Source organism: Nicotiana sylvestris, chromosome 3, assembly GCF_000393655.2.
Source record: "Nicotiana sylvestris chromosome 3, ASM39365v2, whole genome shotgun sequence".
In the NCBI taxonomy this organism is placed as follows: domain Eukaryota; kingdom Viridiplantae; phylum Streptophyta; class Magnoliopsida; order Solanales; family Solanaceae; genus Nicotiana; species Nicotiana sylvestris.
The window spans coordinates 202418383-202490471 of record NC_091059.1 but is presented as its reverse complement, the minus strand read 5'-3'; the positions used below and the strand labels follow the sequence as shown (position 1 = coordinate 202490471).

At 40.1% G+C, this 72089-nt stretch overlaps 4 protein-coding genes across 9 annotated transcripts; 2 read left to right on the top strand and 2 right to left on the bottom strand.

Annotated features, from left to right (window-relative positions):
• Nucleotides 1–44086: 44086 nt before the first annotated feature.
• Nucleotides 44087–44806, bottom strand: LOC104218426 (oleosin G). Its single transcript, XM_009768916.2, has one exon. It carries the CDS (start codon nucleotides 44744–44746, stop codon nucleotides 44249–44251), a length of 498 nt encoding a protein of 165 aa, XP_009767218.1. The 5' UTR covers nucleotides 44747–44806; the 3' UTR covers nucleotides 44087–44248.
• Nucleotides 44807–46291: 1485 nt separating this feature from the next.
• LOC104218425 (putative AC transposase) lies at nucleotides 46292–50845 on the bottom strand. 6 transcript variants are annotated; one of them, XM_009768910.2, is made up of 6 exons: nucleotides 50541–50845; nucleotides 50409–50465; nucleotides 50254–50332; nucleotides 49760–49993; nucleotides 48433–49307; nucleotides 46292–47422 (listed from the first exon to the last, which is right to left on the bottom strand). In XM_009768910.2, exons 2-6 carry the CDS (start codon nucleotides 50418–50420, stop codon nucleotides 46511–46513), a joined length of 2112 nt encoding a protein of 703 aa, XP_009767212.1. In that variant the 5' UTR covers nucleotides 50421–50465; nucleotides 50541–50845; the 3' UTR covers nucleotides 46292–46510. The 6 variants fall into 6 exon arrangements, with proteins under 6 accessions (XP_009767212.1, XP_070027480.1, XP_009767217.1 ...); XM_070171379.1 differs by having other exon boundaries at nucleotides 50254–50328; XM_009768915.2 differs by having other exon boundaries at nucleotides 50254–50322.
• Nucleotides 50846–59784: 8939 nt separating this feature from the next.
• On the top strand, nucleotides 59785–60927 carry LOC138888583 (uncharacterized). The gene has a single exon (XM_070170471.1). The coding sequence runs from the start codon at nucleotides 59785–59787 to the stop codon at nucleotides 60925–60927; it is 1143 nt and encodes a 380-aa protein (XP_070026572.1).
• A 9253-nt stretch (nucleotides 60928–70180) lies between these two features.
• Nucleotides 70181–70612, top strand: LOC138888582 (uncharacterized mitochondrial protein AtMg00240-like). Its single transcript, XM_070170470.1, has one exon. The coding sequence runs from the start codon at nucleotides 70181–70183 to the stop codon at nucleotides 70610–70612; it is 432 nt and encodes a 143-aa protein (XP_070026571.1).
• Nucleotides 70613–72089: the final 1477 nt, after the last annotated feature.

Below are 72089 nucleotides of genomic sequence, written 5' to 3'. Positions count from 1 at the left end.
CCGTGAAATTTTGCTAAACGGTCCATCCCGAAGTCTAAGCAATTTTAAAGCAAATATTTACCGAGGGCCCCACAATTTTGTATTTTTATTCGGTGAGGCTCATCTCATTCTTATTTAAAGGAATTTGCAACGTCATGGATATGCATCTCGGATCACGTCACAATCAATGTACCCGTGATCAGAGACACATTTCGACTCCGTCGAGATTTGGATTTGGGTCACATAAATGTGCACCCGAGTTTAAGAAAGTAATTTAATTAAATCGCGTCTAAAGAGTCTAACGCGTTATTATCTTTGGGGAAGGCAGTGAAATTCACTAAACAGTCCATCCCGAATTCTAAGTATTTATTATGACCAATTATTGAGGGCCCCGCAATTTGCATTTTTATTTGGTGAGGCTCGTCTCATTATTTATTTATTTTTAAAAAAATAATCTTAGAATTACTACATTTTTTATTTTTCGTTTTTCTCTAAAATAAATGAAGAAAAATGTCCTACTTTATTTACATACTTTCGAGTTATTATAGTTAAGTTTCGAAAGTGAGTCGTTTAAAGAGTTTACATGGGCAGCGCATAGAATGTTCTACATACATACAATAAAAGAAAGAAAAGACTACATTAAACTACAACTTCAAATCTTTCTCATTTTTTGCATTCATGTTTCGAGTAGCTTACAAGATGAACCAGTGTATTGTTTGTGTACCTGGTATTGTCAATACAAGAAGAAGAAGGTCAGCAAAGTAGTATGTAACACAGCAACATACAGCAGCATAAAGCCCAACACAGTAGCTTCAACACCTCAATCCAGAAATCCCAGCAACACGGAGAAAACTAGTAAAAATGGAGAAGAAAAATAGTGCGGAAATCTCTCTTTGTTTTTCTTTCTAGATTTGAACTCTCTATGGTGTTCTTCCGCTCTCAATATTTCAGAAAATTTGGTTATATCTTTTTTACTATCTCCAAAATGAATTCTGTCCCTGTATATTCTGTGTATCCAGAGTGTATATCGAGTGTATACTGCTCTCTTCCGCCCCCTCTTTTCTTCTTCTCTCTATCTAGTTTTTCCTCTTTTTTCCACCCCCTTCTTACTAAATTTTCTCTTCTATTTATAGCAAAATTTTCGAAATTTTCAGATTTGTTTTTTATTATTTTATTATTTTTTTAATTAAAAGAAATCCCACTTACAAATTGCTTTTATTTTTTTAGAAAAAGAAATCCCACCTTTATTTACTTTTATTTTTAAAATTCCAACTTTAATTACTTTATCTTATTTAAAATACCACTTTTTATTTTTTTAAAAGAGAATCTCACTTTATTTAACTTTTCTTTAAAAAACAAACCACTATCTTTTCTTTTTCTTTCAAAAATGCTACTTTCAATTACTTTAAATTTTTTAAATTTTCAGATACCTTTATATTTATTTTTTAATTCCAATCTTCTTTTACTTTTAAATTTTTTAAAAATTTCCACAAAACTTTTTATTTTTTTAAATTTTCTACATTCTTTTACTTTTTTTTTTTAAAAAAGAGAGAATTTCACTACTTTTATATTTTTTTTATTCAATACTTCCCTTTTTCTTATTTATTATTATTTTTTTAAATCATTCCCGAAATTATTATATTTTTTTTAAAAAATAAAAAATAAAAAAAATAAAAAAAATATTTTCGGATTTTTTATATATAAAAAAAACAAAAAATAAAACTATTAATAGTGATAATTCACCTTTTATTTTTTATTTTTTGGTTTTGTTTTGTGTTGGATAAAAATGAAGAAGGGGTGTTGGGTTAATGGAGCGGACCGGGTCGACCCAGTTTGAAGTGGACCGGGTCATGGGGAAAGTTGGGCAATTATTTGGGCCTGTAGCTTGAATTTTGAAGAAGAGGCCCAATTCCGACTTTCTTTATTTTTTGCTCTCTTTTCTTCTTTTATTTTTCTAAAACTAAATTATAAAAATACTTAAACTATTATTAAGAACTAAATTAAGTTATAAAAGCGCAAATTAACTCCCAATAACAATTAACGCACAATTAAGTAATAATTAAGCATAAAATTGTATATTCGGACATTAAATGCTAAAAATGCAAACGATACCTATTTTTGTAATTTTTATTTTTTTGTAAAACAAACTTAATTACTAACAATTGTAGAATTAAATCCTACATGCAAAATGCGACATATTTTTTTATTTTTATTAATTTAACAAATAAACATGCACAGACAAACATACAAATAATTACACAAAAATACCACAAAATATCACAAAAATTGCACACCAAGAAAAATTATTTTATTTTTGAATTTTTTTGGGAGTAATTCTCATATAGGGCAAAAATCACGTGCTTACAGCTGCCCCTCTTTGCCCGAAGACACGAAGGGTTTTCGTGCAAAGATAAAGCGAGCGATTTTTGCCCATCCGAGTACTCCGTGTGAAGCATTTTTTTGAAAAAGATTTGACCGAACCTTTGCTTCAAAGGTTTCCTACATATCCTAGGCTAAACAGGAATCAGGTCAATGTAGTTCGGGAAGTTTTGGTAGCTGGGACTACCGTGGGACTGCAATGTTACTGTTGTTGCATGCTATTACTACTGCTTACCGATCTCCTTGTTACACCGTGCTTAAAAGAAAACAAGAAGCTAGGCTAGACTGCAATTTGTTTTTGTTGCCTTGCTTTCTTGTCTGCTTGCATTTTTTTTCCGGTGCTTTTCTTCCGATGCTTTTCTTCCTTTAGACACATGCATTTGAGTTTTTGCTGGGACCTCTTATTGCAACCTTCTGCTTCCCAGTGTCGGGGAATTTTATTGTTTCCTGCTGGGGATTTCTATTGTAACCCTCTGTTTTATTGTCCTCTGACTTTATCCTGAAATGTATGCCTCTGTTGTATGGGCGGGCTCCCAACTTTAATACTTGAAAATTAATGTTGAATGTGTTCCTCTGTTATATGGGCGGGCTCCCAACTTCAACACTTGAAATGAAAAGACTGAAATGTATGCCTCTGTTATCTGGGCGGGCTCCCAACTTCAACGCTTGAAATATAAAGACTGAAATGTATTCCTCTGGTCTATGGGTGGGCTCCCAACTTCAACGCTTGAAATATAAAGACTGAAATGTATTCCTCTGTTCTATGGGCGGGCTCCCAACTTCAACACTTGAAATAAAAAGACTGAATGTATGCCTCTGCTATCTGGGCGGGCTCCCAACTTCAACGCTTGGAATGTAAAGACTGAAATATATGCCTCTGTTATCTGGGCGGGCTCCCAACTTCAATGCTTGAAATGAAAAGACTGAAATGTATGCCTCTGTTCTATGGGCGGGCTCCCAACTTCAACTCCTGAAATGTAATATCTCTATTCTCCAGGCAGACTTCTGACTTTTAAAATTTAAACTATGTGTCTCTGTTCTTCAGGCGGACTCCTTACACCAAACTTGAAAAGTATGTCTCTGTTCTCCAGGCGGACTCCTGACTTTTAAAATTTAAGCTGTATGTCTCCGTTCTTCAGGCGGACTCCTGACGTCAAACTTGAAAAGTACGTCTCTGTTCTCCAGGCGGACTCCTGATTGCTAAATTTGAAATGAATGTCTCTATTCTCCAGGCGGACTCCTGACTTTTAAAATTTAAACTGTATGTCTCCGTTCTTCAGGCGGACTCCTGACTTTTAAAATTTAAACTGTATGTCTCCGTTCTTCAGGCGGACTCCTGACGTCAAACTTGAAAAATACGTCTCTGTTCTCCAGGCGGACTCCTGATTGCTAAATTTGAAATGAATGTCTCTATTCTCCAGGCGGACTCCTGACTTTTAAAATTTAAACTGTATGTCTCCGTTCTTCAGGCGGACTCCTGACTTTTAAAATTTAAACTGTATGTCTCCGTTCTTCAGGCGGACTCCTGACGTCAAACTTGAAAAATACGTCTCTGTTCTCCAGGCGGACTCCTGACAACTTGCATTTATCCTAATTAGTGCTTGTTTTTCCCTCCTGGAGAATTCCTCTTCAACAACTAATTTTTCTCCCCCTGCTTAATCAAAGAAAATTTCGTCAGTTTAAAACAGTGGTTAGTTGATGGCATTCTTGCTGAAAAATCCTTCCACTGCCTTGCTTTGTGTTGACTAATTTCCACACACTGACCCTGAACTGCTTGACTTTCTGACCAACTTTTAAATTTCCCAACCTCTGGCGACCTAAATGCTTTACACCCCTGCTGTTATTTCACTTTTCTGACCTTTTATTTGAGCTTTAGCCTTTCCCACGACATTTCCCAATCATTTCACCGATGAAACTTCCGTTAATTCCCTGTATTCCACTTGACATTAAGTTGTTTTTGACATGCTCTGACCACGTTGTGCTTTACAATTCTAGAAGCTGGTAGTGAACTTTGAAGTCCTTTCTGCTTGCATCGAACAAAACTGGCACTGAAACATCTCAGCTAGATAAAAACCCTCAAAAGAAAAATGAAATGATTTTTGAGTTAAGGATAAGAAGAATCCAAAACCAGATGACTGTTTGAAAAGAGAAAGAAAAGAAACTTATCTGAACGAGACAACTAGTACCAATGGTCAAGACATGCATTTTGGATTAATCAGCCCAATCTGTCCAAACAAACAACTCTCAATTGCCGTACCTCATTGCCCAGAAACTTCCATCACTTGTTTGATTTATCTAGACCTTAATCTTGTTTCCCTGCGGTACCGCGAAACGGTTTCTATCAACATACCTTTCTCAGTTTTCCATTTCTTATCTCACCTTCGCCTTGAGGTGCCCGTAAAGGTTTTCACCAACAAGACTCTCTCATTTATTTTTCTCTCAGCTCCCGTCGCCTTACGGTGCCCGTGAGGGTTTTCACCCATAAGACTCTCTCATTTATTTTTGTTCTTCTTGCTCGAACCAGAGTGTTGCCCCTATCGTGGGTTATTCCTACCTGTTCATCTTGGCATTTCTCAAAACTGATCATAAGGTCTTTCTTCGGTCCGTAATGTAGGCTTTTGGATTGATTTAGAAAGAAAGGTATAAAAGGCTCAAAACAATTCCAATGGGTTCAAATTACAACTTTCGGAATCCAACTTTCATAACAATCACCACTTCTGCCCCAGTTTCTTGCTTGGGGATTTTTGGATTTCTATTTGGTATGACTGAACCTTGGAGTAAGGCTGCCTACGTACCCTTTCGGGATCAAGTCAAACGTAGTTCACTTCATAGAGACTACGTTGTTATGTTTTCTCTTCTTTCCCTTTTTTTTCATTTTTCCTTCTTTTCTTTTCTTCTTTTCTTTTTTTTTCTTTTCTCTTTTTTTTCTTTTCTTTCCTTTTTTTTCCTTTATGTTCGACACTTGTGTTCTCTGATAATGCCGATGATTCCGAAAGAGGTGCATGAAAAATAAGTAAGGCTCGAAGGGGATAACAAGGGATATGAGTGTTTGGATAGCAGAACAAAATGCCTTCATCATTTCAATCTTTAAGATATGCCAAATACGAACAGATACATTTAGAAAAATAAAGAAATCATACATAATATCTCTTGACCGCATCGGAATTGATGGTCATTTCTACACATTTTCCTTCCGCATCTGTCAAATACAATGCTCCATTAGACAACACTCTGGTTACTACAAATGGTCCTTGCCAGTTTGGGGCAAATTTTCCTTTTGCCTCAGACCAATGAGGCAAGATCCGCCTCAGTACTAATTGCCCTACTTCAAATTTCCTTGGACGTACTTTTTTGTTGTATGCTCTTGCCATTCTTCGTTGGTACAGTTGGCCATGACACACTGATGCCAATCTTTTCTCATCGATCAAACTCAACTGCTCAAGACGGCTTTTCACCCATTCATCATCATTGATTTCAGCCTCTGCAATGATTCGCAGAGATGGGATTTCCACTTCTGCGGGTATTACCGCCTCGGTACCATATACCAATGAGTAAGGAGTCGCCCCTACCGAGGTACGCATGGTGGTGCGATATCCTAACAATGCAAAAGGCAATTTCTCGTGCCATTGTCTAGATCCTTCAACCATCTTCCGGAGTATTTTCTTTATGTTCTTATTGGCCGCTTCAACCGCACCATTTGCCTTGGGACGGTACGGAGTAGAGTGCCTGTGAGCAATCTTAAACTGCTCACATGTCTCCTTCATCAAATGACTATTAAGATTAGCCCCATTATCTGTGATGATTACCTTTGGGATCCCAAACCGACATATGATATTTGCATGCACGAAGTCAACTACAGCCTTCTTGGTCACAGACTTGAATGTCTTCGCTTCCACCCATTTGGTAAAATAATCTATAGCTACCAAGATAAATCTGTGCCCATTTGATGCTGCTGGATCAATTGGCCCAATAACATCCATGCCCCATGCAACAAAAGGCCATGGCGCGGACATCGTATGTAATTCTGATGGTGGAGCATGAATCAAATCTCCATGTATTTGGCATTGATGACACTTACGCACAAAACTTATACAATCTCGCTCCATCGTGAGCCAATAATAACCTGCTCGAAGAATTTTCTTTGCTAGAACATACCCACTCATATGCGGTCCGCAAACTCCGGAATGCACCTCAGTCATGATAGTTGTGGCCTGCCGTGCATCTATACATCTCAACAAACCGAGCTCTGGCGTTCTTTTGTACAGTACTCCTCCACTAAGGAAAAACCCACTTGCCAACCGTCGAATTGTTCTTTTCTGATCACCGGTGGCCTGCGTTGGATACACTCCCGCTTTGATGTACTCTTTGATATCATGGAACCATGGCTCTCCATCGATTTCCTCTTCTATCATATTGCAGTAAGCATGTTGATCACGGACTTGAATCTGCAATGGATCAACATAGGCCTTATCTGGATGGTGCAACATTGATGCCAAAGTAGCCAAAGCGTCAGCAACCTCATTATGAATCCTTGGAATGTGTCTGAATTCTATGGCCTGAAAACGCTGGCAAAGCTCATGCAGACATTGTCGATACGGTATAAGCTTCAAGTCCCGTGTTTCCCATTCCCCTTGAATCTGGTGTACCAGTAAGTCCGAGTCACCCATGACCAAGACTTCCTGTACACCCATATCCACAGCTAATCTCAATCCCAATATACACGCCTCATATTCTGCCATGTTGTTTGTACAGTAGAAACGAAGCCGAGCTGTAACAGGGTAATGCTGACCTGTTTCCGAAATAAGTACTGCTCCTATTCCCACACCCTTCATATTTGCAGCCCCATCAAAGAAAAGTTTCCATCCCGACTTCTCAGCTTGTTCTAATTCTTCAATGTGCATTATCTCTTCATCAGGGAAATAAGTTTTCAAAGGCTCATAATCTTCATCAACGGGGTTCTCAGCCAAGTGATCGGCTAATGCCTGTGCTTTCATGGCAGTCCGTGTCACATAGACAATGTCGAACTCTGTAAGTAAGATCTGCCACTTTGCAAGCCTTCCTGTGGGCATGGGTTTCTGGAAAATATACTTCAACGGGTCCAAGCGAGATATAAGGTAAGTGGTGTAAGATGACAAGTAATGTTTCAATTTCTGTGCCACCCAAGTTAGGGCACAACATGTCCTTTCCAGATGAGTATACTTGACCTCGTAAGATGTGAACTTCTTACTGAGATAGTAGATAGCCTGCTCCTTTCTGCCCGTAACATCATGCTGCCCCAGTACACAGCCGAATGAACTGTCCACAACTGTCAGATATAGAATCAAAGGTCTCCCTGGTTCTGGTGGGACCAGCACGGGTGGGTTTGACAAATACCTCTTTATCTTATCAAAAGCCTCCTGGCATTCATCAGTCCATTTGACCGCGGCATCTTTCTTTAACAATTTGAAAATTGGTTCACACGTTGCCGTGAGCTGAGCAATGAACCTGCTGATATAGTTCAGTCTTCCCAACAAACTCATCACCTCGGTTTTGTTTCTTGGAGGTGTCAACTCCTGAATAGCTTTGATCTTTGACGGGTCTAATTCAATACCCCTCCGGCTAACTATAAATCCCAACAACTTCCCAGATGGCACCCCGAAAGCACATTTCGCAGGATTGAGCTTAAGATTGTATCTGCGAAGCCTTTGAAAGAATTTTCTCAAATCTCTGGCATGGTCAGATTGCTGTCTAGACTTAACGATCACATCATCCACGTATACCTCAATTTCTTTATGTATCATATCATGGAAGATAGTTGTCATGGCCCTCATATAAGTTGCCCCAGCATTTTTCAAACCAAACGGCATGACCCGATAACAATACGTTCCCCACGGCGTGATGAATGCCGTCTTTTCTGCATCTTCCTTATCCATTAGAATCTGATGATAACCCGCATAACAATCCACAAAAGAGCCAATATCATGTTTGGCACAATTGTCGATCAGTATATGGATGTTGGGCAGTGGGAAATTATCTTTTGGGCTTGCTTTGTTAAGGTCTCGATAATCGACGCACACCCTGGTCTTGCCATCTTTCTTTGGCACAGGCACGACATTGGCTAACCAAGTGGGGTACCGTGTAACCTGAATGACCCTTGCCTCAAACTGCTTGGAGATCTCTTCTTTGATCTTCACACTTATGTCTGTTTTGAACTTTCTCAACTTCTGCTTGACAGGGAGGAGTGCTGGATCAGTGGGCAATTTATGAACCACCAAATCGGTGCTTAGACCCGGCATATCATCATATGACCATGCAAAAACGTCTTTGTACTCATGCAATACTTTAATTATCTCCTCCTTGAGTTGTGGATCCAAATGAATACTTATTTTAGTTTCCCGTACGTTATCTTGGTCCCCTAGATTAACTGCTTCTGTGTCATTTAGGTTAGGTTTGGGTTTTTCTTCAAAGTGGCTTAATTCTTTACTAATTTCCTCATAAGCTTCATCATTATTACAATCCATCCCATCATCACACTCGGCCTCTTGTATTATTACTTCTGAATTAGATTGGCTTTTAAAGCTGGGCCGAAGATTCCTCATGCATGTCATGTCATTGATATCAGCATAAAGAGAACTGTACAAAGAAAAGAAACGAAAATGGAAAGAGAATTAGGGACGAAGAAAATTGCATTTCATTAAACGTAAAGACAACAAGGTTTTAACTCATCCAAACGGACGGAACATAACAACTGGATTACAAACCCTGGAATAATCCAGGTGACAAAAAGGAAAACAAAACCCACTACCACGACTCCCTCCGAACTGGAAGAGGAGTAGCTTCCCAATTGCTGATGTTAGCACGTGGTCCGATGTACTGTATGTCTGCTCTGCTTGACCCTTCCCCGGCCTCAACCATGTTTACTTCAACAAATACTTTCTCAAACACCTTATCCAAATTCCCATCCGCCTCAACTAACGAACCCGATATCTTTGCCAATGACTGTTTCTTGATATTCGGCCTGACGAAGGACCTGGACAATCGAGGAATTGGTTTAGGGAGCACCCAAGCTTTCTTCTTCAATTTACGGGCCTTTCTGATATCTGCCGCTGTTGGTTTGAACCCTAACCCGAAGGTGTCCAAATTTTTGGGCAAAGACACAGGTTGAGTAATGCCCTGCAGTTCAACCCCCAAACCCTTCCCGGGCACGAACCCGTTATTCAACATTTCTGACACTACCATGACGGTCGTAGCTGACACCCTAGGACATGGCATGCTTTTACCCTCAAGCAACCTGCTCACCGGAACCGTGTCGAGGATCTGATACACCCATGGCCCCTTATCATCTTCGGTCTCTATAAAGGGTACAATGGCATCATTCACGGCGCATGTGTGATCTTCCCCATGTAACACAATTTCTTGTCTGTCCCACTCGAATTTGATCATTTGGTGCAGTGTGGAGGGCACGGCTTTTGCCGCATGAATCCACGGTCGACCCAACAAAAGATTATAGGATACTGCAGCATCCAACACCTGAAATTCCATCGTGAACTCGACTGGGCCAATAGTCAATTCGAGTACAATATCCCCTACTGTGTTTGTTCCCCCTCCATCGAACCCTCGAACACAAATGCTATTTTTGCGGATTCTATCCTCATCAATCTTTAACTTGTTCAATGTGGATAACGTGCAAATATTAGCGCTCGACCCGTTATCGATTAGTGCCCGAGTAACCATTGAACCTTCACATTTGACCGTCAAATAGAGAGCCTTGTTGTGTTCTGTGCCTTCCATAGGCAATTCATCATCAGAAAATGCTATCCTGTTCACTTCAAAGATCTTGTTGGCAATTGTCTCTAAATGGTTTACTGAGATTTTGTCAGGCACATGAGCCTCATTCAATATCTTCATTAAAGCTCGGCAATGCTCATCAGAGTGAATTAATAATGACAACAACGAGATTTGGGCCGGTGTTTTTCTCAGTTGATCAACAATGGAATAATCTTGTCCTTTCATCTTTTTCAGAAACTCTTCTGCTTCCTCTTCCGTTACAGCTTTTTTAACTGGCACTGGATTGTCTTTTGCGCCCTTAGCTTTTCTCAACTCTTCAGGGGCGAAACAACGTCCTGACCGGGTCAGTCCCTGTGCTTCACAACTTTCTTCCTCAATTTCCTTTCCTTTGTATGTCACCACTACTTTGTCATATTTCCAGGGTACGGCTTTGCTATCAACCATGGGTAACTGGACTACCGGTTTTATGACAACCGGCTCTATATAGACTCCCTTCACGACCACCACGGGCATGGATACTGACCTTGGTACCACTATCTTGACTGGCTCCTGCTTTTTCTCGGCCACAAACGATCCCTTTCCCATTACTAGCACTGGCTTGTCTTCTACTGCTTTTAACTGAACCACTGGCCTTGCACTCACTGTCTTTTCTTTGGTTTCCGTAGAACGAATCACCATAACCACCTGCGAAGGTTTCTTAGGCTCTTCCCCCTTATGTATCAGTTCGATCATGTTGGCCTCATAATGCGCTGGTAACGGATTTTGATTGATGTTCGGGGCCTCTGGAGCCTGTACCTCAATACGACGATTATCAATGAGCTCTTGGATTGCGTTTTTCAACTTCCAACATTTTTCAGTATCGTGCCCCGGCATCCCTGAGCAATACTCGCAGCTAACAGAGTGGTCCAGGTTTCTGGGAAGAGGATTTGGTGCTTTGGATTCAACTGGGGTCAACATCCCCAACTGTTTCAATCTGTGGAAAAGAGAAGTGTAAGATTCTCCCAGCGGGGTAAATGTTTTTTTGTTTGGGGCCTTCTCATTTCTAAAAGCTTGGTTTGGGCGGAAGCTGGTTCCTGGTCTGTTAGCCCTGGGAGGTGGATAGGTGTTTTGTGGGTGTGGCTGTGTATTTTGGGGACTTGGTGTACGCCATTGCGAGTGCACTGGGGGTTGAGTGTAGGTCTGGGCATGGTGAATAGAAAATTGTGGTTCTGGTGGTGGATAATAGTGTTGCGGTGGACCATATGAGGTATATTGATAGTTTGGGTGATGGGGTCTGGGTTGGTTGTAGTAGAGTGGACGGTTATTGTGCCTGGACCAAACATTAGCTTCAACTGCAGCAACTTCTTCTTTCTTCTTCTTTCCCAGCACACCACCAGTACCGCTTTGGATGGCCCGCGGGGGCGCAAAGGAGTTTTTCCAATTAAAGGACAATCGAAACGGGATGAGTTTATTTATTTCAGAGTCGCCACTTGGGAGGTTAGGGTGTCCCAAGTCACCAATTTTAATCCCGAATCGAGGAAAATAATGACTCTATATTACAGTCTGCGTACCAGAAATCCGGATAAGGAATTCTGTTAACCCGGGAGAAGGTGTTAGGCATTCCCGAGTTCCGTGGTTCTAGCACGGTCGCTCAACTGTTATATTCGGCTTATTTACCTGATTTTATACAAGTGTGAACCTATGTGCAAAATTTAACTTTTAACCGCTTTTATCATTTACTGTTTTTATCAAGAATTGCAACGTTGTGAAAATGTATCTCGAACCGCGTCACAATCAATGTACCCGTGGTCGTCGACACACTTTGACTCCGTTGAGATTTGGATTTGGGTCACATCAATGTGCACCCGAGTTTAAGGAAATTAAATTATTAAAGGCGCGCCTAAAGCGACTAGCGTATTTATTTTGGGTAGGACCGTGGAATTTTACTAAACGGTCCATCCCGAAGTCTAAACAATTTTTAAAGCAAATATTTACTGAGGGCCCCGCAATTTGTATTTTATTTGGCGAGGCTCATCTCATTCCTTTTTTTTTTTTTTGAAATGAATTTGCAACGTCATGGACACGCACCTCGAACCACGTCACAATCAATGTACCCGTGATTAGAGACACATTTCGAATCCGTCGAGATTTGGATTTGGGTCACATAAATGTGCACCCAAGTTTAGGAAGGTAAGGTTTATTAAAGCGTGTCCTAAAGAGACTAACGTGTTGTTATTTTAGGAGGGTTGTGAGATTTGCTAAACAACCCGTCCGGGAAACTAAATGCTTCAATGATTTACATTTAACAAGGGCCCCGCATCTGCGTGTTTTGTTTATTTTCATCGAGGCTCATCTCGTTCTTATTTTAAAAGGATATCCTATAGCAACTACGTTTCTTGTCGTGTTCGCCTCTATCAATTGAAAACGGTAGACAGTCCTAATTAATTACATGATTGCGAGTTTATCTATAACAGAATTCCGAGTGCTTGCGCAAAATCAGAAGCGCGGCCACGTACACAGTTAGCCGAGCAAATATTAAGGGCCCAAACCCAACCCACGCAGTAGCGGTTGGGCCTGGGCCACTGTTTTTCGATGAGAGCCTGCTTGGCTCGCTCGACTTGGGCTCAACCTTCATGAGGTTGAGATTGTAAGCTCTATGTTTTTTTTTTTTTGTCTTAAAGCATGGTTTACCAGTTATATGAGGCAATTTATCAGAAGGTAAAGAACTTAACTAGTAGTGTACAGTTTTCATGCTTGGCATACATTAAAGAATTATACCACACCATTAAACTAAATCTAAGATACAACCTACTGCATTGGGTATACTTTTATCTACCAGCCTGCATATACAATTGGATGTCAAATTACCCTACATTTACAGTTGCTATGTGTTAAAGCTACCCAGTATCCGAACAAAATACAAGCTATCATACATCCCGGATCATTCAGTGTACAGACTATACATAAAATAAATGATCTCCAACTCTTCTCTTTGTATTCATACTCAACTTCAGATTACATTGACAGTATTAGTTGTGTACCTGGTATAGAGGAACAAAAGAGGAAGGAAAATGTTCAGCTGAGTAGTACACAGCAAGCACAGCAGCAGCAGATAATACAGCACAACACAGCAACAACCAAATAGCCACAAAGATGAAATTCACACGTTGGTCGAGCAACAGACAAATAATCCCAGGAGAACAGAGTAGGAACCAACAGAGACAGCAGAGTATTCAATGTAAACACCCCAGCAATTCAATAACTACAAGTGGCTCAAACAGGCAAACAACAGTAATTGGCCAAGACCAGCTAAACCAACATAAACTCTTATGTAATTTTCAGACAGTGTTTGGTTACAATATTCCAAGACTTTATGTTTCTTTCTTTCTCTCAAGACTGAAAAATGTCCAGCCCCTTTTAAGTTCTCAAATGGCCTATTTATAAGCCAACAATCCAGTGCAGTCAAGCTGCCTGGATCCTGCCAGTTGCAATCTGCCCATACCCCTTAACTCCCCATGCCTAAAGGCATCTTTCTTGGTAAACTTAATCAGCCCCCCATGCTTTGTCCTATTCCTCTAATCAAGGATTATGGGTGCATTTAAAGTATTCATTTTGAACCCATGCCCTCATGTTTTGTTCCCCATTGTCACTAGGTTAATCATATTTTAATTACCACTTGACATATTCTGAAATTATCCCCTAATCAGACCCTGTCTTATGCCAAGATTACCCTTACACCTTGCATATTACTGTATTACCCTAACTCTTAATAGTTAGTATATAAACCTCTCTGATTTCAACCAATACCTGACTACTAGCTAATTAAACTCAATACTGCTTTCAGGCTGATTTGTTAGATTGCTAAAGCTAATTGCCAATTCTCTGCCTACGTTTAGGCAATGATTCAAACTTTAAGCAAACAGGGGTGCCAATCAAATGGTATGAGCTGGCCACATTGGGAGCCAAATCTGACTAACTCACCACCAATTGATCCAATATGCAGTCAAGGGTGCAAACTATAATCGACGTGCTACTATATCAGGCTTACAAACAACATCATAAAATAAAAGAGACAGGCACAGTAATCGTACTGAAATGTAGGCTCCTGATTTTTCAATCTTTCAAGTGAATTCAGTTGACGACGCTTATTTAGATGACTACACAAACTATAATATACAACAAACAATCAATAAAACCAACAAAAAAAAAACTCATCATTAACTCAAAACGTACACACATGGACAGACGAGTCACAAAACAAAACAAACCAGAACATGAACGACAGATAGAATTTAGGAGGACAAAAGAAAAAGGAAAAATACCTCAGGGAAATGAAACTAAGACTGACTCAAGTTCGAACTCGGACCAGGTTATTTGGGGTCTAATGGAATTTAACCGAAGTGTTCTCAACTGAGAACACTTTGGTAAAAGTCTACTAGACCCTGATCCTGCTACTGATTCGGACAGACCTCCATAACTCTAAGGTCTAGGGTTTCTGGTGGTCTGATTTGGGATCTGCTCAGTTCCGGTCAGATTCGAACAGAACCAAAGTTATTCGGGGGGTGAGGGAGGTCAAGAGACGCTGTGGTGTGAGTTTGGGGTCAATCGGTGTAGATCTGGTTTTTGCTCGAATCTTCGATTGAAGATTCGAGAAGCTTCGGGGTGATTCGAGGTGAACGGTTGACATATTCACGTTCGGGGTGGTTGGGTGCATCAGGGGTGTTATTTTGGTGGTCATCGGAATCCGAGTGGCCGGGGTTACAGAGGAGGAACCTAAGGTTTCTTAGGTTTTGAGAGGAGGGGGTTCGGGGACGAAGGTGAACAGTGGGGCTAGGGGGGTTTGGTTTGGGGCGTGGGGGTAAGGGGTCAGGTTTATATACGATCTAGGGGTTTAGATCCTGGCCGTTGGATCAAATGAGATCTATGGCCAGGATTTATTCACTTAGGGAAGACGGTGTCGTTTTGGGTTTGATAGTGGGTGAGACCGGGTGAGGCTGGATCGGGTCAGAGTTTGACGCGTTTAAAGGAAATGGCCTAGGTCCGTTGGATCAAGGAGTTGGACGGCTTAGATTAATCTGCCTGAAACGACGTCGTCGAAATGAAGTGATCAACTAGATCAGGACCGTTTGTTTAAGTCAGATCAACGGTTTTGATAAGGGAGCTGATACGACGTCGTTTGAATCGGCGTTTGGGCAGGCCTGACTTGGGCTGGATCAGTGCTTTGGTTTTGGGCCTCGTTGTGGGGCCCAATCAGATTTTCCTTTCCCTTTTTATTTCAACCAATTAACCAAAAATTCCTAAAAAACAAGGTAAAAAAAAAAAAAAAAAAAAATAAAACTTACACACATATTGTGTAACACCTACAACAATAAACACACATAAATGAAAATAAGAAAAAAAAATGGTTAGACACAGCCTAGAACGAATGATGCACACATACATATATTCTTTTTTTGAAATTTCTTTTAACGCCACATATATTTTTTGTATTTTTGTTTGATAATGACTAGATGCAAAATGGACAGACTCACAAACGACTAACAACGCATGTCACGGAAAGATCGAAAAATTGTACGGCGAAGCCTTTTGCCACTATTTTTATTTTCTTTTGGAGCGATTGTCCGTGAAGCAAAAATCACGTGCTTACAGCTGCCCCTCTTTGCACGGAGACACGAAGGGTTTTCGCGCAAAGATAAAGCGAGCGATTTTTGCCCGTCCGAATACTCCGTGTGAAGCATTTTTTGAAAAAGATTTGACCGAACCTTTGCTTCAGAGGTTTCCTACATATCCTGGGCTGAAACAGGAATCAGGTCAATGTAGTTCGGGAAATTTTGGTAGCTGGGACTACCGTGTGACTGTAGTGTTTGCTGTTGTTGTGCGCTGTTGTATGCTGCTGTAGGATGCTACTGCTCAACCGATCTCCCTATTACATTGCTCTAAAAGGAAAACAAGAAGCTAAGTTAAACTGAGGATCCTGAAATTTCATCCATCTTCAACTTGTTCTTGTTGCCTTGCTTTCTTGTCGGCTAATGCTTTCCTCCGACGCCTTTATTTTGTGAACTTGGAGATGATGCTGGTCCTTCACCTTTTCTGAATGTCAGTTCTCATCAATTTGCTTGATTTGCCGGGGACACGACTTTCTTCTTTAGATCTTCCAATGGTTTCTTCAGTGGTATGGCTTTTCATCAGAATTGTTATACTGGGCATGCTACAACATTCCCAAACTACTTCTTTTGAGACGCGTTCCTTCTTCCCTTTGAATGTGCGCTTGCTTTTGCAGTTGTCTGCTTCTTGGTGCTAGGGATTTTATTGTTTCCCGTTTGGGGGATCTCTGTTGTACCCTTCCGTCTTCAGGTGGGGTGACTGATTCCAAAATCTAGAGCTGAATGTATTCCCGCATTATACTGGTGGGCGACCTAGAACTTAAATGTATTCCCGCATTATACTGGTGGGTGACCTAGAACTTAAATGTATTCCCGCATTATACTGGTGGGTGACCTAGAACTTAAATGTATTCCCGCATTATACTGGTGGGCGACCTAGAACTTAAAAGTATTCCCGCATTATACTGGTGGGCGACCTAGAACTTAAAAGTATTCCCGCATTATACTGGTGGGCGACCTAGAACTTAAAAGTATTCCCGCATTATACTGGTGGGCGACCTAGAACTTAAAAGTATTCCCGCATTATACTGGTGGGCGACCTAGAACTTAAAAGTATTCCCGCATTATACTGGTGGGCGACCTAGAACTTTAAAAATATTCCCGCATTATACTGGTGGGCGACCTAGAACTTAAAAATATTCCCGCATTATACTGGTGGGCGACCTAGAACTTAAAAGTATTCCCGCATTATACTGGTGGGCGACCTAGAACTTAAAAGTATTCCCGCATTATACTGGTGGGCGACCTAGAACTTTAAAAATATTCCCGCATTATACTGGTGGGCGACCTAGAACTTAAAAGTATTCCCGCATTATACTGGTGGGCGACCTAGAACTTAAAAGTATTCCCGCATTATACTGGTGGGTGACCTAGAACTTAAATGTATTCCCGCATTATACTGGTGGGCGACCTAGAACTTAAAAGTATTCCCGCATTATACTGGTGGGCGACCTAGAACTTAAATGTATTCCCGCATTATACTGGTGGGCGACCTAGAACTTAAAAGTATTCCCGCATTATACTGGTGGGCGACCTAGAACTTAAAAGTATTCCCGCATTATACTGGTGGGTGACCTAGAACTTAAAAGTATTCCCGCATTATACTGGTGGGCGACCTAGAACTTAAATGTATTCCCGCATTATACTGGTGGGCGACCTAGAACTTAAAAGTATTCCCGCATTATACTGGTGGGCGACCTAGAACTTAAAAGTATTCCCGCATTATACTGGTGGGCGACCTAGAACTTTAAAAATATTCCCGCATTATACTGGTGGGCGACCTAGAACTTAAATGTATTCCCGCATTATACTGGTGGGCGACCTAGAACTTAAAAGTATTCCCGCATTATACTGGTGGGCGACCTAGAACTTAAATGTATTCCCGCATTATACTGGTGGGCGACCTAGAACTTAAAAGTATTCCCGCATTATACTGGTGGGCGACCTAGAACTTAAAAGTATTCCCGCATTATACTGGTGGGCGACCTAGAACTTAAATGTATTCCCGCATTATACTGGTGGGCGACCTAGAACTTAAAAGTATTCCCGCATTATACTGGTGGGCGACCTAGAACTTAAAAGTATTCCCGCATTATACTGGTGGGCGACCTAGAACTTTAAAAATATTCCCGCATTATACTGGTGGGCGACCTAGAACTTAAATGTATTCCCGCATTATACTGGTGGGCGACCTAGAACTTAAAAGTATTCCCGCATTATACTGGTGGGCGACCTAGAACTTAAATGTATTCCCGCATTATACTGGTGGGCGACCTAGAACTTAAAAGTATTCCCGCATTATACTGGTGGGCGACCTAGAACTTAAAAGTATTCCCGCATTATACTGGTGGGCGACCTAGAACTTTAAAAATATTCCCGCATTATACTGGTGGGCGACCTAGAACTTAAAAGTATTCCCGCATTATACTGGTGGGTGACCTAGAACTTAAATGTATTCCCGCATTATACTGGTGGGCGACCTAGAACTTAAAAGTATTCCCGCATTATACTGGTGGGCGACCTAGAACTTAAATGTATTCCCGCATTATACTGGTGGGCGACCTAGAACTTAAAAGTATTCCCGCATTATACTGGTGGGCGACCTAGAACTTAAAAGTATTCCCGCATTATACTGGTGGGTGACCTAGAACTTAAAAGTATTCCCGCATTATACTGGTGGGCGACCTAGAACTTAAATGTATTCCCGCATTATACTGGTGGGCGACCTAGAACTTAAAAGTATTCCCGCATTATACTGGTGGGCGACCTAGAACTTAAAAGTATTCCCGCATTATACTGGTGGGCGACCTAGAACTTTAAAAATATTCCCGCATTATACTGGTGGGCGACCTAGAACTTAAATGTATTCCCGCATTATACTGGTGGGCGACCTAGAACTTAAATGTATTGAAATTGTTTCCCCGTTCTTCCGAGAAAATTTTCGACAATCGGCAGAAAATTTTCTGCCCCGGTTTTTGGTAACTTCCATGGCATTGCATCTTGTTGCCGTCATCAATTCTTTGCTCTCCTGCAAAAGACAAAAGGTTTTAGTCAGTTTTAATCGTGGGGGTAGAGGGTGCCTTTCTGGCGAGCCATTTTTCTCTCTCCCCTTTTCTTGCTCTTTGTTCCCATAATTGGTTGGCGGGCAAAGTTGCCTGTTGGGGGTCTCTAGCCTGCTGGGGATTGGTTTTCAATTTATCCCCTTTTCTGCTTTCTCTTTAAACACATGATGTGGGAGTCTGCTTCTAACTCCCGAAACCACTCCCTTTTGGAGCTTACTTCTTCCAAAATTTCCGGGCACAATCCCTGCATTGCCTGGGACCGGCCTTTAAGACTGTTTGTATCATCCTGCATTGGATGAATTCTCCTTTGGTTTCTGGTAGTAAGCTTTGAAAAATCCTTTCAAGACACATTTTAGGAAAAGAAATAAAGACATGGAAAAAAAGAAAAACTTTCTGAACCAATATTTTGTGGGAGGAGACAATCCAAAGAACTTATCTGGAGGACACAACTGGTCCCCGTGATCATGACGTGCACCATAGATTCCCGACCCAGTCTATTTGTATCAATCGATTTGTCCGACGGTCTGACTTGCTGGGGATGATAAATGGATGTTCATCTTGTTGCGAATGTGGTAGCTTTGCTGATCTGTTTCGTCGCCTCATAGTGCCCTTCGAGGGGTTTTCACTAATGAGACTCTCTCTTTTCTCTCATCTCCCGGCGCCTTATGGTGCCTGTGAAGGTTTTCACCAATAAGACTCTCTCATTTTATATCCCTCATCTTACATCGCCTCTCGGTGCCTGCGAAGGTTTTCACCGATGAGACTCTCTCATTTTATTTCTTTCGAGGAATCGGGGTGTTGTAGATACGACCCTCTTTTCTGGAGATTCCTTTGACTATCAATTCGTTCCCAATCTTACGATCCTCTTCTTTGCTGGGGCTTGGTGTATTATTCTCGGTCTTATTCGCCTGACTCGACATCTCTTGAACATTGATCGGGAGGTCTTTTGGACGTTGATGTTGGTTTTGGTGTGGGGTTAAAGAAAGGCTATGAGAGAAATGAAAATAATTTGATGGGTGATGTGCTACAACTTTTGGAATCGAACCTTTGTTGGAATTTTAAAACATAACTTCTGCCCCAGTTTTCTTGCTTGGGGAATTTATTATTTATACTTATGTTGCGCTATGTGCGTTACGCACGCTGTGCATATTACGCACACTATGTACATTATGCATCCTATATTCGCTATGATGCATACTATGACCGAGCCGTGAGGCGCCTACGTATCCTCTTCGAGGAATCAGGTCAAACGTAGTTCCCACGGTTTTGTATTTCTTATGATTTTATCTTCTTTTTTTTTTTTTTTTTTTTCATGTCCTTTCCATTAGTGATTCCAAAAGAGGGGTATGAAAGAATTACTTAAGGCTCAAAGGGGGAAGCAAGGGTTAAACAGTGTTTGGATAGAAGAAAGAATTGCCTCCGTCATCTCATTATCCATCAAATGCCAAATACAAACAAATAAACCAAAAATTGCCATAATTAAAGAAATTACGCATAATATCTCTTGACTGCATCTGAATTGATAGCCATGTCGACACATCTACCTTCGATATCTGTCAAACACAGAGCGCCGTTGGACAATACTCTGGTCACGATATAAGGCCCTTGCCAATTTGGGGCGAATTTGCCTTTTGCTTCGACCTGATGTGGGAGGATCTTCTTTAACACCTGCTGCCCTACCTCAAACTTCCTGGGGCGCACCTTCTTGTTATATGCTCTTGCCATTCTCTTCTGATACAGTTGACCATGGCACACTGCTGCCAATCTTTTCTCATCTATCAGGCTCAACTGTTCCAATCGAGCTTTTACCCATTCATCATCATCAATCCCGGCTTCAGCGACAATTCGGAGGGATGGAATTTCGACCTCCGCTGGTATCACGGCCTCAGTTCCATACACCAACAAATAAGGAGTTGTGCCTATGGAGGTCCGGACGGTAGTGCGGTACCCCAACAAAGCAAAGGGTAATTTCTCGTGCCATTGTCTGGACCCTTCCACCATTTTTCGTAGTATCTTCTTGATATTCTTATTGGCTGCTTCGACTGCTCCATTCGCCTTGGGACGATATGGGGTGGAATTGCGGTGTGTAATCTTGAATTGTTGGCACACCTCTCTCATCAGGCTGCTATTAAGATTCGCACCGTTATCCGTAATGATCACTTTTGGGATCCCAAATCTGCAGATGATATGGGAGTGAACAAAGTCCACCACCGCCTTCTTGGTTACCGATTTGAAGGTTTTAGCCTCAACCCATTTGGTGAAGTAATCAATGGTCACTAGAATGAACCTATGACCGTTGGACGCTGCTGGCTCGATGGGCCCAATGACATCCATGCCCCATGCTACAAACGGCCAGGGTGCTGACATCGTATGTAACTCTGTTGGCGGAGAATGAATCAAATCTCCATGTATCTGGCACTGATGGCATTTCCTTACGAAAGTGATACAGTCGTGTTCCATGGTTAGCCAATAACACCCTGTTCGAAGGATCTTTCTTGCCAATACATATCCGCTCATGTGTGGCCCACAAACTCCGGCATGTACTTCCGCCATAACCGTCGTTGCCTGCCCGGCATCTATGCATCTCAACAATCCCAAATCCGGGGTTCTTTTGTACAATACTCCTCCACTGAGGAAGAAACCATTCGACAAACGCCGAAGGGCTCTTTTTTGGTCTCCAGAGGCATGTTCTGGATATATCCCCATTCTGAGATATTCCTTGATATCATGAAACCAGGGTTCGCCATCTGCTTCTTCTTCTATGGTATTGCAGTAGGCGTGCTGATCACGGACTTGGATATGCAGAGGATCAACATACATTTTGTCAGGGTGGTGCAGCATTGATGCTAAGGTGGCTAAAGCATCTGCAACCTCATTGTGAACTCTCGGGATGTGTTTGAACTTCACCGATCGAAATTGCTTGCTCAGATCATGCAAGCATTGTCGGTATGGTATGAGCTTTAGATCTCGTGTTTCCCATTCACCCTGAATTTGATGTACCAAGAGGTCCGAGTCTCCCAAGACCAAGACGTCTTGGACATCCATGTCAGCAGCCAAGCGCAGACCCAGAATGCAAGCCTCATATTCGGCCATATTGTTAGTGCAATAGAAGCGCAGTTGGGCCGTAACAGGATAATGCCGTCCTGTTTCAGAAATGAGTACTGCCCCTATTCCAACCCCTTTTGCATTTGCCGCTCCATCAAAGAAAAGCTTCCAACCCGGTTCCTCGGGTAATTCCAACTCATTTGTATGCATCACCTCTTCGTCAGGAAAATACGTTCTTAAAGGCTCGTATTTTTCGTCAACGGGATTCTCTGCCAAATGGTCTGCCAGTGCCTGGGCTTTCATGGCCGTCCTTGTTACGTAGATGATATCAAACTCTGTGAGCAGAATTTGCCACTTTGCCAACCTTCCCGTGGGCATAGGTTTCTGAAAGATATACTTCAATGGGTCCAAGCGGGATATGAGATAAGTAGTATATGAGGACAGGTAGTGCTTCAACTTCTGAGCTACCCAAGTCAGGGCGCAGCATGTTTTCTCGAGTTGAGTGTACTTGACCTCATGCACTGTGAATTTCTTGCTAAGATAGTAGATGGCCTGCTCCTTCCTTCCTGTGTCATCATGTTGCCCCAGTACACAACCAAATGAATTTTCCAAGACTGTCAGGTAAAGGATTAGGGGTTTCCCGGGCTTAGGTGGGACCAACACGGGTGGATTAGACAGATACCCTTTGATTTGGTCGAAAGCCTCTTGACACTCTGTCGTCCAACCTTCTGCAGCATCCTTTCTCAGTAGCCGAAATATGGGCTCACAAGTTGCTGTGAGTTGAGCGATGAACCTGCTGATGTAATTGAGTCTACCCAGCAAACTCATTACCTCTGTTTTGTTCCTTGGCGGTGGCAAATCTCGGATGGATTCAATTTTGGATGGGTCTAACTCAATCCCCCGTCGACTGACGATGAATCCTAGCAACTTTCCTGATGGAACCCCGAATGCGCATTTGGCCGGGTTAAGCTTGATATCATACCTCCGGAGTCTTTGGAAAAATCTCCTTAGGTCTGCCACATGGTCCTCCTGACGCCAAGATTTGATGATCACATCATCGACGTACACCTCTATTTCTTTGTGTATCATGTCATGAAACACAGCAGTCATTGCTCGCATGTACGTTGCCCCAGCGTTCTTTAAACCGAACGGCATTACCCGATAGCAGTAGGTTCCCCATGGCGTAATAAACGCTGTCTTCTCAGCATCCTCTTCGTCCATTAGGATCTGATGATATCCCGCATAGCAATCCACAAAGGATCCGATCTCGCGCCCAGCGCAGTTATCGATCAAGATATGAATGTTGGGTAACGGGAAATTGTCCTTGGGACTCGCTTTGTTGAGGTTGCGGTAGTCGACGCACACCCTGATTTTTCCGTCCTTCTTTGGGACTGGTACCACATTGGCCAGCCACTCGGGATACCGAGTGACCCGAATGACCTTCGATTGCAACTGCTTAATCACTTCTTCTTTGATCTTTACACTCATTTCTGTTTTAAATTTCCTTAGTTTTTGCTTGACCGGATGGTATGCCGGGTCAGTGGGCAATTTGTGAACCACTAAGTTGGTGCTCAATCCAGGCATATCATCATATGACCATGCAAAAACATCTTTGAATTCCCTGAGAGTTTCGATCAATTCTGCTTTGACATTTGGCTCAATGTGGATGCTAATTTTGGTCTCTTGGATGATATCAGCGTCTCCTAGGTTCACAGCCTCAGTGTCATTTAGGTTAGGCTTGGGTTTCTCTTCAAATTGGCACAGTTCTCGATTTATTTCTTCGAAGGCTTCTCCTTCGTCACATTCGGATTCATTATCACAAACGACCTCTTGCATTGTTGAGTCAGATTCAGATTGATTTATTAGACTAGGTCGAAGATCCGCTGTGCATGCCATGTCATTAGGACCAGTAAAAAGAGAACTGTTCAGAAAGAAAAAGAACAAAACAAGAAATTAAAATGGGACAAAAGAAAAGAACTTTATTAAATTCGCAGGATAAAAAGGGTTCACACTTTTACAAAACGAAAGTAAAATTGGGATTACACCCTTGGATAATCCGATCAAACAAACAAACAAACAAAACATTAATCAAAGCCTACTACCAAGACTCCCCTCGGACAGGAAGAGGAGTAACCGTCCAATTGTTGGTCTTGGCCTCAGGCCCCACAAATTGTATCTCTGCCCTGCTGGAACCCTCTCCAGCTTCCACCATACTGACATCCGCAAATAGCCTTTCAAAACTCTGATTGAGGTCTTCATTTATTCCGATCAAAGGTCCTCGAATCTTTGGGATTGCTGACCCCTTGGTACTAGCTTTAACAAAAGACCTCGAGAGGCGTGGTACTGGTTTAGGCAGAAACCAGACTCTCTTCTTCATTTTTCGCGCTTGCTTCCTGTCTGCTGGGGTTGGTTTGAACCCCAACCCGAAAGTTTCCAGATTCTTAGGAAGGGAGACAGGTTGGACTATCCCTTGAAGTTCAACTCCCAGGCCTTTTCCCGGCACAAACCCATTACCCAGCATCTCCGATACCATCATGACTGTTGCGGCAGCTACCCTAGGGTGCGGGATGATTTCTCCTTCAGAGATTTTGTTGGCCGACCCTGTATCGAGAATCTGGTAGACCCAAGGACCCTTGTCATCAGTGGTCTCTATGAAAGGCACAATGGTTCCGCCCATGGTGCATGTTGTATCCTCACCGTGCAACACGACCTCTTGTCTTTCCCACTCGAACTTCACTGCCTGATGTAGGGTGGAAGGCACCGCTTTAGCTGCATGAATCCAAGGTCGTCCTAACAGCAAGTTGTAAGATACCGTGGCGTCCAACACCTGGAATTCCATGGTAAATAGGACCGGGCCAATGGTTAGTTCAAGTACAACATCCCCCACAGTGGCTGTTCCGTTTCCGTCAAACCCTCGGACACAGATGCTATTCTCCCGGATTCTTCCACGGTCAATCTTTAACTGGTCCAGGGTGGATAATGGACAAATATTGGCGCTTGAGCCGTTATCCACTAATACTCGGGTTACCACCGAGTCTTCACATTTGACAGCTAGGTATAGAGCTTTGTTGTGCTCTGTACCTTCCACCGGCAGGTCATCATCTGAGAATGTCACTCTGTTCACCTCGAAAATCTTGCTGGCAATGGTTTCCAGGTGGTTTACAGAAATCTCACTGGGTACATGGGCCTCGTTCAATATTTTTAACAGGGCTCGGCGATGTTCCTCGGAATGGAGGAGTAATGACAATAGTGAGATCTGGGCAGGTGTTTTTCTCAGCTGCTCAACCACAGAATAGTCTTGCACTTTCATCTTCCTCAGGAAGTCTTCGGCCTCTTCTTCTGACACTGGCTTCTTGGTTGCCACTGGGTTGGTTTTCCTTAACTCCATCGGAGCAAAACATCGACCTGATCGAGTCAGCCCTTGCGCTTCACAACTGACTTCTTCCACCTGTTTTCCTTGGTACGTTACCACTGCTTTTTCATATTTCCAGGGGACAGCCCTGCTGTCAAGCATTGGCAGTTGGACCACCGGCTTTATGGTTACCCGTTCTCTACATACCCCTTTCAACACGACCGCCGGTGTGGGCAGGATCCCTGGTATTACCAACTTGCTTGGCTCGGGTTTGCTTGCTATGACGGACGGGTTCTTCCCCCATAATACTACCGGCCTGACACCTTCTCTCTGCGACTGTACATTTGTTCCTCCCCCGGTTAAGACTTCTTTTGGGGCAGCTTGGATCATCATCACTGTTTGTGAGGGTTTTCTTAATTCACCTTCCTCACACACCAACTCAATCATGTGAGCTTCGTGGTGCGCTGGCAGCGGATTTTGGTTGATGTTAGGAGCCTCCGGTGTCTGGACCTCGATCTTATTGGTGTCAATAAGATCCTGTATGGCGTGCCTTAACTTCCAACACTTCTCGGTATCGTGCCCAAGCATCCCTGAACAGTATTCACAACTGATTGAACGATCCAAATTCTGAGGCGGGGGATTTGGTTCCCGGGTATGGACGGGACTAACCAAACCCAATTGCCGCAGCTTGTGGAACACAGCGGTGTAGGTTTCTCCCAGTTCGGTGAAGGTTCTTTGCTTCCGCAACCTGTCATTTCTGGCATCTGGATTTCCCCGGAAACCTGCCCCTGAAGGATTTCTATATGCCCTTGGTGGAGGGTAAGTGTTTTGTGGTGGTGCATATATGTTCTGGGGAGCCGGTGCGCGCCATTGTGGGCGAACCGGAGGCTGAGTGTATACCTGGGCTTGGTGTACGGAACAATGTGGTTCTCGAGGTGGATAGAAATTTTGTGGTGGGTTGTATGGATAGTTTGACCTGTGAGGCCTGGGTTGGTTGTAGTGTGGCCTGCCAGCCCTGGACCAACTGCCTGCCTCGATCGTGGCAACCTCTTCTTTTTTCTTCTTAGCGCACCTCCCGTGCCGCTTTGAATAGCCTGGGTTGTGGCCTTAAGTGCCGAATAGTTTAAGATCTTGTCCGACCTCAAACCTTCTTCTATCATGACCCCTATTTTGACCACCTCGTTGAAAGATTTTCCAACCGTTGTCACCAAGTGACCAAAGTAGGTTGGATCCAATGTCTGCAAAAAGTAGTCTACCATTTCTCCCTCTCTCATGGGAGGATCGACTCTAGCTGCTTGTTCTCTCCAGCGGAATCCGAACTTCGCGAAAACTTTCCCCGGGTTTCTTCCCAGTTCTCAATAATGTGAGACGGTCGGGGACTATCTCTAGATTGTACTGGAAATGACCTGCAAAAGCCTGTGCCAGATCATCCCACGTGTACCACCTGCTGAAATCCTGCCTGGTATACCATTCCAGTGCAGATCCGCTCAGACTTTGGCCGAAGTAAGCTATCAAAAGTTCATCCTTGCCTCCTGCCCCTCTCATTTTGCTACAGAAACCCCGCAAATGTGACATGGGATCACCGTGCCCTTCGTATAAATCAAACTTGGGCATCTTGAACCCTGCCGGTAGTTGGACATCTGGAAAAGGGCACAGATCTTTGTATGCCACGCTGACTTGGTTGCCCAGCCCGTGCAAGTTTCTGAAGGATTGCTCCAGGCTTTTGAACTTTCTTAACACTTCATCCTGTTCAGGGGCCTTAACCGGCTTCTCAACCTCTGCCGGTACTTCCAAATGGGGATTGTAAGCCTGTGGTTCCGGTGCGTGGAATGTAGGCTCAGGGGGATAGTATTGTGTATCGTGAGCCTGAAACAATGGCTCACTGGTCGTTCGCTGCAAAGGGGCTGATGCAGGTCCCACAAAAATGGGAATATTGGGTGTTGGGAGAGGTTGATGGGGTGGTGGAGCTTGGGAATCATGAGGGCTTCTTTCTTGATGATAGAGGGGATTTGGGCGGCTTGTGGAAGGGCCAGAGTGAGGGTACTCCGGTACGTGTCCCAGTGTCTCAGGGCTCTTTTGCGTTTTGGCCAGGGCTAGCTGCATTGCATGCATCTCCAGTCCCATCCTCTCAATCTTTTCCATTGCCTCTTTTAGCAACTGGCTCATCGGCCTTTCTTCCTCATTACTATTCTCAGAAGTGGTCATGCTTGTTGCTACCGGTCCTTTGGATCTGGTTTGGTATGAATGTGTTGCCAGAATTCTTTAACAACTAACTGTCTGGTATCAGACAACAACAAACTTTGTTAGTGTTAGAGCTTAACAGATTTGATCATAACACATAGAGGATGCAATGCACCTAGGCAGTTAACCGTTTCTACATGCTTTGCTTCAAACCACATGCGTCATCCCGGTTTGTTCATTCGTCTCTTTTTAGAGTATTATGCGAAACCCCGCGTTTTATTTTATTTACATTTTCTTTTCTTTATTTATTAAAAGCGGTCGAATCTTATGGGGATTGCCTACGTATCACGTCCCCGCGTGAATCAGACCAGGCGTAGTTCTGCCCCAAAGTAAAGACACATAGAAATTCTTCCGGAGTCACTTAATTTCATTATCAAAATTTGCTATTACACATTACTTCAACAAAATAGCAACAGTACAGACTCCAGGGTTTTAAACTTGGTTTGAGGAAAAGAAAACAACATTGGGGAAACAACAAACAAAATAACCAGGACTCGATCAACAACTAATTTTCCAACTTAGGGACCCACGAGGCATCTTTCGGCCCTTTCGCGGCCCTAGGTGTAAGGTCTCTTTGCAAGCCCTTCAACTCGTTCATAATCCGATGGACGCAGCCCATGATGGAAGCAATGAGGTTTTCCCGAGGTGTCTGCTCGCATGCCAAACATTTTAGGTAGATGTAATGCCCGACTTTGTCAATTCTTGCCCGAATGTTGTCTCTTTCTGCGAACAATTGCCTTATCTGTCGGTTCTTCAACATTAGCGTTTGTGCATTGGCGGCGAGCTGATCCTGGAATATATCCATTTGCCTTTCCATCCTTGTCATTGCATTGTAATAGCGTCTCCGGTCGGCCTGGGAATCTTGCGTTTGCTTGAAGATCCGCTCCTGCAAAGCGGAATTTGTTTCCTTTGCTGCTTTGACGCTCAGTTCACAATTCCTCATGACTTGCTGTAGGCGCTTTCTCCGGGCCATTGTACCTTCTGCCCATTTGGCTCTCATCCTTGCTATGCAGGCCTCTGATAGGTCTAATGCCACCTGGCTCTGGATGACCTGATTTCTCAAACTGGCTATCAATCTTTCATCGGAGCAACGCCTCTGTCGGTCGATGTTATTCTTACTGGCTTGGCGAAGCCGGGCCTTCAGGGTTTGGTTTTCTTGGGCTAACTTGTCTTTTTCAGCCTGCTCTTGGGCGATTTGTACGTTGTTTTCGAATACCATCCTTTCCATTTGTCGCTTCAGCTTCCTAATTTCAACCAGGTAACCTTCCTCTTTTGCAAGCCAGTCCCATTGTTCTTGCGATGACTCAACAAAATTTTGGAGGTGAGGCCGTTTGGTTGGCCGTTTTACGATGTTCTTCTTGTTCTGCCAAGTGATATAGGCCGGCGAGACTTCACCCCTAGACAAATCATTTACTCGGGTATTCGCCGTTAAGTACTGGCATTCACTCCATATGCAACGAACTGTCTTTTCAGGAAATTGGCCGTCACTGCTGACCTCGACTGCATAAGTGCTGAGATCTTCGTCCGGGTGTAGTACTTGACATCTTCCCAACTGCCTCATTACCCTGTAAGGGGCATAAGGTTGAATACCCCTGAGTCCCATCAAGAGGAAGTGAGGACCAGTGGCGGGCATGTATATGATTTCTTCCACAGAAAGCCAACCCAAAGTCCAGTTTATTTGGTCTGCGGTGATGATCCGGAGATAGGATATCCATTCTTCAAACCCTCCCGGTGATCGGAAACCTGAAACCCTTAGGCTATAACCCTCGATGCAGCCCACATTTGTAGACATGTAACGCATATACTGAGGGTGGTGACACAAGTGTTCGATCATCCACATCTGTAACAACAAGTTGCACCCTTCGAAAAAGTCTGCTCCAGCCTTACAAGCCGTGAGGGCTCGGTATATTTCTGACATTATCATGGGAGCAAGGATGCTTTTATCGTTGGTAATCAGGATTCTGACGATTCCAGCCACCTTTAGGTCGATATTTCTATCTTTTCGGGGAAACACCACAAGGCCCAAAAATGCCACCATAAAAGCGAACCGCCTATGCTCATTCCATTTTACCAGATTTCCCCTGCTGCAAACACCACTTTCTGGCTCATTGAATCCTCCTATGCTCCCGTACCTCTGGTATATGAATTGTAGGGTAGAAAAACCTTTATCCAGTTCAGCGTATGGGACTCCTTTGCTTATCTTCAACAGATCCATGAATTTGTGTGAATTCACAGCCCTTGGAGCGATCAGGTATTTGTGTCTCAAACCTTCAGTGACGTCCATGTAACCCGCCACTTCCTCTAAGGTTGGGGTGAGTTCAAAATCTGAGAAACGGAACACGTTGTGGGCCGGATCCCAGAATGTCACCAAAGCCTTTATGATGTCGCACCGAGGCCTAACTTTCAACAAATCAACCAAACCCCCCAGATGCAGTTTGACCTTGTCTTGCTCTGGCCTTTCTAAATCCTCCCACCATAATCGCACCTCCAGGGGAATTTTGCTTCTAACTGTCATCGGCAAACTTGGACTCATGTTCATTCTGCATGTTTGTTGGGGTGATTAAGCAAAGATCCAGACTCATTAGACTCAAATACACAAATCGACATTTTTTCTAGAAAAACGAAATCTTGGTTGTTTTTGAAAGTACGACGTTACCTCAAAACTCTCGTTATTTGGTTTATATCTCTATTTTGAAAGAACAAGTTGAGCCCGATGGGGGTTGCCTACGTATCCCGCACCATGCGAGAATCAAACTGACGTAGTTCGGGCATAAATCGAATTTTGGGGACACCTTGTTTTTCTTAAAAAATGAATCAGGGACTCCCCTTTTTTCTTTTTCTTTTAAAACAAATTAATAAGACACACATTTTTCAAAATTCTGGCGGAGCTTTGACCATTTTTGTGACTTTTCAAGAATAAATAAGTAACCCCTTAACCGTTATTCCTCTTCCTTTTCCAAACATTCCCGATATTCAGAAACCGGTCAGCATGCAAGCCTTGAAACAAGTAAATGCATAAAGCAAACAGGATGTAGCAGGATGGTCTTTATTCTCAGGTTGCCTGTCCTAGACGGACCCAGCCCCTGTGCTGAGTCCCCTAAGTCAAATGCACATGATGCAAATAAGCGTTCCTACTAGGGATCCGGCATGAAGTTATGTTATGCTAAGCTGTAAAACCTAGGTGCTTGTTCTAGACCTGGCTTACCCGAGCGGACAACTCGAGCCGAGGATGGGAGCTGTGTACCGGTAACCAAAAGGCCATCCGACTTTGCAACTCCTCCGAATCCTCGTTCTATTTTGGCATATGACACTAACAGAAAGAAGCCACGGCCAGCGTGCGCTCCTCAAGAGAGAAGAGAAGGGTTTCGGCACAGTTTATATATACAGTCCAAGTAATATCAAAGCGGTAAAAGCAGCATGTAGCACATTTAGGCTAAAACATATAATAAAACCAAATAATAGATAATAAATAAAGCCAAATAATAACAATTATTCTAAGCTCGAATTCTTAACCCTGAACCAGTGGTTCTGGGTTTACGATCCCCAGCAGAGTCGCCAGAGCTGTCACACCTCCTTTTTACGCGCCCGCGGGGGCGCAAAGGAGTTTTTCCAATTAAAGGACAATCGAAACGGGATGAGTTTATTTATTTCAGAGTCGCCACTTGGGAGGTTAGGGTGTCCCAAGTCACCAATTTTAATCCCGAATCGAGGAAAATAATGACTCTATATTACAGTCTGCGTACCAGAAATCCGGATAAGGAATTCTGTTAACCCGGGAGAAGGTGTTAGGCATTCCCGAGTTCCGTGGTTCTAGCACGGTCGCTCAACTGTTATATTCGGCTTATTTACCTGATTTTATACAAGTGTGAACCTATGTGCAAAATTTAACTTTTAACCGCTTTTATCATTTACTGTTTTTATCAAGAATTGCAACGTTGTGAAAATGTATCTCGAACCGCGTCACAATCAATGTACCCGTGGTCGTCGACACACTTTGACTCCGTTGAGATTTGGATTTGGGTCACATCAATGTGCACCCGAGTTTAAGGAAATTAAATTATTAAAGGCGCGCCTAAAGCGACTAGCGTATTTATTTTGGGTAGGACCGTGGAATTTTACTAAACGGTCCATCCCGAAGTCTAAACAATTTTTAAAGCAAATATTTACTGAGGGCCCCGCAATTTGTATTTTATTTGGCGAGGCTCATCTCATTCCTTTTTTTTTTTTTTGAAATGAATTTGCAACGTCATGGACACGCACCTCGAACCACGTCACAATCAATGTACCCGTGATTAGAGACACATTTCGAATCCGTCGAGATTTGGATTTGGGTCACATAAATGTGCACCCAAGTTTAGGAAGGTAAGGTTTATTAAAGCGTGTCCTAAAGAGACTAACGTGTTGTTATTTTAGGAGGGTTGTGAGATTTGCTAAACAACCCGTCCGGGAAACTAAATGCTTCAATGATTTACATTTAACAAGGGCCCCGCATCTGCGTGTTTTGTTTATTTTCATCGAGGCTCATCTCGTTCTTATTTTAAAAGGATATCCTATAGCAACTACGTTTCTTGTCGTGTTCGCCTCTATCAATTGAAAACGGTAGACAGTCCTAATTAATTACATGATTGCGAGTTTATCTATAACAGAATTCCGAGTGCTTGCGCAAAATCAGAAGCGCGGCCACGTACACAGTTAGCCGAGCAAATATTAAGGGCCCAAACCCAACCCACGCAGTAGCGGTTGGGCCTGGGCCACTGTTTTTCGATGAGAGCCTGCTTGGCTCGCTCGACTTGGGCTCAACCTTCATGAGGTTGAGATTGTAAGCTCTATGTTTTTTTTTTTTTTTTGTCTTAAAGCATGGTTTACCAGTTATATGAGGCAATTTATCAGAAGGTAAAGAACTTAACTAGTAGTGTACAGTTTTCATGCTTGGCATACATTAAAGAATTATACCACACCATTAAACTAAATCTAAGATACAACCTACTGCATTGGGTATACTTTTATCTACCAGCCTGCATATACAATTGGATGTCAAATTACCCTACATTTACAGTTGCTATGTGTTAAAGCTACCCAGTATCCGAACAAAATACAAGCTATCATACATCCCGGATCATTCAGTGTACAGACTATACATAAAATAAATGATCTCCAACTCTTCTCTTTGTATTCATACTCAACTTCAGATTACATTGACAGTATTAGTTGTGTACCTGGTATAGAGGAACAAAAGAGGAAGGAAAATGTTCAGCTGAGTAGTACACAGCAAGCACAGCAGCAGCAGATAATACAGCACAACACAGCAACAACCAAATAGCCACAAAGATGAAATTCACACGTTGGTCGAGCAACAGACAAATAATCCCAGGAGAACAGAGTAGGAACCAACAGAGACAGCAGAGTATTCAATGTAAACACCCCAGCAATTCAATAACTACAAGTGGCTCAAACAGGCAAACAACAGTAATTGGCCAAGACCAGCTAAACCAACATAAACTCTTATGTAATTTTCAGACAGTGTTTGGTTACAATATTCCAAGACTTTATGTTTCTTTCTTTCTCTCAAGACTGAAAAATGTCCAGCCCCTTTTAAGTTCTCAAATGGCCTATTTATAAGCCAACAATCCAGTGCAGTCAAGCTGCCTGGATCCTGCCAGTTGCAATCTGCCCATACCCCTTAACTCCCCATGCCTAAAGGCATCTTTCTTGGTAAACTTAATCAGCCCCCCATGCTTTGTCCTATTCCTCTAATCAAGGATTATGGGTGCATTTAAAGTATTCATTTTGAACCCATGCCCTCATGTTTTGTTCCCCATTGTCACTAGGTTAATCATATTTTAATTACCACTTGACATATTCTGAAATTATCCCCTAATCAGACCCTGTCTTATGCCAAGATTACCCTTACACCTTGCATATTACTGTATTACCCTAACTCTTAATAGTTAGTATATAAACCTCTCTGATTTCAACCAATACCTGACTACTAGCTAATTAAACTCAATACTGCTTTCAGGCTGATTTGTTAGATTGCTAAAGCTAATTGCCAATTCTCTGCCTACGTTTAGGCAATGATTCAAACTTTAAGCAAACAGGGGTGCCAATCAAATGGTATGAGCTGGCCACATTGGGAGCCAAATCTGACTAACTCACCACCAATTGATCCAATATGCAGTCAAGGGTGCAAACTATAATCGACGTGCTACTATATCAGGCTTACAAACAACATCATAAAATAAAAGAGACAGGCACAGTAATCGTACTGAAATGTAGGCTCCTGATTTTTCAATCTTTCAAGTGAATTCAGTTGACGACGCTTATTTAGATGACTACACAAACTATAATATACAACAAACAATCAATAAAACCAACAAAAAAAAACTCATCATTAACTCAAAACGTACACACATGGACAGACGAGTCACAAAACAAAACAAACCAGAACATGAACGACAGATAGAATTTAGGAGGACAAAAGAAAAAGGAAAAATACCTCAGGGAAATGAAACTAAGACTGACTCAAGTTCGAACTCGGACCAGGTTATTTGGGGTCTAATGGAATTTAACCGAAGTGTTCTCAACTGAGAACACTTTGGTAAAAGTCTACTAGACCCTGATCCTGCTACTGATTCGGACAGACCTCCATAACTCTAAGGTCTAGGGTTTCTGGTGGTCTGATTTGGGATCTGCTCAGTTCCGGTCAGATTCGAACAGAACCAAAGTTATTCGGGGGGTGAGGGAGGTCAAGAGACGCTGTGGTGTGAGTTTGGGGTCAATCGGTGTAGATCTGGTTTTTGCTCGAATCTTCGATTGAAGATTCGAGAAGCTTCGGGGTGATTCGAGGTGAACGGTTGACATATTCACGTTCGGGGTGGTTGGGTGCATCAGGGGTGTTATTTTGGTGGTCATCGGAATCCGAGTGGCCGGGGTTACAGAGGAGGAACCTAAGGTTTCTTAGGTTTTGAGAGGAGGGGGTTCGGGGACGAAGGTGAACAGTGGGGCTAGGGGGGTTTGGTTTGGGGCGTGGGGGTAAGGGGTCAGGTTTATATACGATCTAGGGGTTTAGATCCTGGCCGTTGGATCAAATGAGATCTATGGCCAGGATTTATTCACTTAGGGAAGACGGTGTCGTTTTGGGTTTGATAGTGGGTGAGACCGGGTGAGGCTGGATCGGGTCAGAGTTTGACGCGTTTAAAGGAAATGGCCTAGGTCCGTTGGATCAAGGAGTTGGACGGCTTAGATTAATCTGCCTGAAACGACGTCGTCGAAATGAAGTGATCAACTAGATCAGGACCGTTTGTTTAAGTCAGATCAACGGTTTTGATAAGGGAGCTGATACGACGTCGTTTGAATCGGCGTTTGGGCAGGCCTGACTTGGGCTGGATCAGTGCTTTGGTTTTGGGCCTCGTTGTGGGGCCCAATCAGATTTTCCTTTCCCTTTTTATTTCAACCAATTAACCAAAAATTCCTAAAAAAACAAGGTAAAAAAAAAAAAAAAAAAAAATAAAACTTACACACATATTGTGTAACACCTACAACAATAAACACACATAAATGAAAATAAGAAAAAAAAATGGTTAGACACAGCCTAGAACGAATGATGCACACATACATATATTCTTTTTTTGAAATTTCTTTTAACGCCACATATATTTTTTGTATTTTTGTTTGATAATGACTAGATGCAAAATGGACAGACTCACAAACGACTAACAACGCATGTCACGGAAAGATCGAAAAATTGTACGGCGAAGCCTTTTGCCACTATTTTTATTTTCTTTTGGAGCGATTGTCCGTGAAGCAAAAATCACGTGCTCACACACACCACCAGTACCGCTTTGGATGGCCTGGGTGGTTGCTTTCAAAGCCGAATAGCTCAAGATCTTGTTAGATTTCAATCCTTCTTCAATCATGGCTCCCATCTTTACCACTTCATTAAACGACTTCCCGACAGATGTCACTAGATGACCAAAATAGGTAGGTTCCAATGTTTGCAAGAAGTAATCTACCATCTCACTTTCCCGCATGGGAGGATCAACCCTTGCAGCTTGTTCCCTCCAGCGGAAACCAAACTCTCTAAAACTTTCCCCAGGCTTCTTTTCTAGTTTCAACAATGACAGACGATCAGGGACTATTTCGAGGTTATATTGAAAATGGCCGATGAATGCCTGGGCCAAATCATCCCATGTATACCATCGGCCGGGGTCTTGCCTCGTGTACCATTCTAGCGCTGACCCGCTCAGGCTTTGCCCGAAATATGCTATCAACAACTCATCTTTTCCCCCAGCCCCTCTCATTTTGCTACAAAAACCACGCAGATGGGCTACTGGGTCACCGTGCCCCTCATATAAGTCAAACTTTGGCATTTTAAACCCCGCAGGCAACTGTACATCAGGAAAAGGGCACAAATCTTTGTATGCGACACTAACTTGGTTTCCTAAACCATGCATGTTCCTGAAGGATTGCTCCAGGCTTTTGACTTTACGAATTACCTCCTCTTGTTCTGCATTCTTAACCGGTTTCTCAACTTCTCCCGGGATTTCAAAATGGGGAGAGGAGGTATATGGCTCAGGCGCTTTGAAAGTGGGTTCGGGAGGGTAATATTGGGTGTCGTGAGCTTGGAATAGCGGCTCACTGGATGATCTATGTAGTGGAGCTGGGGGAGGTGCCACAAAGACGGGAACATTTGGTGGAGGAGGGTTTTGAGTGGGAGGTGGAGCTTGGGAATCATAAGCCTCTCTTCCCTGATAATAGTGATGGCTTGGGAAACTTGTTGAAGGACCGGGAGAGGGGTATTCCGGCGTGTGTACTGGTTGGAGGGTAGGAGTAACGGGTAGTTCTTGCCCCTTCTGGGCTCTAGCTAAGGCTATCTGCATTTCATTCATTTCTAGCCTCATTTTTTCCATTTTCTCCAGGGCTTCCTTCAGCATCTGATTGGCCGTTTTTTCTGACTCAACGCTGTTGTCTGACCCAGTCATGCTTTCTGGTATAGGACCTTTTGATCTTGTTTGATAATGGTACGGTGCCAGTACGCTCTAACAACTAACTGATATTGGAAAAACAACAAACTTGTCAGTGTTAGAGTCTTAACAGATATTGTAATTGCACGTTAATCATTTCTAACATGCTTTTGCTCTGACCTCATGCATCATCCCAGCTTATTTTTGCTCTGACAAACATATATTATTCTTTTTTTTTTTTTAAATTACGGTCGAATCTTATAGAGATTGCCTACGTATCGTGACCCCGCACGAATCAGACCAAGCGTAGTTCGTGCAGATAAATGTAAAAATATGGGTGGAAATAAAATGCTCAACTTTCATTAATAAACAGACTCTTACAAACTCGACATCTTTTGTTTTGGAAAGAAACTAACAAACGTAATCTGAAAGCAAACAAAAACTCTAAGCTGCAAACATACTCAATCCGGACGTACAAAAGACTGACTCGACATGGTAGACACTCAAAGACACGGACTATGCATATTCTAGTGCTTCAAACTTAGGTATCCGCGGGGCGTCGTTCGGCCTCGCCGCGGGTCTAGGATCCAAATCCCTTTCAAGCTGCTCTAACTCATTCATGGTTCGCTTCACATAGATCATCACTGCTGAGATAAAAGTAGTACGGGTCATGTCTTCACAAACCCGACATCTCCTGACAATAGCATGAGCAATGGCTCTAATCCTGTCTTTTGTTTGCTTCTTTTCTATGAGCAAGCGTCTTATCTGATCGCTGCACGTCTTTAAAGCTCGGGAGTCTTGCAAGTGCTGGTCTTGCAGCTGTTGCACTTCTGCCTCCATTTGGGCTAACAAGTTGTAACAATGTCCGCTCTCAGTTTCGAAGTCTCTAGCCTGCCTAACCGCTCTACCTTCAAGGGCAACTACTTTTCTCTTTAAATTGGCAACAATTTTCTCATGGTCCCTCTTCAACTGATTCAAGTATTGGCGACGCTCTTCGGTTCTTGTCGCCCATTGTGCTTTGAGTTCTGCCATGACATTTTCAGCTTTTCCTAGCTCATCCCGCCATTCTCTGACTTCGCTTTCCAATCTTTTTACCAATTGTTCATCGGATCGGCTCCTCGGTTGCTTATCGATGGTTATCTTCAACTGTCGGACTTGGGCTTTAAGAGCGTCATTTTCTCTGGCTAGTCTATTCATTTCACCTTGATCCTCGGCAACCTGTACACTGCTCTCGAATTTCAGACTCTCGACTTGTTGCTTTAATTTACCAATCTCAACCCGATAGCTTTCTTCCTTTGCTAACCAATCCCACTGCTCTTGGGACGACTTGGCGAAATCTTCGAGATGAGGTCTTTTAGCCGGTCTTCCATATGCCACGTCACCTCTGAACCATTCGTGATACCCTGGAGCAATTTCCCCTCTGACCCTATCAGACACACAAGTGTTTGCCATCAGATATTGACACTCACTCCAAATTTGACGAACCTCTTCCTCGGGGAATCGACCGTCAGGACTAATTTCGATCACTTGGGTACTTAAATCTTCATCTCTCGGTATTACTTGATATCTACCGAGTTGCCTCAGAACCCGATATGGTGCATAAGGTTGTATGCTTTTGAGTCCCATTAACAAAAAATGCGGTCGGGCTGCTGGCATATATATGACTTCCTCGACAGACAACCATCCAAGCACCCACTGTATCTGGCTAGCCTCGAGGTTCCGAAATAATAATGCCCAAGCTGTGACTCCTTCAGGTAGACCAACCCCTTTGATTCTCGTACAAAATTCCCCTATACAAGTTTTCTCAGCCGAGCCATAACTCAATAACTGAGAGCGCGGGCACAAATGCTCAATCATCCATATTTGCAACAATAAGTTACATCCCTCAAAAAATTTGCCCCCAGCTTTGCACGCAGTGAGAGCTCTGAAGATATCAGCCACAATCATAGGTGCTAAAGTGCTTTTCCCCATGGTTTGCAAAGTACTGACGACGCCTGCTATTTTCAAATCAATATTACCATCTTTCCTTGGGAATATTACGAGACCCAAAAAAGCTACCATAAATGCCACTCGCCTGTGTTTCTCCCATTTTTGTCGGCTATTTCTGCTGCAAAGCTTAAAGTCTGGATTATTGAACCCGCCCACATGTCCATATCTATCATACACGAAGCGGAAACTGCAGAAACCCTTTGCAAAATCTGGGTGATGAACTGTCCGGGGTACTTTCAAGGAATCCAGGAATCGATGTATGGTAATGGCTCTAGGAGCAATCAAGTATTTGAATCTCAATGGAGCTTGGTCACTTCCAATGTACCCCGCTATTTCTTCTATTGTTGGGGTGAGTTCAAAGTCTGAAAAATGAAACACATTATGTGCCGAATCCCAATGGGCGACCAATGCCCTGATGATATCCCCCCGAGGCTGAATGTCTAATAAATCCGGAAGGTCTTTCAAATATTTTCTCACTTCGTCTTGCCCTTCTTTGCCCAAATCATTCCACCACAATTGCAGCTCAAAAGGGATTTTGGTCATTATTGAAAAAGGCTCATTTATTGTTGTGCTCATCCTGCACATTTATTAAAGCGTTTAAGCAAAAGAAAACTTTTATTTAACTCCAAAAACTACTATCTATATTATCGACTCAAAATTAACCCTATATTTTAAATGAAGAACTCAATTCTTAATTCTAATATTTTTAGATAAAAGACCCGATATTGCGACACGGCCTTCCTGCGCCTCAGGGGCAAAAATTTTAAGGCTGTGAAGGTCAAAAATCAAAATACGACCAAAGGTGGTTGTTTATGCAAAGTCAGCCCTTCGGTGCCCCGTTTGGGAATATTTGGCTATTTATGACATAACAACATCACCTGACTTATTTATGACTCTTTTTTTTTATCGTTTTTCAAATTAGGAAACTCACTATTGCAAACACAGCCTTTCAACGTCTCGGGGACGAAGATTTTTAAGGTTGTGTGGGTCAACTGGACCAAATCTTAAATATGACCCAAATGTGGCTGTTTATGCAAAGTCAGCCTTCCGGCGTCCTCTTCGGGAACATTCAGCTATGTCTTCATAAAACAGCGTCACCCGACTTCTTAGAAATTTGACATATATATTTTGCTATTATTAGCAAAAGGGGAGGTTGGACACCACCCGACTTATTTATGGCAAAATTAAAATTCTTGACATGTTTTTTTTTTTATTTATTTGTTTTTTGGCTTTTTTTTTTAGCAAAAAGGGGGTTGGACCCGATGAGGGTTGCCTACGTATCTCACATCCGGTGAGAATCAAACCCGCGTAGTTCGGTCAAATTAACCGAACAATTTTAAAACATGACTCTTTTTCATTTTTATTTTTTTCCTGGCAAGACAATCTATTTTCCTTTTCTATTTTTGAAAAAGACAAAATAACGATTTTTTTTCATTTTCAACAAACAATAAAACAATCTATTTTTCCGGAAAAAAAATAATAATAATAAAAGACTTTTTTTATATATATATTTTTTAGTAAAACAAAATAAAATATTTTCCCTTTTTTTAAAAAAAATTTCGGCAGAGTTTCGCCAGTAATTGGTCATTGATTTTTTTTCTAAAATAATCAATTAACTCCCTAACTGATATATTCTTTTTCCCTCTTTTTTCTTTTTTCTTTTTCAATTTTCAAACATTCCCGAGATTCAGAAACCGGTCAACATGCAAGTTCGGAACAAATATATGTACAGAGCAAGTAGGATGCATCGGAATGGTCTTTTCATTTCAGGTTGCTAGTCCTAGACGGACCCAACCCCTGTGTTGAGTCCCCTAAGTCATATGTAACGTGATGCAAATAATCGTTCCTATTAGGGATCCGGCATGAGGTTTCGTTATACTAGGTTTATAACCTGGGTATATGTTCTAGACTGTGTACCCGAGCGGACAACTCGAGTCGAGGAGGGGGCAACTTACCGGGAACCAAAAGGCCATCCGGCTTCGTAACTTATCCGTCCTCTTTCTTATTTCAGGTATTGACACTAACAGAATAGGGAGCCTCGACCAGCGAGCTTCTCCCCGGAGGTAAGAAGAGAAGGGTTTCGGCACAGTTTATATACAGTTCAGATAATATCAAAGCGGTAAAAGACAACATTTAGTATGTTATGTCAGAACATGCAATATATATCAGATAATAAAGCCAAATATAACAATTATTCTAAGCTCGAATTCTTGAACCCTGAACTAGTGGTTCTGGGTCGTTATCCCCAGCAGAGTCGCCAGAGCTGTCACACCTCCTTTTTCCGCCCCGCGTGGGGACAAGGGAGTTTTTCCAATTAAAGGACAATCGAAACGGGATTTGTTTATTTATTTCAGAGTCGCCACTTGGGAGATTTAGGGTGTCCCAAGTCACCAATTTAATCCCGAATCGAGGAAAAGAATGACTCTGTATTACAATCCGCGAACCAGAAATCCGGATAAGGAATTCTGTTAACCCGGGAGAAGGTGTTAGGCATTCCCGAGTTCCGTGGTTCTAGCACGGTCGCTCAACTGTCATATTCGGCTTGTTTATCTGATTTTATACAATTATGAGCTAATGTGCAAGTTTTAACTTTTAACCGCTTTCGTCATTATTTATATATTTTTTCAAGAATTGCAACATCATGGAAATACATCTCCAACCACGTCACATCAATGCACCCGTGGTTGTTGGCACATTTCAACTCTGTTGAGATTTGGATTTGGGTCACATAAATGTGCACCCGAGTTTTAAGAAAATTAAATTATTAAAAGGCGTGCCTAAAGCGACTAGCGTATCATTTACTTTGGGTAGGGCCGTGAAATTTTGCTAAACGGTCCATCCCGAAGTCTAAGCAATTTTAAAGCAAATATTTACCGAGGGCCCCACAATTTTGTATTTTTATTCGGTGAGGCTCATCTCATTCTTATTTAAAGGAATTTGCAACGTCATGGACATGCATCTCGGATCACGTCACAATCAATGTACTCGTGATCAGAGACACATTTCGACTCCGTCGAGATTTGGATTTGGGTCACATAAATGTGCACCCGAGTTTAAGAAAGTAATTTAATTAAATCGCGTCTAAAGAGTCTAACGCGTTATTATCTTTGGGGAAGGCAGTGAAATTCACTAAACAGTCCATCCCGAATTCTAAGTATTTATTATGACCAATTATTGAGGGCCCCGCAATTTGCATTTTTATTTGGCGAGGCTCGTCTCATTATTTATTTATTTTTTAAAAAATAATCTTAGAATTACTACATTTTTTATTTTTCGTTTTTCTCTAAAATAAATGAAGAAAAATGTCCTACTTTATTTACATACTTTCGAGTTATTATAGTTAAGTTTCGAAAGTGAGTCGTTTAAAGAGTTTACATGGGCAGCGCATAGAATGTTCTACATACATACAATAAAAGAAAGAAAAGACTACATTAAACTACAACTTCAAATCTTTCTCATTTTTTGCATTCATGTTTCGAGTAGCTTACAAGATGAACCAGTGTATTGTTTGTGTACCTGGTATTGTCAATACAAGAAGAAGAAGGTCAGCAAAGTAGTATGTAACACAGCAACATACAGCAGCATAAAGCCCAACACAGTAGCTTCAACACCTCAATCCAGAAATCCCAGCAACACGGAGAAAACTAGTAAAAATGGAGAAGAAAAATAGTGCGGAAATCTCTCTTTGTTTTTCTTTCTAGATTTGAACTCTCTATGGTGTTCTTCCGCTCTCAATATTTCAGAAAATTTGGTTATATCTTTTTTACTATCTCCAAAATGAATTCTGTCCCTGTATATTCTGTGTATCCAGAGTGTATATCGAGTGTATACTGCTCTCTTCCGCCCCCTCTTTTCTTCTTCTCTCTATCTAGTTTTTCCTCTTTTTTCCACCCCCTTCTTACTAAATTTTCTCTTCTATTTATAGCAAAATTTTCGAAATTTTCAGATTTGTTTTTTATTATTTTATTATTTTTTTAATTAAAAGAAATCCCACTTACAAATTGCTTTTATTTTTTTAGAAAAAGAAATCCCACCTTTATTTACTTTTATTTTTAAAATTCCAACTTTAATTACTTTATCTTATTTAAAATACCACTTTTTATTTTTTTAAAAGAGAATCTCACTTTATTTAACTTTTCTTTAAAAAACAAACCACTATCTTTTCTTTTTCTTTCAAAAATGCTACTTTCAATTACTTTAAATTTTTTAAATTTTCAGATACCTTTATATTTATTTTTTAATTCCAATCTTCTTTTACTTTTAAATTTTTTAAAAATTTCCACAAAACTTTTTATTTTTTTAAATTTTCTACATTCTTTTACTTTTTTTTAAAAAAAGAGAGAATTTCACCTATTTTTACTTTTATATTTTTTTTATTCAATACTTCCCTTTTTCTTATTTATTATTATTTTTTTAAATCATTCCCGAAATTATTATATTTTTTTAAAAAATAAAAAATAAAAAAAATAAAAAAAATATTTTCGGATTTTTTATATATATAAAAAAACAAAAAATAAAACTATTAATAGTGATAATTCACCTTTTATTTTTTATTTTTTGGTTTTGTTTTGTGTTGGATAAAAATGAAGAAGGGGTGTTGGGTTAATGGAGCGGACCGGGTCGACCCAGTTTGAAGTGGACCGGGTCATGGGGAAAGTTGGGCAATTATTTGGGCCTGTAGCTTGAATTTTGAAGAAGAGGCCCAATTCCGACTTTCTTTATTTTTTGCTCTCTTTTCTTCTTTTATTTTTCTAAAACTAAATTATAAAAATACTTAAACTATTATTAAGAACTAAATTAAGTTATAAAAGCGCAAATTAACTCCCAATAACAATTAACGCACAATTAAGTAATAATTAAGCATAAAATTGTATATTCGGACATTAAATGCTAAAAATGCAAACGATACCTATTTTTGTAATTTTTATTTTTTTGTAAAACAAACTTAATTACTAACAATTGTAGAATTAAATCCTACATGCAAAATGCGACATATTTTTTTATTTTTATTAATTTAACAAATAAACATGCACAGACAAACATACAAATAATTACACAAAAATACCACAAAATATCACAAAAATTGCACACCAAGAAAAATTATTTTATTTTTGAATTTTTTTGGGAATAATTCTCATATAGGGCAAAAATCACGTACTTACAGGGATCACATGTATGTCACCAACATTCCAACGGTATAAAAAAAATAACAATACATCATAACGGCTAATTCTATTTTCCATTAATTTGAACTTCGTTCTCTTAGAACTTTAAATATGATCTTCCTTAAATATGGTAGATGAAATAATAGGGTTAGAAAAATAATAGGATTAGGGACTTACGATAAAGGAAAGGGCGTTATCGATTTCGATTTTGTCATCTTCGATTATCGATAAACCGATTCTAATGTACGCCCCTATAGTACCACGCTATATCATTAACGATTCCCCACCTATAAGTGGATAGGTGTAATAAAATTGCGACATTATTGTTGATAAGCTTGAGGACATGTTGGATTGCAACAGATATAATAATAAAATATGACATACTGATGCTTGCTTTTGGCCGGTTACAACATTATCATTTCTAATCTTGTTTTGCCTAGGATTTCCAATTACCTATTGTGAAATTTCAGAGGGCAACAAAAAAGCTAAAATAAACCTTGAATATTCAAAGAACATCACTGCATTCTCTTTAAAATCAGAACATTACAGAAATCCGATTAATATTAAATATTAAAAAAAAAATATATCAAAACCGTTACTGAAAGTAACATGCATGATTGAGGAAACAAAAAATCCGGTTCGAGCGGCTTGTTGAGCGGTTCAATTAAGCACCGGGAGCTGCATCTTTCACTTTACTATGAAGATACCCACCGTATTCTCTAGCGTAATCCTTCACATGGCTAGCTGTATCAGCAATCCGGCTTCTCGCATAATCAACCCGGTCCGAACCGGGCGGGTGGAATCCCCTAAAATACCTATACAGCCAAGAGAGAGACGCCAAACTTGCGACCCCAAATCCACAGACAGATAAGAATCCAGCAATGGCTATGAATAGAACAGTACCAACAGGGACCCAGATTGGGCTGGAGATAAGGACCAAAGGCGTAAAGAAAATAAGACCCAGAATAATAGCCGTAAGAGTAAAGCCAGTGAGAAGGAGCAAGATTGCCCCAGAGATAATAAGGGTCAAGAATCCGACAAGTTGGGTCGAATTTGGGACATGTTCTTGTAATTTTCGGAGAAACGAGGGAGTTGTCACGTTGCTGTTGAAACCTGCGGATCTGGTTTGTGGACGACCGTAGCTGGGTTGTTGTTCAGCCATTGTTAAGAGGAGAAGAAATCGACCGTACTGTGTGTCTGAATGAAGGAAGAATGGGAGAGTTTCTTTAAGAGGAAATAGAAGAAGTTAATGGAGAAAAGGATGGGGTGATGTGACACGTGTGAGGAAGTTGAAGGATTGCACTTTTGGAGGTAACATGCAAGAGAACACGTGTGGAGGAGGGAACAGTCCTAGATATGCTTTGGGAAATTGGAGAGATTTGGACCTTTTCTCTTGTAGATTCATATTTCCAACGTTTAACGGCTGATATACTCAAGTTTTAACCAGATGTATTCCTAAAATTTGACTTTAAATATATTAAAAGTTTTATATTATAAATTATGTCACTATGGTTAAAATATATATATATATAAATTACTGTTAACCTTTTTAATAGTAAAAGTATCTGATCGCTTTTGAAATTTGAAATATATTTAAGAAAGTATTACATATACTGAAACAAAATATATGTTTAGACTGAATGGCCAAACAATGCTAGGAGTAATCGAGTAACATGTTTTTTTTGAATGGCCAAACAAAACTAGGGAAGATAGAATAATTTCAACAAGCCAAAGGTGAATTCCAATGTCTATAAAAGAATCATTAGCAGAAAGATACGTATCAGTATAATGATAAAAGTAATTTTGCAAGTTTTGGCATATAAGGGTATGACTTAATGGTCAATTAAGTAAGTTCAGAATAGTAGATATCAGATTCAAATTTCAGTAGGCCAATGATCTTAGGTGATTTTTTTCTAATTGTTTAAATTTTTATGGATAGAGTTACCCGATACCTTTATTAATTGGAGGTGGCAAGTAGTTGTTAAAATTAATTGAGATGCGGACAAGTTAGTCGGACACCAAAAGTTTAAAAATAAAAGAAAAAGAAAAGATAATGATTGCAAGTTTTATGAAGGACCGATGATCTCACTCAGATAACTGCTAATGAGCATGTCCTTTACCATGCTTCTGGGTACCTCTGAATCAGTGACATTTGCATTCTTTTGGCATGGCTGAGTAGAGCCCTTCTTTTAGGCATTCTGTAGCTCTTAGACAACGTGATCATCGTTGTCTGGAAACAGAGAAGGTGAAAGGAAGAAGGGAAAATGAAGTTAAAAGAGCATACAACAAGCTTATTCCCCCTTAATGCTTTTAATTTGATAACTAAAAGACATTCTTAAAAGACACTGCAAAAAAAAGACAGAAATAATCAGCGCTAAGGATCAATATTGTATCGGTAAAAGTGGCAATTTGTGGAGGCATACATACACATTACAGTACAAAGTCTCTCGTGGGAGTGTTCAAGCTGGAGTTCTTGAGATCATTGTGTGATGGTTCGGCGACTTTCTTTTTTAACTGGTTTCCCATGTAGCATGTTTACATCTTTGTATCAGATTTCTGCATCTCGAGAGACGCACCATCGCTGGTTAAAGGATAAAATATACATAAAGAAAAGTTCATGCTCCAGTTTGCACATTGAAACTAAAGTAGCTGCTAATTCAGACTATCAGTTAATAAAATTTGATAACCTCTACACTGTTACCAGGACTTCAAGAAAAAGAAAAAATTTATGTTGAAACACAGGCACTACAATTCCTAAGAACATAAATTCATTGTCTTGGGTTAGGCTTCTCTCTATTCAAACCTGTACACTAACAAATGATAGATCTACATATTACAGAGAACACAAGTTTGGCCTCTGGTTGAAAGTTTCTCAACCATTCTATGGCCTCAATTTGGTCCTTCAGTTTCATCAATTAAAAATCTATCATGATTTCTGTTTCTTGTCGGAAGCTGTTGTAGTATTTTCAGCTGCTGTAGCGGTTGCCATTTCCATTAACCTCTCATAATCAATTTCAGTTGATTTATACTTCAACTTAAATCCGCCTTGCAACCATGACTTTACACAATGCGAAGCTTGGGTGCTCTCATAGGGTGTTGAGAACCTCTGCTTATCTATCTCATCACCTTTGCTGCAGAAAAGGTCTTCAGGCGCCAATGCAGTTGGCTGTACAGCCAAAAAGTCCCGAGCCATCACCGACAAACGTGGGTAGCGTGTGTTGTTCACCCTCCACCATTCCAAGACATCTATTGGTATTGGAGCGGGAGGCTCTGATAAATATTGAGTGAGCTCATCTGTGGCAGAGGACATGCTTGACCTACGTTTCTTACGAGCAATTTCTTCTGCAAAAGAAACGCTCCCTCCATCTTCTAGCTCCTGTGCAGCGTAGGGACTGGTGATAGCAGAAAAATGGCTGGTGGAATAGTTTCTTATGAAATAGCTTCTGGCTTCTTCCAAGTAATCTTCGGAGTTGAGTTTTTCAGGAATGAGCTCAACTTTTATTCTTGGATCAAGTATTGCAGTCATATATGTGAAAACATTGCAAACCTGGTCGTTATAGCTTCGGGCTTTTGTGGCCATTTCTTCAGCAGCACTCTTGAGCCAGTCAGGGCTGTGTCGAGAGTCTCTACAAGCGGCAACTATTTCAGAAATGTGATCCATGAAGAAAAGAATCAAACCAATTGTTAGTACTTTGTTTGTGCATATGTCATTGATGGTTTTATAGAAGGGTTCCAAATATGCATGCATTATATTCACAGCATTCTTCTCCGCAGTGTTCAGGAGCATACTGCCTAGTTCATCATACTTCCGGACAATAGATTCCATTGATTTACCTGCCTGCATGGCAAAATATAAGGAAGGTCATTGCTGATTGGTAGACTACATGTAAAAGCAAAATCTACTTTTCAAATCCATTTTTGTCTTTCCCCCTTAAGATGGTCTTGGTAAATAACAAAATGATCAGCCCATAACTCAAAAATGTTGGCATACCTACGTGTCTTGTGCACAATTTAGTAAGAAACCAGCCCATAACTCAACAATGTTGCCATATCTACGTGTCTTGTGCGCAATTTAGTAACTAACAGATATCCAATTGTAAATTGGATGTTAGTGAATGATATTATTTTGGTTTTTCAGTCCAAATAATTAAACCAAGTGTAGAAGTTCTTTTGAATAGGTTTTGCACTTCAAGAGCAAAGTTATTTTGAACTATTTGACATTCATAATTATCATTTATCAAAGTTCCTTCTTTTTAATAGGTTTTGCATGTGGCTCCTCATTTCTCTCCTAAGAGTTTAATGGAGGAAACCGTAAAGAAGCTCAAAATGCTGCTCTCTTCTCCCTCAATCGGGTGTAAAGAATGATTTCAGTTAAGCATTAAGAACTTATCCAATAAAGACCTGTTTAAGTTTTCACGTTAGGTCTGCTCAGTTTTTCCTGTAACAGATTTGAAGATATTGTCTCAGCTTATAAGAGATTGAGCCTTTATTGTAGTCTCTTCAAGATAGCTGAACTTTACAGGTTAAACTTTTACAAGAAAAGTTAGATGTAAGTTTTTATATAATATAGGTTAGACGTGTGTTTTTACATAATATAGGTCTGATAGAATATAGGTTCGATGTATGTTTTTAACCTCTTAATCTTGTCCTTAAATATTTTAAAGGAAGCTCGTAACTTGAGATTGAGGAGCACATTCAACAAGAAAGAACAAACCAATGCAATGTCAAGAATCTTGTTCTTGATTATATATTTAAGTTAGATGTATGTTTTTATATTGTTCTAAGTATTTTCACAATCAGCCAGTAACTTGAGATTGAAGAAAACAATTTAACAATAAAGAAGAATACCTTCCGTGCAATGTCTAGCATCTGATAATTGCCACTCCAACGAGGCGAGGCATCAAGAGGGAATTTCCAATTGCCTTCTTGATAAGCATTGCAACATTGAAGAAAATCCTGAGAAATCTCCAAGGATGTGTTCATCTTTAAGACAAACTCCCTTATTTTGGAGATTATCGACTTCGTAGATCTTAGTCCATCATTTATGATTGAATTCAGAGTATGAGCAGCGCATGGAAGATAGTAGAAGGAACTCATTTTCTGGTTGTCCATGTCTTCTTTAAGTGTATGGCATGCATGCAGTGCAATTGGACTATTATCATGGGTGCAACAGAGAACTCTGTTGTCAATATTATACATTTTAAGGACCTTCAGTAGTGCATGAGCAATTTCAGCAGCCCCACAAGGAGAAGATATATGACAAACATCAAGGAGCATCCTCTGGAAAGTCCAATTTTCATCAATCCACTGGCAAGTAATACTCATATAGAGGAGTTGCTCGTAAGATGTCCAGAAATCAAGAGTTATAGAGACCTTGGAAGAAACTTGGTCCACTATCACCCTTACATCTTCCTGCATGCTTCTAAAAACTTCACAAAGTACTGTTTGGAACTTGTCCCCCGGCCAAGTTTTTATTGTTGGGCTGAGAAATTTAAATGAGTTCAAAAGCCAATGTTCGTCCAATGTACAAGGAGGTAGAGATGAGAGAATAAGCCACTTGATGAGCAACCAGTTTAAATGATCAAGCTCCAGTTGAGGTATTTTGGTTTGAGGTTGAGGTTGAAGCTTCTTGGGAATACTGACTGGTTGTGGAGCAGGAGTGGCAACATTCACTGTTATATCATATCCTGGATGGCGATTGCTGAGATGTCTTCCCAAGTTGCCTTACAAAAAGGAAGAAGAACGTCACGGTCTACACATACTACCTAAATATCCGTATTAAGCATGATCATCGTAAGAACTTTTCACCAATATTTGGAATAGTATTTCCATAATCCCGATTCTACAGATCACATTTGATGTAACCAATTTTTTTTCACCACTCCCCTCACCTCTTTAGTTTGAAATTGGAGTTGATTCTAGACAGGGGCGGAGATAGAACACGGCCTACGGGTTCGGGCGAATCCAGTAGCTTTTGTCCAAACCATGTATTTGTCTTAAGAAATTCATCGAAAATGTACAATTATTAATTTAGAACCCAGTAACTTAAACAGATTAGATTACCGAACCCATAAACTTTAAATCTTGGCTCCGCTTCTGATTCTAGAGGCTCACGTGAAAATTAAGCATTTGTCTCACCTTAGAGAGGCAAAAAGGTTTAGACAAGAGAAATTACCAGTGGCGGTTGCAATTGAATAACTCTGTCCACAAAATTTACATCTCCTAGTTTTCCCATCAGTAGCTGTCTCAAAGTACTTGAGATACACTGATGTCATGGTCTTTTTCCTTGGTTTTGTTATAGAAGCGATATTCACTTTCTCTGAAGTTCCCAGCCCCATATCTGTAGATTCTACGTTTGAAAGGATTGTACTTGTAGCCTCCACGACGGCAAGGGATTTGGGTTCCATTTCTGTTTGGGGGAGAGCAATAAAGAGAAGATCATATAAACATAGTATATGCAATAAGCCAACGAAGGTCAAAGAGCTTTGTTAACAAGTCTTAATCCCAAATCAATTGGGATTTGGGATTGGTATATGAATCTTGTTTCTGATAAAAATAAGGAAGCAATTTCCTTCCTGTTATTGTATTCAGAATGCTCTAAGCAAATGAACATATTTACTATCACAGGAGAGAAGATGCATGCAAAATCATAGTGGATTAAAAGAGTACCTTTTAAGGTCTTATAAGCAGTGCTAACACTCCAATCCATCACATTCCCAGCTCCAGTTTTCCCACTCACTGTTCCTGCCTATTTCATACTTATTAAATTCTTCAAAGAAAATTACAATTTGTATCATAAGAGTAAGAGTTGTAATGATAAATACCTGAAAATTCATGTGAGACAGAGTAGAGACGTCTGTTGGTTCCAAAGCTTCAACTATCTGCAAATGAATTTGGAAAGGGTAGCATGCATTTAGGGTTTAAGAAGAAGCAAAATCAACACCAAATCCACTTACAAATTAGAGTTAAATTTTGGAAATTTAACTTGTCATATCAGTCTTGAATCCCATTTTGGAAGAGCTTTAGAGAGAGAAACAGAAAGAGATAGAGAGAGAAAGGGGGGAAAGAGAAGAGAAGGAGGAGTTGCAGGGAGGGAAGAAATGGAGGGAAAGAAAAGAGAGAGAAGTTTAGTTTGAAGAGAGATCTGAGAGTTGTTAATTGTAAGCCAGATAGATTATAGTTGAAAGCCGATCCCAGATCCGACTGACTGCGTCTGCTAGAGGAGATGAAGCTTCAGCCTTTAGTTGCTAGAGCCGTCACGCCAAATCCTTTCCTCTTTTCCCTTTTCTTTTGAGAAATTATTATTCTATTTTTAGTTTACAGTGTATAATTCTTTTAAACTTCTAATTACTTAAAAATAGTAATCAATAAAAATTATTCTTTAAATTTTAAAATACACTAATAATGATTTGCATCTTTATTTTTTTGGTAGAAAAATAATTTGCTATTAAAATTTTCTTTTATAATGTTGGTGTTCAGATCTTTATCCATCACAATTCAGGTAAATCGAAAACGATAACCTAATAATTCTTTATTTCCTTGTGTATTAGGAACTAGGGGTGGCAAAATGGTTCAAAGAAAACAGTTAACCACCCATATTATCCATTAAAAAAGGGTTGGATAATGAACTATTTAAAATGGGCCAAATATGGATAAGAACCATATTATCCATTTAGAAAATGGATAACCAATGGGTCTAACTTTTACATTTGTAAAGTCTCAAATTGGGAGTTCTTCAAGTTAGGGAGACTAAGAATTCTCCCAAAAGTGATTATATGTAAGAAGTCATGGATAATATGGTTACACATACTACCCGCCGGTTAACCTGTTTTTTATCCGTATTAAATATGGATCGGGTCGGATAATTTATCCATTTTCTCACTATCCGTTTTCAACCCGAACCATATCTAACCCGACCCGCCCGTTTGCCACTCCTAATAGGAACCAACTCAAGCTTCATAATCGTTGGAGAAGCTCTCTAAGAAAAAGGAGAATGCTTACAATGAAAAGTTATTATTATAAAGACAATAACAATAATAATGAATATTTTTCAATCCCAAATGAATGTTAAATATATCATTATAAAAAACTAGCACATCTGAAAATATTTTACTAAAATGAATAAGTGCTATACAAATTGTAAAATGTAATTCTGCTTGGTCAAAATTGAAAAAAAAAATGGTCTGGTGCGAAGTAATTACAATTAGAATATCCTAGCCATCACTACTTAACAATTACTTCAAAACTATATTTTGTAAACCTTCAAGCCAATTTGTTTTAACAGGCCCAAAATGAACAACAGTGTATGAAAGCTCAAGCCACAGAGTCGGAGACTCTTACTAAGTGAGTTGCATCAACTCGGACTCCATTTTAAAGCCATTTTTTTCCTTTTATTTTATTTTACTCTTTTATTGTCAAATTTTGTGCCTTTTCCAAACTCTTTTATTATAAAACTTTGAATAAAAACTAAAAACTCTCCTATTTTAGTGCTTATAGGCCAGTCGATCAATTTTTAATGAAATGACATTATTTCCTTCTATTTAGTTGATTAATTTACTATTTCGCTCTACTCCAGAATTGAGCTCCAATAAAATTTAACAAATTAGCAAACCAATTTGAACATATATTTTCTTAGGTAAAACAACAATAATATACTAAGTATTATCCCACACTGTGGGGTCTGGGAAGTGTAGTATGTACGCAGACTTTATCTCTACCTTGTGAGGATAGAGAGGGTTTCCAATAGACCCTCAGCTCGGGAAAGCATAAGCACCACATTAATGAAAATATAGACAAGAAGAGACAGTACCAAAAAACCATATAAAAGCAGAATAAAAACAACAAGATAGTAAGATGATCAACAATGAAAGAAAACAACGGTTAGTCATAAAAATCTACTGTGAGCACGTGATTTTTGACTCATATGAATTACTCCAAAAGAATTTCCAAAATTAGGTCTTTTCTTTAATTATGTGTTATTTTTAGGAATTATTATGTTGTTTTCCTGATTGTTTGCATATGTTTGTGTACATGTTTAATGCATTAAGAATACAAAATATAGTATCTGCATTTAGGATTTAATTTTATATTTTTAGATTAATTAAGTGAATTGTTGTTTTACAAAAATGAAAATTCAAAAATAAACGTATTTTGCATTTTAGTGTTTAATGTCAAAATTTTGTAATTTTCTTTTAGTATGGTATTTAATTATTTGTGATAAGTATTATTTAAAGTTAATTAGTATTTTTAAGTTAATTTGGATTTTTTATAATTTAATTTAGGATTTTAGTTTTAATTCTGAAAAATAGTTTGGAAATAAATAGAAAAGGAAAAGGAAATAAAAGAGAAAAAATAAGATTTGGGCCGTTTCAATTTAATTCTATCAAGCCCAATCGAAATTACCCCAAAGCCCAACCAAAAAACCAGCCCAAACCCGCCCAATAATTGGTATGTTTCCACACCCCACCAAACGACACAGTTTCCCGCCCAATCGATCTCAACCTTTGATTTCACTCGATCAAACGGTCTAGATTCTCGCCCATTACCCGACCCCGACCCGCTTCCAGAATCGATCCAGTCCAACCCAGCTTAATCAAAACGACCCCGTTTTCAATAAAGGATTAATCACAGCCGTTGGATGTCAATCATCCAACGGCTCTAATTAATTCTCTGATTTAATATACCCAAGACCCCTTACCAGACCCCCTACCCCCCCCCCAAATCAAACCCTTCACGTCTCTCTAACCCTAGAGACACCCTGTCTCACTCCGCCCACCGAAAATCGCCTCACGACGGTTTCGGTGGCCCACCAGCCCCAAATACACCACAAAACCACCACGACCCCCTATTTCCAAATCCTAGATTAGTTTTCTTCGAATCTTGCCAGAATCGTTCGAATCTCAAATCTATGATCGAACCCTAAAAGTTCAAAATCGATTTTCGATGAACCCAATGACATGTATCGATCCAGACCTCTAGTTTTTCATGATTAGAAGGCCGATTCATCACAAAACTGATGTTGTTCATTTGTTCTTGACAAAGAACAAGTGATTAGCACAAGTTTCGTGTGAAACATGGTATTAAGGGTGATTTCAAGTATAGTCGGTGAGTTCCCTTAATTTTTATGTTCATTTTTAGTGTTTGTTTTACTCCTTCTTCTTTTCTTCTCTGTGTATCTTTGATTGGTCTGTCTTTCGACTGAAATAGTGATTAGTTTTCAAACCTAATTTTTCCCTTTAAGTTAGTTTGTTTATTCGTATTTATTTCCGTTTGTTTCTAGTTTTTCTTTTCAATTTCTAATAAATGAGTTTTGCTCTGATTTTTTGTTTATCCATTCTGCTTAGTTTTAGGTTTAATTAGCTTCTGTGTTCATTCGTTAAATGTTCGGGATTGCCATTAGGTCAGTAGGATTTTAGTCTTCAATTTAGGTATGATGTGTTTAATTGAAATCAGCATGTTAGTATCGTTTGACTCCCTGATTAGATGGCTTGGTGTAATTGCTTCAAAGTTCGAAATAGGGCATTCATTGTTTGTTTTTTCGTAAATATCAGTTTCAGTTGCTCAGTCGTTGATTGATTTCTGATTTCAGTTCATGATAAGGCTGTTTAGGTTTTGGAAATTGACACCTTCTTAATTCTTTTGTCTAGATTTTTATTAGAAGAATTGTTTGCCTTAATTTGTTAACACCTAGAACTTTAAGGAGATGTTAAATGACATTAGGAACTTAAGGGATAGTTTGAAGAATTGTTCAATAAAGAGAATTTTACCTAATTTTAAGAAGTTTTTATAATGGTGGGGTTGTAATTACACTATGAATGATATAAAGAAAAAGATTTTTAAGTGGAATCAAATATAAAAACGGGGAAGTGGCATTTGTGAATAGTATAGGTGCACTAACCTAATGCCCATTTAGATAGAAAGATAGAAATTACAAAGATAGAGAACAAGGGAAGAGCCTAAAATACAGAAAATACAAACAGCTGATTTTACTGTTTTATTGAACTCTTTCTGTGATTTCTTCAGTTTCTAATTCCTAAAACAATTTCTGATCTATCTGGGCTGAAATGATTTGAGTTTGGTGGTTTAAAAGCTTGGTTTGAAGTTTTGGTCGAGTTTTGTTGATTGTTGCACCTCATTTCTTGGCTTAAAGTAGGTTTTTCTTGGTTGTCTCTGCTGCTGACCACTGTGCTTGCTACTGTTCTGCTGCTGATTCCTCATTTTCTGTGTTGTTTTCGAATTTCAGGTATTCTCTTGAAACTATGTTGGAAATGAAGCCTGATTAAGTTTTGTGTAAAGATCTGTGAACTGAGCTGGAGTTTAAATGAAAAATACTAATTCATGTTGTAATTACTGCTCGATTCTGCCATTTTATTGTTCATGCTTTTAGTCTAGTTTATTTCGGATATTTCATTCCTGGATGTATATTTGATTTAAATGTTGGGTGAACTTTGTTTGAATATAGGTGATTCAGGAATGTTTTAAACCTCGTATAATCTGTGTTAATTGAAGATTATGACCCCTAATTTAATTAGTTAAGGCTGAAAGGTTTGGATGTATGTTTCATGGTTGTGGTTCGAATTACAAGTTTAGACCCTTCATGTTGTTGGTCTAGTAAGCTTGGTTTGGGTTTATTTTCCACTGTCCATTTTAGATCTGTTCCTGTATAGCTTGAAATACAGTACAATGGTTTTAGAGTTGTCCTTCAGTTCTGTTTTTGCTCATGTACGAGCACTTTTAATCTTAAAAGGGCTTTTGAATGGGGTTTGAGCTTGGTTTTTGACTTGAAACTTTCAAATTCAGATTAACCTTTCACATTTAGTTTTCTTTGGCAAATTTCTATTACATGTGATATGTTTTAAATGTGCTATGCTTGAATCAGAATTTAATACAAACTGGGGGGCTTTTGTGTTTTGTTAATTGGTGAATAATTTGTGTAAATGTGTGTTATTGCAACTAGGGATTGTATCTTCACTTTGGAACCTATATTAGCATAAAAATGTGCTTTGCATTTGATTCAAAGATTATCAGTATTTGTTCAATTCCAGATTTTCTTGCATAATACAATTTGCTGCAAACATATTTGCTGGATCGTGTATTGGGCTACCATCATTGGCCCAATTGCGATTGTCTTCCCCTTCCACAATTAGGCTGCCAAGCTGGGCTTCAAGTTGAGCCCAATTATTTCACATGCTGAGCCTGCAGTAATGGGCAATCAGACGTGGGTTTTTGACTAGCTCGGCCCTTCCACAATCAAATATGGGTGGTCTGTTACTAGTTCATGGTTTTATTAAATTATTAGCTTAAGCTTTGGCATAACATAAGTAGGAATCCCCTTACGTTCTTTGATGAACTAGTCACGTTCTTTTAATTAGAATCGGGATGTGCCGTGCCAAATAAAACCTCAAAATGCATGGCCCTCGCTTAATTAATAGTTTAATCTTTAGAAATCGAGGCGTGCTATTTAGTTGAATTTCCATGGCCCTCGCAAAGTTGAAAGTGCGTAGTTGCTTTAGGCGTGCTAGTTTGAAAATTACCTTCTTAAACCCGGGTGTGCATTTCATGTGACCCAAATCCAAATCTTAACGACGTTAAATAAAACGTGTCTCGAACTGCGGGTGCATTTCATGTGGCGTGGTCCAAAGACGTGTTTTAGATGACGTTGAAATCTTCCTTAAAATAATTAAAAGCGGTTTAAAGTTAAATACACATAGGCTTAAAAGTGTATTAAAATCAGATAATAAGCCAATTATAACAGTTGAGCGACCGTGCTAGAACCACAGAACTCGGGAATGCCTAACACCTTATCCCAGGTTAACAGAATTCCTTACCCGGATTTCTGATCCGCGGACTGTAAAACAGAGTCAACCTTTTCCTCGATTTGAGATTTGAACCGGTGATTTGGGACACCATAAATATCCCAAGTGGCGACTCTGAATTTCTTAATATAAATAATTCCGTTTCGATTGTTCTTTAATTGGAAAAAGCTCTCTTATGCCATTCGGGTGTAGGAAAAAGGAGGTGTGACACCTACTACCAACAGAAAGCGAGACTGCATGTCAATAATACTATTATGAACACCCTAGACTACCTACTCTACTACCCTAATCTTCGACCTCCATACATTTCTATCAAAGGTTATGTCCTTGGTCAGCTGAAGCTGCATCATATCTTGCCTAATCACCTCTCCCCCACCTCTTCTTTGGCCTACCTCTACCTCTCTATAGGCCCTCCAATGTCAACCTCCCACACCTCCTTACCGGGGCATCTGTGCTCCTCCTCCTCACATCACCAAACCACCTAAGTCGCGGTTCCTACATCTTGTCTTCAATAGGGATCAGACCCACTTTGTCGTGAATAACCTCATTTCTGATCCTATCTAACCTTGTGTGCCCGCACATCCATCTCAACATCCTCGTCTCTGTTGATATGACCTTTATCATTTTTTTATTTATCAAATGTAATGTGGTTTTTATTTATAAATTTATCTTTTAACAAATATTTTAATATTACTTATACTACTTGCTTAACATAGTCTAACATTTTAAATTTCACATCCAATCAATGGTATTACATGAGTGAAACATATAAACTAATAAGTCATCCAATTCTCCTGTAAAGGGAAAAAAGAAGTAGGAAAGTAGTTGAGGGCCAGCCAGCTAGTTCGTGTTTCTGGATTTCCAGTCGAAGATATTTACATAAATAATTGGTTGAATTTACTGTTTTTTTTTTAACCAGTATATATTAATTATATACGATTATATACATTACTTTACTAATATTTAGAAGCAGCAGTTAAAGTGTACGAACACAGCACTGAAAGTTGTATATAAATCAGTAAATGTTGTACCATAAAGTCATTGGTTGGTGAATAGAGACGTGGATTCCATTTTTCTTCAGCGAGTTTAAATAGGAGATTAACAACACTATTTGGGTCTTACAATATTAGTCTCTGCAATTTTTGTTCTCCCCCGCTGCTCCACCTTTGCTCTACTCATGCCCCGCTTGAAAGTGTCATCTCTCTGTTTGATGAGTTTTTCAACTTTTTTTCTGCGCTTCTCTTTCTTCTCCAGTCTTTCAATGTTAGATCCATATATTTTGCAGAGTTGCTTCACTCTTTTAAAGTATAAAATCAACTCTTTTGATGGTATCTAATGGCGCCAAACGGCCTACCGTTTCTGGGGTTCTCCATTTCCAATTTCTGGAACAAAATCCATGCATGTGTTCATTTTTGATAATCGAGTTTTGCATTGGTAAAGTAAACTCCGGCAAAGAAAAAAAAAGAAGCTAGGTTTTGAATTAAAGGGTTCAAATACAACTTCCAACAATCATAATTTTCCACGGGTAAGTTTGTTGTTTCCCTGTCCGTGGTCTCAATTATCGGAAAACATTTGATCGGAAAACATCAGCTTACATTATTTTACTATGCTTCATGTACTAATTTGATTATGTGCCTTAAGTTTATTTTCGTGCAATTTCAAGGATATGGGTGATCTTCTTTAGGAAGTCTTTTTCACCAATATACTCTTCTTATTGTGTAATCTCAATTTAGCTTTGGTCTATCCCCTTCCTCTATCTGATTTATGTTCTTTTAACCCTCAGGGTTTATCGGATTTCCTTTAATTCTCTCTCCCGTGTTGACTCCTCTGAACTTGGAGCTCTTTATTTTGGTGAATTTTTCTTTGTTTATTACACTTTATTTTTAATCACAATTTACTAGGCATTGTTTGTTCCTGTTCTTTTTGTGGGTATTAGGGGTGGGCATCGGTCGGTTCGGTTCGGTTATGAATATTATCGGTTTAGCATATAAATTATCGGTTTACAAATTTGATAAACCGATAACCGAACCGATAAGATATCGGGTATCGGTTAATTGGTTATCGATCATTATCGGTTCGGTTATCGGTTTACCTGATAAGATAACTCAATATAGAGTTAAGCAAAAAAGAGAAGACAATTCACTGGAGTTAAGCAAAAAAGAGAAGAAATCACATATAATATACTAAATACTTACGCTAGTAGTAACTAGTAAGGTCTATGAAGAATGAAGATGAAGCAACTGAAGAGTGCGGTTGAGAAAGAACAGGAGAGAAAGAACTGACGCCATAGCATTTGTATATACTTAAGGGTAAAGTCATAATTTTATTAATTCTTATTGGGTTATCGGTTAACCCATTAACAAAATTGGTAAACCGAGGCCCGAACCGATAACCCTATAGTGAAAAAATTCTAAATCGTTATCGAACTATTAACCCAATAACCCGATACCGATAACCCAATAAACAATTAACGGTTTGGGTTATCGGTTTTACCCGATACATGCCCAGCCCTAGTGGGTATATACCATAAAATTTGGTATGACCTCCTTATGTATATATGAAAATATATAACTAGGTCCATGGTTTTAAATATTTCATGAATAAACTTCAACTAAAATTTTTGGTAAATAAATTTAATCCGAAAAGTAATGGCTACTTCAAGAACTCTAAGGAGATTATAATTCCTGAAAAATACTAACTTGGAGCAGAACGAGTGATTCACTTTAAAAATTGTTCGTTTAAACAATGATACCCAATCCAATTTTCATCTCTACTTAGCTTTATCTTTAGAGTAGGAATGCCACTATAAATCAATAGTAATTAGCATTTTCAGATTATACAATTGTCGAGAATTTATTAGAATTATGGGGGTTTCCTTGAAGTTTATCTGAGTTCTATTACTCCCTCCGGTCCAAAATAAATGATTTTTTGGCCATTTTTTTGTGGTCCAAAATAAGTGATTTTTTTCAGATTTCAAGAACGAATTAATTTTTTTTCCCTACATTGCCTTTGGAGTAAATAGTATTGGAGTATGTGTTAGGAGTATTTATGTAAAGATATAGTAAAGGTTAATATAGTCAATTTCATTGCTAATTAATGTTAAAAGGTGAATTTCTTAATCGGTGTGAAAACAGCTAGAAAATCACTTATTTTGGACCGGAGGGAGTACTTTTTTAGTGCTTTTGCTGCAGAGCACTTGTGACTTTTGGCTTGAATGGGCTGCGTGGGAGCAATTACGCATACCAGTCCTAATTCTATGATTTTGCGGTGTAATTATTAAGGATATAAAGATTATGAGTGAAGGGTTTCAACCAAAAGCTAGCCAGCTACATGCTAAGGTGAGTTGCATGATGTCCATTCTTCGTCAGCATTTTCATTTAGCTCAATGATTGCTTCTGTAATTTGGAGGGAGCTTAGGGAGTCAGTGGTTGGGGTTAGGCGGGTGAATGACAGATTGATGGCGATTAAGTTAGTAGTTGGAGGGAGCACTCTGAATGTCGTTAGCGCGTACGCGCCACAAGCGGGCTTGGGCGAGGAGGTTAAGAGGCGCTTCTGGGAGAGGTTTGATGAGCTGGTGCGGGGTATTCCATTAACGGAGAAGTTATTTATAGGAGGGGATTTCAATGATCATATTGGGTCGTCGGCTAGGGGCTATGACGACGTGCACGGTGGCTTCGGCTTGGGGGATAGGAACGTAGGTGGTGCTTCTCAATTGGATTTCGCTAGGGCTTTTGAGTTGGTGATTGCGAACTCTAGTTTCCCGAAGAGGGAGGAGCATTTGGTTACCTTCCGGAGTATGGTGGCTAAGACCCAGATTGATTATATCCTCCTCAGGAGGTGTGATAGGGGGATATGCGAGGATTGTAAGGTGATCCCGAGTGAGACCCTCGCAACTCAACATAGGCTCCTGGTGATGGATGTTGGTATCGTGATAAAGAAGAAGAAGAGGTTTGTACGAGGTCAACCGAGGATCAGGTGGGGTGCTTTGGCTAAGGATAATGCGCATGAGTTGGAAGGGCGGCTGTTGGCTATGGGTGCCTGGAAGAGTAGTAGGGATGCTAGCGCTATGTGGACGACGACGACAAACTATATTAGGGAGGCGGCAAGAGAGGTGTTAGGGATATCGAAGGGCTACTATGGCGAGCACCGAGGCGACTGGTGGTGGAATGATGTGGTCCAAGGTAAAGTGGAAGCAAAGAAACTGGCGTACCTTGCGTTAGTGGAGAGTACCGATGAGGAGCAGAGGAGAACAAACAGAATGAGGTATAAGGAAGCCAGGAAAGAGGCAAAATTAGCGGTCACAGATGCTAAAACTGTTGCGTTTGACCGTTTGTATGAGGAACTGGGGGGAAAAGGTAGGGACAAGAAGCTATTTCAGCTGGCTAAAGCGAGAGAGAGGATAACTCGTGACCTGGATCAAGTGAGGTGCATCAAAGACGAGGAAGGCAGAGTATTGACAGAAGACTCCCAGATTAAGCATAGATGGCAGGCGTATGGGTGGGCATCGGTCGGTTCGGTTCGGTTTTGAACATTATCGGTTTTGCCTATCGGTTATCGGTTTACAAATATCATAACCCGATAACCAAACCGATAAGATATTGGTTATCGGTTATCGGTTAATCGGTTATATATCGTTATCGGTTCGGTTATCGGTTTACCCGATAACATAAAACAACTAAAAAAATTTGCAATATATAAAACAAAGAAATCAAACTGCCAGAACGTGTAAACTGCCAACTTTTGTTGTTTCTTAACAAAAGCACGCTCCCACTTCTGTGCAGTATCTACTGATGTCTGGCGGAGAACTGGTGGTGAGTCTTGCGTCTTGACTCTTGGGGGCTGCGACGGAAACAAGAATGAGAACTGAGAGACAAACGACTGAAGACTAAAGAGTGAAGAGGGAATTAGGAAAATAAATAACCCTAGTATATACTTAAGGGTAAATTAGTAAATTATATCATTCTTATTGGGTTATCGGTTTTTACCCAATAATAAAAATGCAAACCGAGCCCGAACCGATAACCCAATAAAAAAAAAATTAACTCGTTACCGAACCGTTAACCCAATAACCCAATACCGATAACCCAATAAAGAATTAACAATTCGGGTTATCGGTTTTACCCGATATATGCCCGACGTACTTTCATAAACTTCTGAATGAAGAAGGGAATAGTAGCATCGTGCTAGGGGAGTTGGGACACTCTGAGAGTCATCGTGACTTTGGGTACTGTAGGCGTATCAAGGTTGAGGAGGTAGTAAAAGCAGTGGGTAAGATGAGTCGGGGCAAAGCGACAGGACCAGACGAGATTCCAGTAGAATTTTGGAGGTACGTGGGTAGAGCGGGCTTAGAATGGCTGACTGAGTTGTTTAATGTTATTTTCAAGACGAAGAGGATGTCAGATGAGTGGAGGTGTAGTTTGTTGATTCCACTATTTAAGAACGAAGGCGATATCTAGAATTGTAACAATTATAGGGGTATCAAGTTGTTAAGTCATACCATGAAAGTTTGGGAGAGAGTGGTGGAAGAGAGGGTGAGGAGGGCAGTATCTATTTCTGAAAATCAGTTCGGATTCATGCCGGGATGTTCTACTACGGAAGCTATCCACCTGATAAGGAGCTTGGTGGAAAAACACAGGGAGAGGAAGAGGGATTTGCACATGGTGTTTATTGACCTAAAAAAGGCGTATGACAGGGTCCCTAGGGACGTTCTTTGGCGATGCCTGGAAGTGAAAGGGGTGCCGGTAGCATACATTGAATCGATAAAGGACATGTATGATGGAGCTAAGACTCAAGTCAGGACTGCGGGAGGTGACATCGAGCTTTTTCCGGTGATTATGGGGTTACACTAAGGATCTGCGCTTAGCCCTTTCTTATTTGCTCTGACGATGGATGCCTTGACACACCATATTCAAGGGGAGATGCCAGGGTGTATGTTGTTCGTTGATGATATAGTTTTGATCGATGAGTCGCATAGTGGTGTTAATGAGAGATTGGAGGTGTGGAGGCAGGCTCTGGAGTCCAAAGGTTTCAAGTTGAGTAGGACCAAAACGGAATATCTGAAGTGTAAGTTCAGCGGTGTGTCGGGGGAAGCGGACGGGGTGGTGAGGCTCGACTCACAAGTCATCCCCAAGAGAGAAAGTTTCAAGTACCTAGGGTTTATTATCCAGGGTGATGGGGAGATCGACGGGAATGTCACGCACCGCATTGGGGTGGGGTGGATGAAATGGCGGTTAGCATCTGGAGTCCTGTGTGACAAGAGGGTACCATTGAAACTCAAAGGTAAGTTCTACAGAGCGGTGGTTAGGCCGGCTATGTTATATATTGGGCTGGGTGTTGGCCAGTTAAGAATTCACATATACAGAAGATGAAAGTAGCCGAGATGAGAATGTTGAGATGGATATGCGGGCATACTAAACTGGATAAGATAAGGAATGAAGTTATTAGGGGGAAGGTGGGCGTTGCTCCTGTGGACGACAAGATGTGGGAAGCGAGGCTTAGGTGGTTTGGACACGTGCGGAGGAGAACCATAGATTCCCCGGTTAGGAGGTGCGAGCAGTTGGCTTTGGCAGGTATGAAAAGAGGTAGAGGGCGTCCTAAGAAGAATTGGGGAGAGGTGATCAGGCAAGACATGACACGACTCGAGATTTCCGAGGACATGACTCTTGATAGGAAAGCGTGGAGGTCGAGCATTAGGGTTGTAGGCTAGGGGTAGTTCATAGTTGTTCCCTCTTTGTACCGGGTAGTCTGATAGAGTTATGCCTAGGTCTGCTAGCGGTATATGTTATGTTCACACTATTTTGTTATTTTGCATATGATTATATTATTGCACTCCCTTTCACCTATTTGGTCTATTTTAAGATATTATTATCACTTCACTTGCTTTTTTGTTGTTACCTATCTCTCATTTCGTGTCTTTTTGAAATTATTATATCTCCTGTTGAGCCGAGGGTCTCCCGGAAACAGCCTCTCTACCCTTTCGGGGTAGGGGTAAGGTCTGCATACATCCTACCCTCCCCAGACCCCACTAGTGGAATTTTATTGGAGTTCCAGTATAATTATGCGGGAACTCCATTATAATATGCTAGAATTCCAGTATACTTATGCTGGAACTCCATTATAATATGCTAGAGTTCTAATATACTTATGTAAAACTCCGGTATATTATGTTGGAGTATTTTTTGAATTTTGAATGGTGTTTTCGTTCAAATTTATCTTTACATAAAAAGTGGCTAAATTTCTATCTCTTCTGAAACTGTGGCTATTTTTGAATGATCACTTGTAAATCTAGCTTTTTTTTTAATTCTCCCGTATTATATATAAATTATAGGGAGAATTACATCCCTTATCACTTGGCCCAACAACCCATCGGAAAATGGCCACGTTTGAAGCCTTTATCCAGTGTAGCTCAGGTTGTACATAACCTGAAAATTACTTTTCACCAGTTATCCCACCCTTTTCTCTTCGTTCTTCTTCTTTCCGTGTTAGCCTTTGCACCATAAAATTTCTCTACTATTGTTATTCTGTTTCAATTCTTTTCCGAATTCCAATAGTTAACTAAGGATTGAAAAGTAAAAGTCACCATTACAGGTGGTTCAAAGATTCGATTTCAGAAATTGAGTTTTTCGATTTGTTAGTTGTTTGGAATGAGTGTTGTCCCAATTGATTGGAATCATCAAAATGAGTTCAAAACTTAAATTTCAAGTGATTTGGTGTAGATTTAAGCTATATTTGAGTTAAATTTCAGAGGATGCCCAAGGAAGAAGAAGAACACGTGAAGCTCCATTGATAGGATTCATTTGTATAATAATGTATAATATTGCATAAATAGTGTATAATAGTGTATAAACACCTCTTATACACTATTGTTACAAGGTTGATGTATTATTTACAAGTATTTGGTGAATTTCTCGCATTTTCTTCTTCTTCAGAATATTTTTACTCTGTTATTATACATCTTTATACACTTTTATACAACTATATACATAATGAACCTTTTTGTATAAAAGTGTATAACATTGTATAAAAGTGTATAAGCATCTCTCACAAAAATTTTGTACGATTTTCACTTGCAATTCTTTTATAAAACTAGTCCAAATCTCCAACAAATAACTTCAAACTTTGTATACAACCTACTTAGACTATTTCTAGTAAGTTCAAACAACACCCACTCTAAATTTCTCACAAAATCATAATTGAAATTTAACAAGATTAATATTAAAGGAGATGAGATTTTAGGTTTCTCGCATCTGTTTTGCGTTTTGTGGTTGTGATAGGTATGTATTAAGCTGAAGATATACAACATCAAAAAAAAATTGGAGGAGTAATGATTATGGAATAAGGCACAAATAAGTGTTGACCGAGTGTTACACTAAAAATGGGGAACTGATTTTTATTTTCATTTTTGTTTGCATATGATTCTTTTTTATTAATTAAATTAAATATTTATGGGTAAAAATGAGGAGGAAGCTACAATAGGGGTAGATAGGTGATGGAAAAAAATAAATGAGGAGGTTATAATTAGAGGGAGTGAGAAAAGAAAAGATCTTATTGATATTTGGCTACACATTTGCAAACTTATAACTGGGCTAAAATAGTGCAAGGTCAACTTATAGGGTGCATTATTATGTAATTTTGTGATAATTGGAAACAAACACCTTTTATGTTGATTTTTTTTAAAAAAAATCCATTGTTGTTACTTCTTTTAGGGGTGGGCATATATCGGGTAAAACCGATAACCCGAACCGTTAATTCTTTATTGGGTTATCGATATTGGGTTATTGGGTTAACGGTTCGGTAACGGGTTAAATTTTTTTTTATTGGGTTATCGGTTCGGGCTCGGTTTGCATTTTTGTTATTGGGTAAAAACCGATAACCCAATAAGAATGATGTAATTTACTAATTTACCTTTAAGTATATACTAGGGTTATTTATTTTCCTAATTCCCTCTTCACTCTTCAGTCTTCAGTCGTTTGTCTCTCAGTTCTCATTCTTGTTTCCGTCGCAGCCCCCAAGAGTCAAGACGCAAGACTCACCACCAGTTCTCCGCCAGACATCAGTAGATACTGCACAGAAGTGGGAGCGTGCTTTTGTTAAGAAACAACAAAAGTTGGCAGTTTACATGTTCTGGCAGTTTGATTTCTTTATTTTATATATTGCAAAATTATTTAGTTGTTTTATCTTATCGGGTAAACCGATAACGATATATAACCGATTAACCGATAACCGATAACCAATATCTTATCGGTTTGATTATCGGGTTATGATATTTGTAAACCGATAACCGATAGGCAAAACCGATAATGTTCAAAACCGAACCGAACGGACCGATGCCCACCTCTAACTTCTTTTGGGGCTTATAGCTTGATGTTATAAGTAACAATGATATCTAATATGCTATCAAACTTTGACTTGGCAAAAAAAAGAAGCAAAATAACCTATCAAAAAGTAAAATAATAGTTTTGAAAAAGTGACATGCTGAATTATGTTTCTAAAACTTTTGGCCATGTCGCTCACGGGCCCATTTGGCTTTAAGCATTTTCATCGCAGAAATCCAACTCTCCTTTATCAGCCATTCAGGAAATTACCCCCCAATAACCTTTAAAATGGATGATCTCGATTTTTTGACCCCCCGCTTGCATGGTCAATCCTTTAAGGTCAAAAGTCAAAAGTTGGGGAAATAAAATTATTGAAGATAGGAGGAGTCACGTGCCAATCACATGAGTGTAGTTAAGTCGGTTAAAAAGGATTAGTTAGTTATAACTAATTATGGGATTGGTTAGTTTAGGCGATGTAATGACTGTAGATTATATGCAATTATAGAGGTGTATATATACATAGTATCAGCTCATTGTAAAGATAGAGCTTCAATAATACAAGCTAGTTTTTCTCTCAAATAGAAATTTCTCTCTAGAACCTTCTCTTCTGTTTTCGCCATTGTCGTCTTCACTGAAGCTCTCAAATCTTCATTATGGTATCAGAGCAGGGATGATAGATTCATGTTCACTGCAATTGTCATTCCTCGTTTTCTCCGACAAATTTTTATTCTAGATCGATTGTGATTTTTTGCAATCAATTAAGTTAGAGCACACAGATTTTTACAATTTGTGACTAAAAACTCCGTTAATTGTGGAATTCAAAAAGTTAGTTTACTTGAATTGATAATCATGGCAATTGGAAAAGAAGTTTCAGCTGGAACTAGCATAGGAACAACCGTAATAACCATCGATCATCATCACCCTTTGTTTTTACAGCCTAGCGACACTCCAAGTAGCTCTTTAATTTCAATTCAACTAACTGGAACTGAGCACTATGCATAATGGAGTAGATCTATGAAAATAGGATTGATAGGCAAGAGTAAATTAGGGTTTGTTGATGGACGATGCACTAAGGATAAGTTCAATCAGTCGTTGCATGAACTTTGGGAGAAGTGTAATGCAATAGTTTTATCTTAGATTATGAATGTTGTGAGCAATAAATTGCTCAGTGGAATTGTGTACAAATCAAAGGCACATAAATTTTGGACAAATTTGAAGGATAAATATGATAAAGTGGATGGATCTCGCATTTCTTTTCTACATAAATAAATTTCAACTTTGTCACAAGACATTTCTATTGTGTCAGCCTATTTTTCAAGGTTGACAGATTTATGGGAAGAATATGATGCCATGTCGTGGATATGATTGTCTAGAATCTAAGAGCTATTCAGAGCATTTTGAATATCAAAGGTTGTTGCAGTTTCTGATGGGCCTAAATGAGACATATACACAACCTAGGAGTCAAATTTTGATGATGAGCCCAATACCTTCTGTCAACAAGGCGTATTCCATGGTAGTTTCTGAAGAAAGTCAAAGAAATTTGGGAAAATTTACACATACATTAGATATGGGAGACAGTGCAACATTATTCACTAATAAAGGAGGCATGATTATAGGAAACACTTATAAGCCTAGAAGAAACAATCTATTTTGCGATTACTGTAACTATAAAGGCCACACAAGAGAAACATGTTACAAAATACATGGCTATCCAAATGATATCAAAATGAGGAGATAAACCCACAATTTTCCACAAAGACCAAATGGTTAACACCACAACACATGAGGGACAACATTATATGGGCAAAGCAACAACAAATGCAGTATCTCAAGAGGGACAACGAATGTTGAACTCACCAGTTGGAAACTCAACACCTATACTGCCTCAACCAATCATGTTCACTCAGGAACAATATGATCAAATTTTAAAGTTGATTAACAAAGATACATGTGACAATTCAAAGCATTTTGCAGGTATGACTAAGGTCGCTACAATACCTAACAAAACAAAGAATGAAAACTGGATAGTCGACTCTGGTGCAACCAATCACATGGTTCACACCAGAGAATTACTTGACAAGATTAATACAAATAGCCTAAAGTCTGGGTTTAAGGTTCATTTACCTGATGGTACCTCACTAGATATTGCTTGTACTGGAGAAAGTAGTATTGGTGAATGTGGTGTTTTTAGGAATGTACTATACATTCCAGATTTTAAATACAATTTGTTATCAGTCTCTAAGCTTACAAGGGATTTACAATGTTTTTTATCTTTCTATCCTGACTTCTGGATCATGCAGGACCTTTACAATGGGAAAGTGAAGGGAATTGGTAAAGAGCTTGAAGGTTTGTATAATCTACAACATCAACAGGACAAAGCCAAGGCTGCAACTGTACAAACACATGATAATTCCAAAGAAGAAGAGTATCTAGAGGTCTAGCATGTGAGACTTGGACATGCCCCTGATAAAGTGGTGAAACAAATCCCAAACATAAAGTTTAAGATCAACAATGATGGAATAAGAGATTGCACAATCTGCCCTCTAGCTAGACAAGGAAGATTACCATTTCCAAAGAGTACAAGTAGATCAAATAAACCTTTTGAGATGATTCATGTAGATGTATGAGGTCCATATAGAGTGGCAAGTCATAATGGATACAAATCATTTCTTACTATAGTAGATGATTACAGTAGAATGATATGGGTGTACTTATTGAGACTTAAGAGTGATGTGATTGTATGCTTGAAATAGTTTTTTGCTTTAATAAAAACTCAATTTGGAGGAATAATCAGAATTCTAAGAAGTGATAATGGGACTGAATTTCTCAATTCTGAATGCAACAACTTGTTCAAATTGTATGGAATGATTCATCAAAGTTTCTGTGTTCATACCCCACAACAGAATGGGGTACTGGAAAGGAAATATAGACATATACTAGAAGTGACTAGTGCAATTAGACTGCAAGGTCATTTGCCTATCAAGTTTTGGGGTGAATGTATGCATGCATCAATTTATATCATTAATAGACTTCCCCAGTCAGTGCTATCACGGAAGTCCTCATTTGAGATGATGCATGGGAGAGCACCATCTTTACAGCATATGAGGATCATAGGATGTCTGTGCTTTGCCAAAATTCTAGTGGGAGGACATAAGTTTGCAGCAAGAGCCATTGGAGCTGTTCACATGGGATATTGTTCATCTCAGAAAGGATATAGACTATATAATCTCTTGACTAACTTCTTTTTTGTAAGCAGGGATGTAAAGTTCATGGGGAACATATTTCCTTTACAACTTTTAAAGGAAGGAAGGTTGCAGGTCTTTCCCAATGGAGTAATAGAATTTGTTACCAGCAATGACACAACCATACCATATCTTTCATCTACAGATACAGATCCTCCACATGAAGCTGCAAGTCCTCCTTCTGCAGATGCATCCCAACATAAGATAGTACCTGTTGCAGAATTACCATTTTTGCCTTCACCCGTTTTTGAAGACACATAACAGCCACAACAGCTAGAAAGAATACTCTCAGAAGAAGTTCATCCTTCCCACTCAGACAATCATCCCAGAAAATCAAGCAGGATTGTGAAAGAACCTGCCTGGATGCAGGACTATGTGTGCAATAGTTCATTTACAAGCTCAACTTCACAATCATCTTGCAAGTATCCAATGCAAGACTTTTTGAGCCATGATGGTATTTCAGTCAAGTAAAAATCTTATCTTTCCAAGATAACTAGCTTGAAGGAACCTAGAAGCTATGAAGAAGCAGCAACAAATCCTAAATGGGTAGAAGCTATGAGACAAGAGTTAAATGCCCTCAAAGAAAATGGGACATGGTCCTTGGTAGACTTGCCAACAGGGAAAGTTCTCATTGGTTGCAAATGAGTATTCAAGATAAAATATAGAGCAAATGGGTAAGTTGAAAGATACAAAGCTCGTTTGGTTGCAAAAGAGTATAACCAGATTGAAGGCCTCGACTGCCAAGAGACTTTCTCTCATGTAGTCAAAATAGTGACAGTCAGAGTAGTTCTTGCCTTAGCAGCAACACACAATTGGAATCTGCATGAGATGGACGTATACAATGCCTTCCTTCAGGGTGATCTCACAGAAGAAGTGTATGTTTGCTTGCCCCAGGGATTTCACAACTAGGGGAGAAAGTATGTAGGCTGCATAAATCCCTCTATGGAGATAGTGGAATTGAAACTGACCGAGGCCTTGATCAATTCAAGATTTGTGTAGAGTCGATTTGATTATTCCTTGTTTACAAAGAGGCAAGGGATAAGTCTGACGATCATTCTAGTATATGTGGATGATCTCCTGGAATGATCATTGCTTAATTTCAGAAGCAAAGCCTATATTGCAAAGAAACTTCAAGATCAAAGACTTAGTGGAGCTGAATTTTTTTTTGGGAATTGAGATAGCAAGATCGAGAGAAGGAATACTGATGAATCAATGAAAATTTGCAATGGAATTGATCACTGATCTTGGAATGGCAGGATCAAAACCAGTAGCCACTCCAATGGAATGTAATCAGAGATTCACGACAGTAGAATATGATCAACACTTGGAGCTGAAAGACGATGAGAAGCTGCCAGATGCAGGGCCATACCAAAGATTGGTTGGGAAGCTGGTGTACCTCACTATGACAAGACCAGACATTTGTTATGCATTTCATGTGTTGAGCCAATTTATGCAATGTCCAAAGAAGTCACACATGGAGGCAGCAATAAGAATTGTAAGGTACATAAAAGGGGCACCAGGTTTTGGTCTGCAGATGATCTCAAAGCAGTGCCCAAAACTCACAGCATTTTGTGATGCTGACTGGGCATCATGTCCAGTGTCCAGAAAGTCTGTGAGAGGGTATGTGGTGAAACTAGGAGACTCTTTGGTATCTTGAAAGTCAAAGAAGCAATGCACGATATCAAGAAGCTCAGCTTTATCTTTGCACGAAAACCCTTCGTGTCTTCGTGCAAAGAGGGGCAGCTGTAAGCACGTGATTTTTGCTTCACGGACAATCGCTCCAAAAGAAAATAAAAATAGTGGCAAAAGGCTTCGCTATACAATTTTTCGATCTTTCCGTGACATGTGTTGTTAGTCGTTTGTGAGTCTGCCCATTTTGCATCCAGTCACTATCAAACAAAATACAAAACTATGTGTCGGTAAAAGAAAATTCAAAATATATATATATATGTGTGCATCGTTCGTTCTAGGTTTTTAGTTAACTTACTTAAATATTTTTTGTGATAATGGTGTTAAAATGTTACATTGTTGTTTAGTTTTAATTTCGTTGTTTTATTATCTATTATTTTTATTTTTTGTTTTAAAAGAAAAATGAAAAAAAAAAATAATAATAATAAAAAAAGCAAAAGAGTGAAAGAAAACCGGTTTGGGCCAAAGAAGAAATGAAACAAAGCAGGCCCAAACCAGCACCAAAACCCAGTCCAAATCAGGCTGCCCCGACAGGACCCCCAAACGACGTCGCATCAGTACCCCTGATTAGAACCATTGATCTGACTCAAACGAACGGTCCCGATCAGGCCACTCGTTCGACCCCAAACGACGTCGTCTAAGGAAGGTGATCTGAGCCGTCCAACCCCTTGATCCAACGGACCTAGGCCATTCCCCTAAACCCGCCCAGTTTTGACCCGATCCAACCTTACCCGTTCTCACCCACTACCAAAACACAAACGACACCGTTTTCCCTAAGTGAATAGATCCTGGCCATAGGTCTCGTTTGATCCAACGGCCAGGATCTAAGCCCCTAGATCGTATATAAGCCTAACCCCTTACCCCCACGCCCCAAACCAAACCCCCTAGCCCCACTGTTCACCTTCGTCCCCGAACCCCCCTTATCTCAAAACCTAAGAAACCTTAGGTTCCTCCTCTGTAACCCCGGCCACTCGGATTCCGATGACCACCAAAATAACATCCCCGATGCACCCAGCCACCCTGAACACGAATCCGTTAACCGCTCACCTCGAATCAACCTGTAGCCTCTCGAATCTTCAAACGAAGATTCGAGCAAAAACTAGATCTACACCGATTGACCCCAAACTCACACCACAGCCCCTCCTGACCTCCCTCACCCCCTGAGTGGCTTTGGTTCCGTTCGAATCTGACTAGAATTGAACGGTTCCCAAATCGAACCTCAAGAGCCCTAGGATTCAGATCTATGGGTTTTGTTCGAATCAGTGGCAGGATCAGGGTCTAGCAGACTTTTACCAAAGTGTTCTCAGTTGAGAACACTTCGGTTAAAGTCCATTAGACCCCAAAATCACCTGGCCCGAGTTCGAATTTGAATCGATCTTAGTTTCATTTTTCTGAGGTATTTTTCCTTTTTCTTTTGCCCTCCTAAAATCTATCTGTCGTTCGTG

What these genes read in the sequence shown, in the direction of transcription:
- LOC104218426 (XM_009768916.2), bottom strand. Translation starts at nt 44,746, where the DNA reads ATGGCTGAACAACAACCCAGCTACGGTCGTCCACAAACCAGATCCGCA.
- LOC104218425 (XM_009768910.2), bottom strand. An exon ending in TTCAATTGCAACCGCCACTG is followed by an intron (nt 49,308 to 49,759) that starts GTAATTTCTCTT and finishes CCTTTTTGTAAG; the next exon opens with GCAACTTGGGAAGACATCTC. An exon ending in TGCTAGACATTGCACGGAAG is followed by an intron (nt 47,423 to 48,432) that starts GTATTCTTCTTT and finishes TTTGCCATGCAG; the next exon opens with GCAGGTAAATCAATGGAATC.
- LOC138888583 (XM_070170471.1), top strand. Translation starts at nt 59,785, where the DNA reads ATGATTGCTTCTGTAATTTGGAGGGAGCTTAGGGAGTCAGTGGTTGGG.
- LOC138888582 (XM_070170470.1), top strand. Translation starts at nt 70,181, where the DNA reads ATGGAATTGATCACTGATCTTGGAATGGCAGGATCAAAACCAGTAGCC.